Source organism: Mixophyes fleayi, chromosome 1 (genome assembly GCF_038048845.1).
Source record: "Mixophyes fleayi isolate aMixFle1 chromosome 1, aMixFle1.hap1, whole genome shotgun sequence".
NCBI lineage: Eukaryota > Metazoa > Chordata > Amphibia > Anura > Limnodynastidae > Mixophyes > Mixophyes fleayi.
The window spans coordinates 255,016,117-255,077,064 of NC_134402.1; the positions used below are offsets into that span (position 1 = coordinate 255,016,117).

The 60,948-nt window shown below is 38.4% G+C and overlaps 1 protein-coding gene across 1 annotated transcript; it reads right to left on the minus strand.

Moving 5' to 3' along the window:
* Positions 1-10,880: 10,880 nt before the first annotated feature.
* Positions 10,881-49,214, minus strand: ZDHHC21 (zDHHC palmitoyltransferase 21). Its single transcript, XM_075209782.1, has 8 exons — positions 49,106-49,214; positions 43,396-43,604; positions 42,288-42,386; positions 33,964-34,075; positions 31,528-31,666; positions 22,919-23,035; positions 15,855-15,898; positions 10,881-14,788 (listed from the first exon to the last, which is right to left on the minus strand). Exons 2-8 carry the CDS (start codon positions 43,547-43,549, stop codon positions 14,656-14,658), a joined length of 798 nt encoding a protein of 265 aa, XP_075065883.1. The 5' UTR covers positions 43,550-43,604; positions 49,106-49,214; the 3' UTR covers positions 10,881-14,655.
* Positions 49,215-60,948: the final 11,734 nt, after the last annotated feature.

Sequence of the window (60,948 nt, forward strand, 5' to 3'; positions counted from 1 at the left end):
ACTAGCATTTCATTAATACCAGTGGGTAACTGTAAGAAGATTTGTTCGAATAGATCCATTTGACTGTTTGAAAGTAGAAGAATTGACTTTAAGGAGCAAATACAGTCGTCCCCCCCCCCCCCTCCTCTTTAAAACACCACCCTCAGACTGGGTGTATTATCAGCACAAGCATACATGCAAATGTAATAATTCTATTCTATTGTATGTCACTCTCATTTTAATGCCACTATAAAGCCAGTTTTGGCCCTTGTTTTAAATTGATGTTAAGAGGGAGCACTGTATATATTTAGAAGGAAGGTATATTCTATAGCATAATAAGGCAATCGTATGGGAAAGCCATATGAAATATTACTTTGCAGAAAAAAATTGTGCAAAAAATAGTCAAGCATTTCTGTAATTTTCTGATTAAACAATCTATCAAAGTCTATATGTTTATCATATTTGTTTCTGAAACCATTCTTTTTTATTAATATGTTTTATTAATCTTTTCCCAGTTATTTAGGCACAAATCCTCACCTAATTTTCTGGGCATAGTGCAATTCCATTTATTATAATCTATTGAAGATAGCCACTGCCAGTGTAGCAGGAAAGGAAAGGAAGTAGGACAGTTACAATAAATTACAGTCAACCGCAAAAAGGTTTGCAGTTGGTACTGGTAGGTCTACAAAGAAAAAACAAAAGGAACAGTTCTTAAAATATTGGAGTTTTTCCCAGCATGTTGTTGATAGTTTATGGGGTTTTTTGGTTATATAGTTATAGTTCTGAATTGTTTTTAGCTCAATTATATCAAGCTCCCAATGTTCTTCATATGTACTATTTATCTTCAATTAGAAAACAAGAAATGAGTACTAAATAGTGTGTACACATCCATTATACACATATATGTAAATAGTGTGTATGTTTAAATAATATATATATATATATATATATATATATATATATATATATATATATATATATATATATATATATAATTTATATAACACAAAAGAACTATCTTTCTCAGCAATAGTAATCTGTACATTTTTTCCATTTCTACCTTCATAATATAATTTATTTTTCTATTTATTTCTTAAGAACATCTCAGCTGTAATGGGGTACCATCCTTTCGCATAAGAATTTATACATTCTCTGAATCAACATGGATTATATTCATGTTCAGTCCACTCTGCTGCAGAATATTACAGTTAGAAAAGGCTGTTTGTTTCATAGACCTCAATGATACACCCTTGTTGCCATTTAGAATGCTGGTTGCTTTATATAATTTGCATCCAGTATTTCAGTATTCTATTAAACCGTCAAGTAGAGCAAATATGTTATGTATTCATTTTGCATCTGTTGAAATACAGAAGCACACTCCGCATCAAGGTTATTGTCTACTAAACTTGCCAAAGCTTAAACTAACATTACATAAAGTCAATTTTTAATCCTCCACCACTTTTTACATGGCTTATTCCATTAGCATCAGCTGTTTCTAAAGATATTGTTGTTTTAACGTGTTGGTGTCCTTGTGAATATCAATTTCCCTGTAGCTATAAACCAAAGTCACAATTTAATGATAGAAACCATACCATAAATGGCATTGCCAAATACCGATCAGCCACAACATTGAAGCCTGACTAATATTGTGTAGGTCCCCCTCGTGCTATCAAAGCAGCTCTGACCCTTTGAGACATGGGGGTAAATGTATCATACCCCGGTTTTCTCAACTCGCGGGAGATCGGCGTCTTCGCAGCTTAAATTTAAAGTGGCGCTGCCTTGTAAAGGGAAACTTCCCTTTACAAGCCAGCGCCGCTTTAAATTTAAGCTGCGAAGAGGCCGATCTCCCGCGAGTTGAGAAAACCGGGGTATGATACATTTACCCCATGGACTCTTCTGAAGGTGTCCTGTGGTTTCTGGCACAAAGACATTAGCAGCAGATCCTTTACGTCCTGTAAGTTGCAAAGTGGGGCCTCCCTAAATTTTTTCTCCAGCACATCCCACAGATGCTCGATCAGATTGAGATCTGTGGAATTCGGAGGCCAAGTCAATACCTTGAACTCTTTGTCATGTTCCTCAAACCATTCCTGAACAATTTTTGTTGTGTTCTGAAAGAGGCCAGTACCATCATGGAATTCTGTTGCCATGAAGGGGTGTACTTGCTCTGCAACAATGTTAAGGTAGGTGCTACGTGTCAAAGTAACATCCACATGAATGCCAGGACCCAAGGTATCCCAGCAGAACATTGCCCAGAGTATCATACTGCCTCTGCTGCTTGCCTTCTTCCTATAGTGCATTCTGGTGCCATCTCTTCCCTAGGTAAACGTCCAAATGATGTAAAAGAAAACGTGATTCATAAGACCAGTCCACCTTCTTCCAATATTCCATGGCCCAGTTCTGGCGCTCACCTGTCTATTTTAGGCACTTTTGGCGATAGACAGGGGTCAGCATGGGCACTCTGACCGGTCTGTGGCTGCACAGTTCCACATGCAGCAAGCTGCGATGTACTGTACATTTCTGATACCTTTATATCATAGCCAGCATTAACTTTTTCAGCAATTTGTGCTAGAATAGCTCCTCTGTGGGATTGGACCAGATGGGCTAGCCTTTGATTCCCACGAGCATCAATCAGCCTCGGGTGCCCATGACACTGTCACCGGTTCACCAGTTGTCCTTCCTTGGACCACTTTCGGTAGGTACTAACCACTGCATACGAGGAACAACCCACAGACTTGCCGTTTTGGAGATGCTCTGACTCAGCCGTCTGGCCATCAAAATTTGGCCCTTGTGAAAGTCGCTCACATCCTTGTGCTTGCCCATTTTTCCTGCTTCCAACTCATCAACTTCAAGAACTGGCTGTTCACTTGCTGACTAATATATCCCACCCCTTGACAGGTGTCATTGCAACAAGATTATCAATATTATACAATTCACTTGTCAGTGGTTTTAATGCTGTGGCTGATCGGTGTATATTCCCCTATTTTCTAAAGGAGAATATACAGATTATATAGTTTTTTTGACTCATTTTTAAGCATTTCCAGCATCCAAACATTATTTTGCACTGATTTATGAACCAGGTTGAAAGCTATATGAATAGCGGTGAAAGGATGATTTTTGTAGCAAAGCACCATGAATTGCCAATAGAAGCTGTACAATATGTCCCCTGTCTATACATCTGTACGTTGTACATAGGGAATACTTCTTACCGATTAGCTTACATTAGGATGGGAATCTCTTACCAAGAGATATTGTTTAGAAAACAATGACTGCTTTATTATAATTATAAACTACAACTCTTTGTTGTGACTTAGCTATACTTTTACATATGCAAATGAAGCTGCATGGTGGCTGTAAGCGGATTAGTAAATTAGCAAAGAGTCTGTGATAAATGCAACTAATGTAAATAATGGTGAATTTCAAAAGATTAACATTGGTCCCAAGAAATTTTACACCAATTTAAAACTAAGTGGTCTGATATCTGATCTCAATGTATTTTGTTCAGAAACCTGAATTATTATTTTTTTGTTTAAAACATTTAAAATATGTAAGCAAGCATAAAGTGTGACTAACAATAAGAAATGGATCCATGAAATCAAAAGGGCAGCTCGGTGGCTAAGTGGTTAGCACTTCTGCCTCACAGCGCTGGGGTCATGAGTTCATTTCCCGACCATGGCCTCATCTGTGTGGAGTTTGTATGTTCTCCCTGTGTTTGCATGGATTTCCTCCGGGTGCTCCGGTTTCCTCCCACACTTCAAAAACATACTGGTAGGTTAATTGGCTCCTATTAAAATTGACCCTAGCCTCTCTCTGTCTGTGTGTGTGTATGTTAGGGAATTTAGACTGTAAGCCCAATGGGGCAGGGACTGATTTGAATGAGTTCTTTGTACAGCGCTGCGGAATCAGTGGCGCTATATAAATAAATGGTGACGATGATGATGAAATGTAGGTGTACATTGCTTGAAGTGTTTTCTCCTTCAGTATCTTTATTATTGTACAGGTCTCCACATTGGGTGCCTATTGCTCAGGTGGCAGAAGGGGGTGACTATGGCAATGTGGGGGTATTTTTGTCTCCATGAAGATCAAGCCAAGAACACACAATGTGAAATTACCTGGAAAAACTGAGTTTTGGTATTGTAATGAAAGAATGGTTTTAGGTTGCCTGATCATAATTTACATTTCTAATTCTTTACTAGACTTAACTCTAGACTAAATATGCAAATGTGAAAAGAAGCAACCTTATCAGTTTGCACCGCCTTTATAATAGTATCCTTATTTCAGCTAGAAATCAGATTTTCTATAAACCCCAACGACACCTAGCTTTACTCAACCCAACTCCTTAAAAATAATCACTGTACAAGAACATTTCTAAGCTGGGATAGATAATCAATTTAACAGGAAGTTGCAGTAGAGGTTCTGACTGGCACAAGAGTGAATTCTATTGACTAGTAAAATTTTGATATGCCGCAGTACCATAGGCCAATTATTGCTTCAAACTATTCTACAACTAACACCGTTTTTATTTTCTAATTGATAAAAACATTTCATTATGCTCGGTACACGCTGAGCAGACCAGAGACTAACACAAGTCCAGAAATTATTCACATTTCACTACTCTCTGGCCAATCCGACTTGCACCTTTTGTGGCTGCACCTGATAATGATCTTATTGTGCACAAACAAACACAATTACTGTTATTTCCCTTATAACTAAAGATGGGCGGGCTCAGTTCCCCGAGATCCGAATCCATCTGAATTTTGCCTATCCGAGTACCGAGCCGAGCAGGCTTGGTACTCTCCCGCCCATTCGGAATCGAAATCGAGCCAAAACGTCATCGTGACTGAAACCAAACTGCCTTTGTCCATTTCAATTTATATTGTACAGTCTATAATGGCTGAATTTTTTGTATTTTCTACAAGTGGAGGGGAGCCAAGAGAGACAGAAACCAAACTGCCTTTGTCCATTTTTTTATATATTTAACTATAAGTGTAAGGTGTAATATACACCCAAAGATGATGGCTGCATTGCCAATAGGCTCAGATGAAGAGGAAGACAATCAGGTTTGTGTGCAAAATTAAGGACGGCCTACCAGGGATTAAACGGTTTTCTTCCTAATTTATTAGCTTTAGAATTACCTTACTTATCCAAGAAACAGGTGGAGCACTAAATTAAATTATTTTAGGCCCAAAAACATTAAACAAAATTGCAAAACAAAAGCAAACAAAACCAAAACACGACCGTAATCCAGATCCAAAACCAAAACCAAAACACGGGGTCAGTGAGCCTCTCTACTTATAACTAACCTATTGTTCATAACCAGATTGTTGTGTCTGTCTTTTTTCTTTTGTATTGCACAAAGCTGAAATAAAAATAATTAATATCTGTGGATGAAACAAATGAACATATTTTCAAATGGTTTTAAGACTTGTGTTTAGATAATGCCCTCTCCCTGGGGAAAAAAAACGGACCTACATAGTGTTCCCTAACTTGGGCATTGCAAATGATGAAAATCCTTGGCAAAATGTCATTAATGACAGTTGTAAAACATACATTTGCTATATTTTGAACTGTTGTGACTTATTGAGCATAACACATAAAAATACTAATGAAAAAAAACCGTTGTGAAAACCACTGATATGCATGGTAATTATGTATTATATATATACTCTGTCATAACTCCTCCATATTTTTCACCAAGATAGTGTTCATTTTGGAACAGCAGCTCGTTTTTGATAGACCTCACTTGGTGCATGGGGCATTGTCATGCTGAAACAGGAAAGGGCCTAACACAAACTGTGTGTTGGAAGCATACACTTTTCTACAACGTCATTGTACGCTGTAGCATTAAGATCTCCATTCACTGGAACTAAGGGGCCCAAAACCAAAACCATGAAAAACAGTCTCAGGATATTATTCGCCAGCCACCAGACATTACAGTTGGCATAATACATTCAGGTAACAAACATTCACCTGGCATCCGCCAAACCTAGATTTGTCCGTCAGACTGCCAGATGTTAAGGCATAATTCATCACTCCAGAGAACGCCTTTCCACTGATTCAGAGTCCAATGGTGGTGTGCTTTACGCCACTCCAGTCAATGTTTGGCAACGCACATGGTGATCTGAGGCTTGTGTGCAGCTGCTCAGTCATGGAAACCCAATCCATGAAGCTCCCGACAAATAGTTCTTGATTTGTCGTTGCTTCCAGAGATAGCTTGGAACTCGGTAGTGAGTGCTGCAACTGAGGACAGACTATTTTTATGCTAAGTGTACTGGGTGATCCCCCTCTGTGAGCTTGTGTGGCCTACCCCTTTATTGCTGAGCTGTTGTTGGTACTCGACATTTCCACTTCACATGTACAGCAATTACAGTTGATCAGGGCAGAAATTTAAAGAACTGAGTTATTGCAAAGGGGGCACCCTATGATAGTGTGATGTTGAAAGTCACTGAGCTCTCAGTACGAATCGCATTCTACTGCTGTTTGTCTATGGAGATTGCATGGCAATATGCTTGATTTTATGCACTTATTAGCAATGGGTGTGGCATAAGTAGCCAAACACACTAATTAGAAGGGGTGTCCACTACTTTTACTATTGGCCACTTCTAAATTTCCACTTTGACCACTGTGTGTGTGCCTATAATACTTGGTGAATTTTATATATATATATATATATATATATATATATATATATATATATATATATATATATATATATATAATCTATCCATACACACATATCGACTGCATTCTCCATGTACAGACTGGGGCGCAAGTGGAGGTTGCCCACATTCTATACACAAAAACAGGGATACTCTGCACTCTCCAAACACATATATATTGTATATACATACATATACCAATCTCAACATTAAAACCAACTAATATTGTGTGGGACCCCCTTATGCCACCAAAACAGCTCTGACCCGTTGAGACATGGACCCCACAAGACCTCTGGTGGTATCTGGCACTAAGCCATTAATCACAGATCCTTTAATGCCTGTAATTTGGGAGGTGGGGCTTCTGTGGCTCAGACTTCTTTTTCCAGCACTTCCCAAAGGTGCTCACACACATACATACAGGAGTTGTGGTCAACATTATTGGTACCCTATAGACACTCATGTTTGGCACAGAAAGGATTAAACAACAATTTTATAAAGCAATAGTAGGAAAAACTAGAAAAATGTAAAGATTGCCATGCTACAATTATGTTCACCCTTTTGAGAAATTTCAAATCAATAAAAAAAAAAAAAAAAAGAGCTACATTAGATGAAGTGTGATACATTACAAATTTAAGTCACCTGAGATAAATTGTCAGTGCTCACATGACTTGAATCAACCAACAAATTATAGTTTTAATGTTTAAAAGCTACTTTTTATTCCATGTTACTTTGTCACAATGGTGAAGATAGGAGAGCTGTCTGAGAGCACCAGAAGTGCTACTATCACCAAACATGAGAGCTCTAAAAGGTACAAGGTCATCACCAAAGACCTAGGCATCCCAGTTTCAATAGAGCACAATGTTTTGAAGACGATTGCTACTCATGGAACTGTGAATAAACTCCCTGGACGTAGGGAAAAAGGAAAACCGATGAGATAAGTCTTCATAGGTTGGTATGAACTGTGGAAGAAACACCATGTAAAAAAGAGCTGGCCTGAAAATCTGAAGCTTATAAGGAGACCACCACCCTACCTTCGGTTAAACATGGTGGAGGATCTATAATGATGTGGGGCTGCTTTGCTGCCCATGATACTGGAGGCCTTGACCATATAGAAGGAATCATGAAATCAGAGGATTATCAAGGTATTTTGGAGCAAAATGTGCTACAAAGTGTAAGAAAACTAGGTTAAAAGACCCAAAACACACATGTAAAAACACAAAAGAATGGTTGTAAATGAAATAATGAAGCGGTTTAAACTGGCCAGCAATGAGTACTGATCTCAATCCAATTGAAAATCTTTGGATAGCTGAAATCTGCCATTGGAAAAAGGAATCCTGCACACATTCTAGAGCCTCAACCAGCAGACCCGTGCAAGAGGCTTTCAGATGGCTATAAAGAAAAGTTTGGAGACAGCCATTGTTGTCTAAGGGTGTGCAAACAAATATTAAAGACAACCAATATCAGGTTGGTAGAATTCTATCTTGTACAGGTTGATACAGATACATTCAAGAGTGCCAATAATGTTGAGCAGAACGAATATATATATATATATATATATATATATATATATATATATATATATATATATATATATATATATATATATATATATATATATATATATAGATATATATATATAGATAGTATATGACCCAGGTGCATATAAGGGAACTAAAATAATCTATATTGAATAAATATGAAACAAATATCCTTGCCTTTGTCATTAAGGTCTCTGATACAATGGAGCAAATACTGCATATATGGATTCTGGATTATATTAAATACCAGTGAGTACTAAGCAATAGGATTAAATTCCTAACTCTTTCAAAAAGACTAACAATTAACAGTGTATTATATAGGGAAAATTAAACATCTTCAATAACATTCACAATTGCATCAATAAACATGAATAATAAATGATAGTATTTAAAAACAATATGCAAATATTGGCTTTTATTAGAATAGGCCACATCAGACTAATAAAAACAAATGTCTGGCTATTGGCACATTTTCAGTATTTGCTCCTTACTAACGAATAAGCTTTACAGGTGTTCATGTGCTTAGTGATTTTACTTCTACTGCATGTTTTATTTCACCAGGAAATGAATGAGAAAAGTAAAATATTAGGCATATGTCCTAAGAAAAAAAACTGCCAGATAAATATATATCAAACAGATGATGTGTCTTTTATGTAGTTCTGGAAAAATGGGTCTTATGAATATCTCAGTAGACCATATGATGTGTATTAAAATGCATGAGGGGCAAAGTGTGCATGTTTTATAGATAATGGTATGTTTTTGGGACAACCAAGTATATAACCATAGAGCAATTTGTCTATCATTTTCTTCAAGTCTATGAAGACGCTTTATCTTTCCTAACAGGATGTATTCAGTGTAAATATGCCTCACACTGCACTTAAAATGTGCAGTAATCGGCAAAGCCCACTGCTATCACATTTGCCAACCAAACCCGGTGGGTGTAAGAGTAGATGTCTTCATAGAAATTGATCTGACTCCCATGAAATCCAATTTTACAGAGTGAGTACAGAGAGAATACAGAACATACCAGACCATAAATTATTTAAGATTCAGCACTGCAGTCCAAGTGTCCAGATGTTCCCTTCCATTTTCTCAGTGTTGAATTATCACGAGTAAAAGAGACATGAACTTTTATCTATGACCCCCTCATCAGCTTGTCAAAGCAGTTTCTCAGAGAAGGTTATGCCCTTACTGACTATACTGTGCACATTACTAGTATGAAATATCAGGGGATCAAAGAAGTAATTTGAAATTAATTAGGACTAGAAATGGTAGTAATATTTTATTTTAGGATTGATTTTCAAGTAAAACGTCAGAAAAATAGACATGCTATTTACATATTAATGCTACAATATACTAGAAGTCCAATTTACAATACTATAAGAAGTCGGCCATATCCATGCATTAAGTCAATCTATATTGCAAAAGTCTAACTGTAAAAGGTGCTTTCAGAACATCAAATATTAAAGTAAAAAAACAAAAAGCCTTAAACATTTGTTCAGTGTTGCGGCTTCTACTTCTACAGAACAGGATAGTCTTAACTAAAGTGACTGAAATATACTGCAAACTGAGGTAATAAACAAGTGGCTTGTTGGTATAATATATAATGTAGTACTATATGCATAATAGTATCAGAAACTGGACGACATTATATCCTGTCGCATTGGATCAACTTAGTTTAACTTTACATATAAAAATACTTTTAAGTAACCCTCAAATTCTTGAAAAGGCACATACTTCATAGGCAAGCACAGTGAAAGATATTGCCCCTGGATTTTGAGTAGGGAAATAAAGCTGAAACAATTGAATGAGTAATGATATACAATGTGTTCTTGGGTATACATTCACAACTGTATTGTTTGATCAACAACATTAGTACACTCTGATAAATTGAGATCAACAGGGATATGTAAAGCAATGATGAATTTTACATATCCTTATTTTTCATCACACAATTTTCAATTGAACAGTTTAAGGCCACCTAGCCACTATAGTAAAAAACTTTTACTAGTTTAACGCTAGTTAAAAAAAAAAAAAAAAAAAGCACGCCCTCAATGTATTACTTGGCTGCATGCTCCTACTACTTCATCAATAGCTATTTATATAGTGCCACTAACTCAGGGGCGCTGTACAGAGAACTCACTCACATCAGTCCCTGCCCCACAGGAGCTTACCATATCAATTCCCTAACAGACACAGAGAGAGAAAGAGACTAGGGTCAATTTAGTAGCAGCCAATTAACCTACTAGTAGCGGGAAGAAACTGGAGCACCTGGAGGAAACCCACACACACTACTATACAGTATGTAATGAGTCAAAGGTAACCTCAAAGCGTATGTTTTATTCACCAGGAATAGGGGAGGGTTGTTGTCCATAAGAATATTTTTGCATTATGTGTTCTTTATACTTCAATTGTAAAGTGTTTTTGAGCTTTATTTATATGGTGCTTTTCTCCCATTATTATTATTAAATGGGTACAGGTTCTAATACAACCCTTGTGCCTGCATTAGGATTTAGCTGTAGTGAAGCATCTTTCGAACACTGCATGTTCCATTTACTCACATTCACTGCACCTTTCCCTATGGCCGCAAGAGCTGGATACCACTGCGCGTCAGGTGTAATGCCATCACTGGTGTGTTCCTAACATCAGTGGGTATCAAATAGGCTCAAACACAGGTTTGAACTCTCACAAAAACACAACGCTGTACTGGTTTTAATAATTTGTCTTTTATTAACAATTCAGAACATATAGAACATTTTTTTCAAAAAGATATTTTTAAATTATTTAGAGTAAAAGCTATGTTTGTTTTAGTGTCAATTCCCCCCTTCCTCCTATTCATTTGTAGAGTATTCCTTAAACTCGCCAGTTTAGAAAACACGCTTTGGAACAATCTTGACTTATTAGAACAATTTCAAATAATTTGCCTTAACCCGATGGAAAACACTATTAACCAAATTCTGCAAGTTTGAAATGTGCTTCAACAGCAAATTTTGACACATACAACATATGACCTGTGTGGACCATTGCCTCTGGGAGGCCCTAGGAGTACTGCCATTCTTGTTATGTACACCAGTAAGGCAGACAATGCACCAGCTTTGGAGTGAGAGGACTTGTAACGTTCCTTACATTAAGATGGTGTACAATGCAAAGATATGCAGCTTACAGCACAACAACCTGCTCATCAAGAATGACCAACAAGATCACAGATCAGAGGCAGCATGATAATATAAATCCCCAGATGAGAGTATAAGCTCTGATGTAGAATGAGTGGATGAAGCATATTTAAACTCCCTGATCCGCTCATTTAATGAAACAATATGGTGCTTTAAATAATGTAATATGCAATCTGTCCTAAATAAGTTTTTTCGTAGACCTTTAAAAACCGTATATTGACATGACCGACACATCTAAAAGCGCACTATAACATAATGCCCACATGACGAACGTTTGTTTTTGGCTATGACATTCGTATGAAGTGGTCAATTATTATTAACATTTACATATAACATTTTTTAATATTTCACTACAAGTTATTGTTTTTTAAAATGGGAGAGGAAAGATGATTTTTGGAACATTTTAATATAAATCAATAAAGATTATTTTAATGAAAATTAAAACATCATCATCATTAAACCAATCATTTGTGTTCCCCGTGTACACACATTTTCCTTTCTTTTCTTCTCATTGTTTAATGTATAACATTGTGTGGGTGCACCTCCCTCCATGTAATCTATAACAATTATGATTATATTTCATTTAGAAGGAAGAATATATGATTTACTCAGTGCGGTGCTTTGTATTTTTGTAAAGTATAAAGTAGCCGTATACAATTAATGAGAAGTATATAGTATATGCCAACTGGAACACATTTATACACATAGTTGGTAAATGACTAATTTTACAGTGTTTTTTGTCCTCTTACTTTTTTCAAGGGTTCAGTCAAAGCTAAACATTAAATAGCATATTGAAAATGTTTTCCTGATTAAAAAACAATCAAAACACAAAGTAAACATGTTTAAATACAAACACTAAAAGTTCTGGATTTTGTTTTACATGCTTGATTGTCTTTTCACCAAGAGCTTTTAAAACATAAGTAGCAGAGTGTGAGGTTATCAAATAGGATGAATATTAGAGGTCTAAATAGGTCATGGAGACATTTATAGAAACCAGGGTTAAAAGGAAAGAAAGGAAAGAATGTGAAAACACACCCTAAAAAAAAAAAAAAAAAAAAAAAAAAAAAGTGAAATGCCCCCTGCTGCAAATTTACAGTTCAAAAAGCATTTTAAAGTGTTTTGAAATTATTCAGATTTTTCAATTAAAAGTTTGTATAGAACTAGTTGTGGCACACTACGATTTATTTTCTTTGTTAGGACAAAAATAAAAGAAAGGAGACTATTTTTTCAATTGTGTAAAAGGAGGGTGGCTTTTGTAAAAAGGCTGCAGAAACATACGGAAACATTTAGGCAGATTTCCTTGTTGTTTTGACTGGCAATAAATGCTGTTCATGTTCAAACTTTATATACAATTAATAGAATATCCTAAATATATGTGCATGGGAGATTATACAGGTCTTTCACTTGCCCTTGTAATTTGTGACACATTGAGCCCAGCACTGTTACAGATGAATTGTGGTTTTAACCAAAAAAAGTAGAAAAAGAAATATTAAACACAAACATGCCACCATTTCCATTAGAGTGTGTGGTATATAAAAATAATAAAAGTAAAAATAATAATATATACATATATCTCTATCTATATCTATCTCAATGTAATGTAAACAAAAGGAGACTCCCAGTTATGGTGCAGGGAAAACATAGGCAAAATACTGCAGTTAATTGTAGGAGAAAGGACAGCTCATTAGGAAAACCTATTTCACTTAAGGAGGATCTGTCACTTTTGAGTTAACACAATTTTAAAACAGTTTCTAGTGCACTGTGTTTTTAATGTGGAGGTTTCAAAGAGGTCACTGAATGTTCTAAATTAATCAAATTATGTATCTATTTTAGAAGCTAGTGTACATTTTTGTTCATGTTGGCATCGCAGGTGGTGTTCCTAGCCAGGTGACAAAATAAATATTGGAAATTTGCATGGGGAAAGGAAGAGGCAGTGGGTTGTTCCCAAAACCCAGTACTCAGGGACCCCTAACAGTGCATGTTTTCCATATCTCTCTGCTGGAGCACAGGTGTATTCATTACTGGCTGACACAATGTAACTGGTGGTATAATTATTTCCCTTGTCATGTGGAAAACCTGCACTGCTAGGTGGCCTCGAGGATTGGGTTTGAGAAACACTGCCCTATAGGAAGCCATTTCAGCTTCCTATTGGTCCTTGGTGTCACACCCTCCTGTCGCAGATATATTTGGCCAGTTAATACTATTCACCAGCTGAACTACCTAACCAGCAAAAACGTTTGTACATATGAGTTGTGCACTTTAAAAGAGAAATATGGTAATGTTGAAGCATTATAGTTATTTAGGTAAATAGGACTAATTTATACATTGGCATAAAAAAAAAATAGGAATTTTTCAGAAACAAATTTCTTTCATTTTGCTGCCCCAGGTTGCGTCATTATAGGTAGCTATGCAGTTGGCAACTGTTAACCTATTTAGAGTTACATGTTGTAATAATTGGAACATATGAAAATGTAAAAAATCTAGCAACACAACATCAGTATTTAGGAGAAAAAAAAAAAAAAAAACACCAGAATTAGCACTTATCATACATAGTAAACAACCGTAAACATCTATATACACACACATATAATATTCATTCCCTGCAGAACAGATATACTTTGTTAGAAAAAAAACAGCCACAGGGTAGTATATGTAATTTTAAAAGAAAAACAGGAACAAGCTATACATTAAAAAATAACATTTTGTAAAGTGGTTTATAAAATCTGACCATTCAAGTTAAAGGCATATTTGTTTTCCAGTATGTTAATATATGATGCTTTATGTCCTGCACTAGTTCAGGGAAAAAAAATTGCCATATTAAAAAAATAAAGGTTGTTTAGCAAAAGAAGATACCGTTTTACATTATATAAATATAAATACTATTTGGTTCCTTAAGCTTAAAATAAATTAAAAAAATGATTAGAACAGATTCACGGTGTCAAAAACTGTCAGTGCGTTGATAAAAAGAGAAAAAGAAAAAGAAAAAAGAAAAAAACAGTTTAAAACTTTTACATGATATGACATAAATCTTAATCCATGCTTTTAGTCCTTAGCCTGAGGGAGTTCAATGTGTCCTGAGGGGGAAAGGACATCTTGAAAGGATACAATGTTCAGCACATAAATACATATCTTGTACAGTTCCCACAAATGCATTGAGATCACTATTAAAACAAAGCCTGGGGCACTTTGTGATGTCTAAGATTGGTGGGTGGATTATAATTGACTTGAAGACTGTCATAGCACTGTTACGATAAAACATGTAACTTGCTTCCAGCATGGCAGACCCATCTGTACCCACCATCCATCTGTTTAGACATGATTGGCAAAGTAGTAGGAGACTCGCAGTGGTCGCCTCCGCCTGAAAGGAACGAACCACAGGATCTTCCAGCGAGTGCCAAAAACTTCTGAGAAGGTCTGCTGCCATGGTTTTCGAGCTCTCGATCTACAGAAGACAGCATTATTAGTGAAAGACAGCATACCCATGGTGCATTTCAGTCAGTGTAGACAATACAGGGTTGGCTGGGGATCTATTAGAAGGCTTAGATGAATTGTGTTTCCTAGCATCACAAATGCAGCTCCCCTCTTATTGTGACATGCAGCTGCGTTTTAACACCACCTAGCAGGGGCTGAAACTTTATTGTCAATCAACCGAGGGCAACTTCTGAAGTTGTAGACTATTCTGGGAGGACAAGAATTCATGTCAGCTAAACAGTGGCAAGTTCATTCATACATCTTTGGATCCTGGAAATACAAATTTTGTCTTATCGAAAACACCCCTCATAAAAAGGACAAAAAAACTAAAAAGCAAGATAAAATGCCGTTTCCATTTCCTAACAAAAAGGCACACTTCTGAAAATGGAGAGAAACAGGGATGCCAGCAGTTTGAAAACCCAAGAATTCTCTCTCTCTAACCAAATGTAACTTTGAATAATACCAAACATTTCACTGCAATATTGTTTTTATACAATGAATTTACCAATTTGATTTTAGAATAAGATGAATAAGTTATGTATTGACTGCTTTGCTAGATGACTTCATGTATACCAGTGATCTCTAAATTATATTGAAAAGTAGGTTAGGAAGAGTGGAGGCTTACAAGGGCATTATCCATTTGGTGTGCGGCCATTTAAACAGCTTTACTATGGCCCAAAAATAAGCTAACCATAGAGCTCCAATCAACATACTAATACTAGGACTTGTACAGATAGCAAACAAGTGGAGATGAACAGTCTAAATATTTTCAAGAATATCCATATTTCTAATCTGACAATCATTCTCATACCTACAACAGTACAGCAAAGGGAAAAATCAAACAGGAGCAGGTTTCAAAAAACAGTCATTCAATGATGGTTCTACTCACACAGAAGCCATATGTGAGATGCCATGTTAAAGACATTCTATAAATGACTCCTGTTCCCAGACAGGAGAGAGATTAAACTAATTTAGATTAATACATAACCTTGACAAGACTGTCACACAAAACGGTCGTTGTAAATATTAATACTTACACTTCCTCACAACAGCTGGACATTTTTTCTATAGTTGTCATATCCTAAGTTGAACAAAAATGTATATGGTTACAAAGACGGGCGTATCTGTACATTTGAATTTAAACATGTAACTAATACACAAGTTACGTGAATGCTTGTATAAAAAATATAGTAATAAATTAATGGTGTAAATACATGTATGAGAATGTAATATTCTGTCTTGTACTTAGCGATGTCACTACTTTATATTTGGTTTTTAGCGATGTCAGAAATTATTAATATACTTTGATTACACAATAATGAAAGCTTCTCAGATTAATTCCTTAACCCCCATCTCAGATATTACACGGTTACTGACAAGTCGCCTTCACACGCTGGTGATTTCTCAAATCCTTCTACAGCACTATACATTTATTAGACATAAATAGATACATAATGCACAGAAACTATAGCTGCTGATCGGTGATCCCACTCACGCAGTCCCCAGACTGGCACCGATTTGCAGTTTCTGTGTTACAAAACTGGGGAAGCCCCAGGAAAAAAAGCTGCATGGGGTAACCCTGTGACTCCAGCTACAGGGAAGAGCAGGTTAGAATAGTAGCATGTGAACATTAAGCTTTTTTTTTTTTTTTTAATTCCCCCCCCCCCCCAAAAAAAATAAAAAAATTTGGTAAAGCATGCTGGTATAGGGTAAAGGAAGGCATTTGTAAATTTAAGCAATCAGGGTAGGGCATTCATTTTCAGAATATTATATCTCCTGAAAAAGTTAAAAAAATCCCACCTCTGTAAGTCAATCTTAATTTTGGAGACGGTGGGCAAACAATAGAGTGAAAGTTTGGGGGAAGAAAGATATGTGGCCAAGCAGTGGCGGAACTATCACTAGTGCGCCAGGTGTGGTGTACCAGGACCCAGCTGTGGGCCCAAGTCCCCTCTAGCTGTAGTAGATTACCAATATAATACAATACATACAATCACACACATTAAAAATAGAATTTGATTGCAATATAAATAAAAAAAAAAAGAAAAACTTTTTAGCAAATATTTTTAATAATGTGAAAAAGTAATATTTAATATGTAAAATCCTATATAAATTAACATAAAACGAAGTTTTAGCAGAGCAGATTTCTGCTAAGAATAAGTACTGTACACTTTTAGCATTGTAACAATATATAACAGACTCGTCTTTGTCATTGAGATATGCACAGGGCAGAAACTGGTTGGCAAGCTGCTAGCCTTTATTAGAATGTTGGAATAATTGTAGGAAGCCTAAAAACAAAAAAAAAACACCATGTTTTCCTGCTAAATTAAACTTGTCAGCTTATTCCACAGGTGCCAACAAATCACTGGCATTAGCATGGTACATCATACAGTGTTATGACTATCAAAAGCAGTATTACTGCAAGAAGCAGGGAACACAAGACTAGTATTTGTAGGTGTAAATTAAGTCAGTACAAAGCTCTACATCTAGGAAAGGGTCAGAAGACCAGGGCGCTGTAGCTCATTACTTTAGGATTAGCAAGAGCACAGCAATAGGAAATGTCTATGTAACATTACCACAACGTGTGGCTACAGATAAAACGGAGAATAGTCAGTAGGACATCATACAATGCTGCAAGTTTACACACAAGACTCTTAGGAGATAACACAAGAAAAGTAATGTGGAGGCATAGATAAATCCCATCCACTTCTAACAGGATAACTAATTCTACCTGAGTTTTATGTTAATCACAAACAGTGTATTACATTTACTTAGCAGTTAAGGAAGCTAGTCTCATTAAATTGTCCTTGACTGGTAAAGCAAACTGCTTCTACAGTGAAGTTATGAAAAAGGGAGTAGATGCGTACAAAGGATCACATCGTTTACAAATCAGTGTCATGACTACTTTTCTCCCTTTCGGATTAATGTGACACATCACATGAGTGCATAAAACTACAGGTATGTTTCCCCACAATCCACAAGTGACCCTGATCAGCATTGTACCTCTATTGTTTAGGTGAAGGATGTACCTGTCTTACAGGGACAGTTCCAATTTCTGTTTCAGTGCATCAGTCCAGTTAAAAACGTGCATTTTATAACCTGGGCAACTTCACATCATGGGGAGTTAAACAATTTTTAGTTTTAAACATATAGAAGCCCCAGCAATGCTTACCATGACTACAATACAATCAAAAGGAAAATATTCAACATATAATTTTATTACCTGGTTTATTTTGAAAACGTATGTTATTTACATAACAGAAACAATTCACGATAATCCTTTACAATTAGGCTACAGATTAGTCTGCTTGAAGGATGTAGCCCAGCTGAAACATCTGGTAGTGTAATGCGGGATGGAGGACATTTTTAACTTTTGGAAATAAGATTACCAGATCCATGCTATACAAGTGTCTGGGTAATTTCTAATTACTTTATCTGGGTCACTGATAATCTGCTTGTGCAGGCTGCACACAGCTGCATGAAAGGAGAAGGGATCATTGCTTAAATCATGATCAAATTACCCAGACAGAGGAAAGATGTATTCTGCCTTGTGTACATATATACACTGATCATAAAGGGACAAAACTAGGAACATTCTTGTATGGTGGGTGACAAAAGAGGGGGCCAGTGGCAATGACATACAAATTTAGCAGTTTTTTACTAAACAGTGCATGTTTTCTGCCCCCATTATATCATTTCAGTTGAAATGACTTGATTTAAAGCGTAAAGCCAAGTCAGCTGACTGCCAATTCGATCGGTCATCCAACCCTAACGTTATAATGAACTTGTCAGGTCATTTCAACCTGCAATTGGTTCAAATGGCCAAGCACCGGAAAATTTCATAACTCACAATTTGTCCCTTCATCATGTCAATAAATTAAGAAAAAAAAAAGGGACCTCTATAATAAATAAGGGAGCTCAGTAATAAAAAAATAAAAAAAAAATGCATGCAATACAAGCAGCTCAAGTGTTGAGGTCAAGTACAATAATATGGCATTAAGTATGCAACAGTTGCAGCAAATATTCAAGGGTTGCTCACAAAATTGCTATACTACAATGCAACCCTGTAAAAACACCATCAATAATGAGTACTGCCAAGCTGCAATAAAAAAAAAAGACAATAAATAGAAATCTATTCCAGAAAAATAATCTTCTAGATGGCTGTTAAAAATACCCTTACAAATACTAAATTTATTACATTTGTCCCGTATTTTAAGGGATATGCAATAAGATATGGTACATTTATCCGCGATCGTCAATAAACTCAAATCCTATCATAAATGACAAAAATGTGCAACAGAGATGGAGGCAAGAGTTATAGTATAACCTTAAATTGGGATCAGATAAAAGGTAATTCTATAGTTTTGGAAAAGAAAGAAAAACAACCAGACAAAATGAGTGAATAAAGATAAATAGAAAGTTGCCAAGAATGAATAAGTATAACTTATTGTCCTAGTTAATGATACTGCAGAATATCCTGGAAGCCTACCCAATGCATGTTTCACAATGGTCAACTTAACACGCACAGGGGCTAGAGTGGATAATCAGGAGGATGAGGGGATGTAATGTTTCCCGAGTGCAGTTATTTTATGCTCAGAACATTAAAATGGTACTGAACAGTTGTACTTATAAATGACAGAATCCAGTGTCGATCCCTCTAAAAGCAGATACAGAGATTGAAATAAAATCTGTTTTATTTGGAATCCTTGTGAAAGACTACGTTTGTCTGCCTGGTACATTTCCTCTGAGAATTGGTTGCCAGGTGAGTACAGAACAGTAATAGCGAAGCCAGAATTTAGCATAAGAGTGTTTATTAGTACATGTTTATACGTGTAAAGTATACGCATTCCAGATCTGTTAGGCACGTTATGTTCCATGTTCTGCAGTTTGGTTGCTCAAATATGGTGCAGATTGAGATTGTTCTACTAATATATTTCTGTTTTACTCCAACCTACTTCAAATTGTTAATGAAAAAAAACAAAAAACACACTAACTCTAATTTGGGTGGAAGTGCCATTTAACTATAATTTACATCATTGCATATTTTACAGTTTGCCGCTCATTACGGAAGCAACCTGCAAATAATCTGTTCAAGTAGTCATGATAACCCAAAATATTGTAAATGAGTCTCCGCAGACTGCTCTATAAAATGAGCACAATTTTGTTTCAACCTATAAGAAGAACCAACAGCAGCATATATTACACTGCTTTACATTTTTATTTAGTTATGTTTCCATAAAAAGCAATGCTTTTTTGTGTGTTTAGAAGGGATTCATAAAATGTTAATGTCTAAGTTTGATGTCGCCTTTACCTGCAGTGCAATGATTTATAGGTCCCTTTGGGTATACCTTGATTAATTAGTAGATCATACATCTGCACTCATTTATATTAATCATGTTGATAAATTAAACCTATAGTAGTTTTAGACATTCTGTCACACATTGATTAAAACACTAAGTGGGTGTAAATAAGACTTTTATATGACCCTACTGCTCCAGGTTTAGAGAAATACCACGTAAGAACGAATACATAGAAGCATCCAGAACACATTCTCAATTGCAGTAACGTGCAGCCAGTGTGTTCCTCTGTTCTAGAAAATGGATTGTGGGAAAAACTTTGTTATTGAAATTTTATGATGGGATTTAAAATTGAGATATGAACATATTTGTCAACTTTCATTTTGTCTTTTCAATTGTGCATTGCTTTGTGGCTATAAAAAAAAAAAAATAAAAAAAAAAAGATAATTGTTATGTTGTTGAAAGAGTTCTTAATATGTTACTGAAGCATCTACAACTGTATCAAATTTTGGCAATACAGGTTGCCATCTGATTTTTAGCACAATTGTCAATTTACCAAATTTATACGCAAATTGGCCACACAAGAAAATTATACGGGGGAATAAGAGCATAAAATTGTTTTAAAAAAAATGAACATTCTTTTTGTCCTTTGTTATTTTAACACAGAGGGCCTGATAAATTAAGGCACACAAAATGAATGTTTTGAGCATCGTATGCAATTCAGGCATATGCATGTTCGTATTCAATTAGAAGAGGATCTGAAGAAACGTGGGTCTATGTACGCTCTGCTCTAACAGACAATACACTGTAGGATACGTCCAATACATATGTGCAATCTAAAGTCCCAGCAGATCGCACAGAAAAAAAGTATTCCATTTCACTTCCTAAATAATCATTAATGACAAAACATAAAAAAAAGAAGCCCCCCCCCCTGCATAAAATACATTTATTAGTATGTTATTAATGCCTACTGTACATAAAAAAAAAAAAAAATGTCCCGAACGGGCGCGAGACACTAGGCAGCGATTTTTTTTTTATCCAACGCCCCAAAGAGGTGTGAACATAAGCAGTAATAAAGCACGGCTGAGATGTTCTCAGGAACATCGCAGCCAACAATCTTCCCAAAATGCGTTTTTATAGTTGCTCCAGATTGCAAACACATGTACTAGCATGTATACGTGACTGGCATCGCTATCAATCGACACTTTCCCTACAGCTGGTGCAAATTATATGACAGAAAAATACCTATGTCTATATGGCACTTGCCATATTGAGGCAGACACATCATCATCACCATTTATTTATGTAGCGCCACTGATTCCGCAGCGCTGTACAGACACAGTCCCTGCCCCATTGGAGCTTACAGTCTAAATTCCCTAACATACACACACAGACAGACAGACAGAGAGAGAGACTTGGGTCAATTTTGATAGCAGCCAATTAACCTACCAGTATGTTTTTGGAGTGTGGGAGGAAACCGGAGCACCCGGAGGAAACCCACGCACACACAGGGAGAACATACAAACTCCACACAGATAAGGCCATGGTCGGGAATTGAATGCATGACCCCAGCGCTGTGAAGCAGAAGTGCTAACCACTTAGCCACCATGCTGACACATCAAACTGCAGGATACAACAATACATATGTGGATATATTCATTAATAATTTTTTTTTTTTTTTTTTTTCAAAAACCCCCAAAATATTTAAAAACCCCCCCAAAAAAAGAACTATTTAACTAATGTACATAAAATGCATTTACAGTTTCTTGATTGCAAACAAATGTTTAGCATGCATACACTACCGTTCTAACTATCACTCAACACTTACACCTGCTCAGTAGCTGGTGCAAGTGATACGACTGAAAAATCTGTACCTTTGAGATACCCAAAGCTTGAATTGGATGCTGTGTGCACTTGACCTTGGCACGCCCTTAGTGTACATTGACTAGGTGCATATGCCCCTTCCCCATTCATCCTACAGCACTGATCACAGGAAGAGCTGTAAACACTGGTAGTTAATGGTGCTTGTATTATTTTAATACTTATAGTTTTACATTGCATACTGATCATTTTATCTGGGAGAACACTTAACATTTGAACCCAGAATCTGTGGAATACATTGTTATCAGCTTATATTTAGTATTATAAAAGCTTACTACATCTATGGCCATTCTAAAAACAGGTATGTGATATTGCATGTGTATGCATTTTATACCTAGTGAAGAAGAAACTATTTTAACTCCAAACTCTTGTAAGAAAGGAAATCCTGGCGATTACGTCACTTGTGTTTCTAACAACCATCAAAATGGCTCCTGCGGCACAGTACAGTGATCTAATAGATTGTTCTGATGCTGCAATTTGGGAAACATTTGGAGATCCAAATTAGTGGCGCTATATAAATAAATGATGATGATGATGATCCAGAAGGGGACACAATCCTTCCAGACTTACCTAAGTTCTCAAATACTGTCAGAGACAGATGTCTGCAGCTTGCTGGAAAATAAAGCAGCAAAGACACGGGTTCTACATCTGTTACCACACCATTAAAGTTCAGAATTACTGTATGAAACAGTGTTTTAGTATGATTAAGTCAGGTGTAAATGACATACAATGATGGAAAGGTGTGGGACGTGCTCCTTTGGAGTGCACCGTACGCAGGTGAACCTGTACAGCAGAGGATTGTCCACCAACATTTTACTAGAGAGTAAAAGTTTACTTTAACACATAAGAGGTTTAAAGACGAATTGCTGCATTTTTATGGTAGTTGTTGGTAAAATAGGAATATAAAATCCTGAAACAATACTTACTGTTAGTATGCCGACAACCTGTGTGTAGAACAGACTGCACATGCCTCCAAACATGATAATAGCCATTAATGTAGACATCCTGAGCAATGCCAATTCATGTCTAAATATAAAAACATCCTGCAAGGAACAAAAAACAAATGAATGCATGTGCATAAAATGCAAGAAATGCAACACTTTCATACAAATGGACGTAAATGTTAAAATGCGTACAGCTTTTTATCGTATTTTGACTTGGAAATGCCAAAAAAATATAAAACATGAAATTTTCTAACAAGTGTATGCTTTGCGTCTCTGGCGTTAATGCTGTAAAATATAATGGATTTTTATTGAAGTGCCAATAAGGAATATAGTACACTATGTTGCAGGGAAGCCTCGACAATACAAAAATGTTGTCTATGCTTTTAAATAGAATTGAATTTCAATGCGTGTGTGCCTGTGTGTATGAGCCCTTATAACAGTTCTGATCAACCGAATACACTTCAAGGGCCGCATGGGCGGCCCATTGAACTCCACAACGGCGGCACATTACTGCTAATCTCAGAAATGTATGGTAAAACATATTTAAATCAAAGAAAGACATAACCAGTGATTGCATAGACAGCGCGTATTTTACAGGTTTTAACGTTAAGGGACATGGTTAGCAAAAATGACCATGTCCCACAGGACGCGATAGTGGCCACTCCTTCCCTCATTCCTCAGTCTGGCCCCACCATGGGGATGCTGAGTTGTGTAGCAAACTATCTGGGAGCTCTGACAAATAGAAAGTCTGGATACTACCGGGTGCAGGTGTAAAGAGCTGCCTGGGTTCTGTATTTCTAATGGGAACAAATACAGCAAGATGGAATCCAGCAGGGACCAACAGTAGGACCAGGTACTAGTGGGGTGAGACGTGGAGCTCCCCACCTTGTTCCATCACACCACAACTTCCCCTCCCTGCTCCAACATGCAGACATCCCTTCTCCATGTCCCTGCTCTATTACAGGGTGCAGGTGTTATATTAGTATTAACTGTTAATATAGACTATTATACATTAAGAAAATATTTAATAAAAATAATTACAAATTATTATGAAAGGAACCAGAAATAGGGAAGTAGTGAAAAAATTATGTCCTTAGAATAGTCCACTCCATACTCAAAGCCCCAATCACCCAAAACCCACCCGTATGCCCTTTAGAACCCCATTTATCCCCAAAACATCCCACTTACACCTAAATTATATTAAACAGGACATATTTCTACACAGAGGTCGTACTGGGAATTTAGAAGTACTGGTGTGAAAAATTAAAGCGACTGGCCGCCGCAACCCCCAGAAGCTCTATACATTTTTATAGTGTAAAATTAATTTTAGATGCTTTTTAACAATAGTGTAAAATAATAAAACTTGCCCCAAACTTTTCTTGTGTCCAATTACATCTCCCTTGTTTCCAGGTCTCTCTCACTATGGAACAGTATTTTTATAATAAAAACAAAAAACAAAAAAAACAAAAACACAAAAACCAAAGACTGACAAGCCTGTTCTGTTTACTCTACCTAAAGACCACACCAGAGGTAAACAACATGTGGATTTCTGCTCAGTTCTGCAACTGTTGTGGAACTACATTTCACATCAAGCCAGGCAGGGTATTGTGAGCCTTGTTAGTTCTACAAGAGCTACAGGAATACAAGTTCACCATGCTGTTATCATTTCACTATATTAATCTCCTACCCCTTCAATTTTTAATAAAAAAATGTTCCATGATCTACTCACAGACTATTTCAGGCAGCTGACCTCCGTGGTTAGGGCTTAAGTATAATGTAAATTTTTTTGGGACAGACACCTCAATGAACAACATTTACAATACGCTTATCATTTTGCAGAACACTGCTGCCCCATGTCTTAATGCAGATTATTGCAGGGCTAATGAGTGGCAAAATAATGCATCCATCCTAGCAATAAAACGGGGGGGGGGGGGGGGGGGGGCGGAGGGGGGGAAATCAGTAGAAAGATTAAAACTACATAAAGTAAAGCTGTTTATTCCCCCATGAACCTATAAAGATGTACACTTTTAAACAGAGGTGAAAAATACCCAGAAATGCTAAAGTTTGCTTAACACAATAATGGATAAGGTAATAATCTTGCATATGTCTGTATAAGTAGCATAATAAAACTGTATAACAGTCTTGTACAAGTCTGTATATCAATTTAATTACATTTGATTTTTAATAGGTTGGCCAATATTACCCCTGTCTCATGGCAAAAATACCACAGTGCACAAGATGATTGATTTAGGGAATGCCATTATTGATATATATGTTTGATATTCAAAAAAAGAGCAAACACGGTAAAAATAATAAAAGTAAAGACGAGCACTTATTGAAACGCAGCAGGAACATTCAAAAAACACTACTTTTTTTTTTTCTGTCATTTTGACAGGCTTTTAACTAGTACATATATAATACCACACACAATCCAACAAATCATTTCCACACAATGTATTTTGCCAGGAAGATTATGCACTGGATATCCTGTATCATTGCCCTCTACCATGGTCCCAAGGGAAATGTATTTATTTTTAAAATACTCACTCAGAAGAAAGCAGAGAACAATACATAAAAAAATATATATAGTGCACTGCATACAAATGTCCTGGCAGCTTGAGTCGAGCATCATACAGAATTATGCCAACTTCTGAGTAGCTTCCTGTCAAGTATATTGCCAAAGGAAAGAATCCAGGAGCAAGCATTTTCAACCCTCGAACCCCAAACCTTACGACTACTATCAGATCAGACTAAAAATTGTATCATCATCCTCGACTAGCAATCAGCTCAATTCCTCCCCAACACCCTCTCTTCATTTGATCCCATTTATCTTCCTACTCTACCTCCTGTCCTGTTAATCGTATTCCCTCACAGATTGGTAGATCACCGTCTCCTGAGCGCATGCCACCTCCAACTGTAATCTCTCTCTCTCTCTCTACTGGCATCTTCCCATCATTTTTCAAGAATGCAGTGATTACTCCTATTCTGGAAAAACAAAATTCTGACCCAAACTTACTGTCCCATCTCCCATGCTTCTCCAAGCTTCCAGAGAGAATTGCCTACACTTGCCTCATACACTTTCTTTCTGCAAACATACTACTGGAAAATCTTCAGTCAGGCTTTTGTTCACAACACTCCACAGAGACTGCATTGACTAAGGATGTCAATGATTTGATCACCGCTAAATCTGAAGGCCATTATTCACTTCTAATTTTCCTGGATCTCTCTGCTGCATTTGACACTGTTGATCACTCTCTTCTTGCACAAACGCTACAATCCCTAGATCTTCAAGACACTGTCCTATCCTGTTTCTTATGCCACCTATCTAATCACTCTTTCAGTATTAATTTCTCAAGATCTACATCTGCTCCACTTCACTTATCAGTTGGAGTACCACAAAGCCTAGTACCAGGTCCTCTGCTGTTCTCGATCTACACCACTTCTCTTGGAAGGCTAATAAGCTTCTTTGGATTTCAGTATAATCTCTATGCAGATGATACACAAATTTATCTATCCTCTCCTGATCTCTCGCCATCTGTGTTGTCTCGCTTTACTGACGGTCTTTCTGCCATTTCATCTTGGGTGTCCACTCGCCAGCTCAAACTTTCTAAAATAGAGTTAATAATATTCCACATGCCAAACAGTAGTTACATACCTGACATTTCTATTTCCGTTGAAAACATAACCATAAATCCCACACTGCAAGCTCGTTCCCCACTTCGACCATGCTGCATACATCTAAAAACACACTTCCAGGATACGCACATCTTATACAAGACAATGCAAAAACTTTAATTCATGAAACTCATTTCCAGCATTGACTATTGTAATTCCCTCCTTACTGGTCTTCCCCGAATCAGACTCTACAATCTATTTTGCATACAGCAGCTAGATTGGTTCAGCAGAGGAAAAACGATTTGCAAAGAAAATCACTTTGTCAGACTCTACATTGGTTGCCTGTTTTTTATCGAACATAAAATACTTCTACTAATATACTAGGCCTCCAACAGAACTACACCTCTGTTCTGCGTCTCCCAATACATGCTCTCATTCCTGGTTACAGGATTTTTTTGGGCTACACCCACTTTGTGGAATAACCTCCCTCGCACAATAAGACTTCTTATCTCTTGTCTTCAAACTTTCAAGCATTCTCTAAAAATCCATCTCTTCAGGCAAGCTTATAATATTTCTCAACCACCCTCTTAACCTCCCTAGTTTACCCTATTACCACTTTTCATACAGTTCCCACAAGACTAAAACCCTCCGAGCCCCTGACCAACATTGTTGAGTGACTGGACCATATGTCATACTAGCACTTGCAAATCCAGAGGGGGGTGATGAGGGCAACCGGCCCACCTAGCAGTAATCTTCATTCCATTAAATTGCGGTGGAGAGGTCCGATCATCTGAAAAAAAGAGAGAGACGCGGCTATGCTAAATCCCTCCCCCCCCCTCTTAAAAAAAAAAAGTTGATATCTGCCCTAACCCATTAGGAAATCTTTAGCTCTGCATTCTGGCCAGAACAATCTGCAATGTGTGGAACTTGACCTCATGTATAAAGACTCCCATTGTCCTACAGATTGTAAGCTTGTGAGCAGGGACCTCTTACCTCCCTGTCTGTATTATCCAGTATTGTTTTATTACTGTGTTTGTTCCCAATTGTAAATCACTACGGAAGGTGCTGGTGCTATATAAATAAATGTTGATGTATGGAGCCCAAGCCTCAGAGTGTTTGCATGCTAGAGAATATACAAGAACGTTCTGGCTACACATACACACACACTTTATCTGCATAGAGGCAGAAACACTATAAAAGTGATTAATGGCAGGTAGATATGTCCTGAATTTCTGTCATATGTGTTTTAAAATCCCAAAGAGTGTTTCAGCTTTAGCAAAAGCAGGTATAAGTTTCCCCGAGATCATGAATGGAGAGAGCAGGGCGGGCTCCAATCATCCGGCCCATTTTGGGTGTTCCAGAGAGCTAGCAAGCTGCTGGCTAAACAGGAGTTGCCCCCTTTAGGTGGTGTTAAAGAGCCATTAGTTTGTTTTCTCACTACCTGGGAGAGGAGAGCAGATGGCTCCTGAGAGATACTAAACTTTATGACCAGCAAGTTCTGTTATTTTGTATGTATGTAGAACACTAGGACCGTCACTATAGACAGGGTGTTCACGTATATTAGTTAGAAGCCGGGCAGGCAAGGATTTTGTTTATATTTTCTTTATTTTGATGCTTGTGAATAAAACTAACTGAGGCTATTTGAACCAAAGCACTGGACTGGTGGGATATATTTGGCTGATGCCTGTGAAGCGCAGCCATCTATCCCAGGAGACGGTACCCCTAACCCGATCTTGAGGCTATATATAATTTTTCTTTAAAGCACAAAACACAGCGAAACCTCCACATAGCAAAATCAGTACCATATTGTGTCCTAGAGAATTTGCAAAATAATGACTTCTAATCAAAAATATAAACAAACTCAGACTGATACACTAAGAATGTTATCATTTTGTTAATTCTAGTAATAATAAAATCCCAACAGCTAGCTTGTTTAACAATGGTCTGTGAAATAGAATAGACTTTATACAATATCGCCCTCTGCTGTTGTCTTTGGTTGTTCTCAAGTGTAGTCAGCTCAGACGCTAGCTCTTTCACAAAGAAGGAATAAAAGGAAAACAACCCAGAACACACATGTAAACTTCATTACATAGAATTCTGTTCCCTTTTTCTGAGAAGACACAAATTTCACCATCCTGGATAATAAGTGTGGAGATGGGTGCAACCCGGGATAGTGCACCACCACCTATGATATTTCAGTTATTATTGAATATATTGAATCCTGGAAAAGCTGTGCACAACCTCCTCGTTGTTCTAATATGCATATCTTTCTTTCTCTGTGACACATACACACATTTAGAAGTGGCGTTATGGTAAGTGTAAGTGAATGGAATTTGATACTTCTACTGCCTTCATCGGAAACTAGCTTACATTCACTCACATTTTCCATATCGCCACTTCGACCACTGTCTAGAGATATCAAGTTATATCTCTATCTATCTATCCACACACACACACCCACCCCATTAATACCAATGACTAGTGAAGTAGATGTGTTGCAAGCAGGAAAACTAGGCAAGCGTAAGGATGACTTTGACAAGGGACAAACTGTGATGGCTATACGTGAGCATCTCCAAAACAACAGGTCTTGTCAGGTGATCCCTGTATGCAGTGGCCATGTCACAAAGCACACGTCATCTCAGGCTGGTTTCGCAAAGATAGCAATGAGTTCAGTGTACTCCAAATGGCCTCCAGAGTCATCAGATCTCAATCCAATAGCGCACCATTGGGATGTGGTGGAATGGGAGAATAGCAGCATGATGCCGACAAATCTGCAGCAACTGCGTGATGCGGTCATGTCAACATGGACCAGAATCACAAAGGAATGTTTCAAGCACCTTGTTGAATCCATGCCACATAGAGGGGGAGGGGTCCTATCCAGTACTAGAAAAGTGTACAAAATCTAGACATTCAATTTTAGTATCACACTGCTTGCTTTTCTGTGTTAGTAATTAAGTTTATTGCTCAAGCTGAACTATATGTTAAATTTGATTGACAGACCATGCTACTGCAAATTGATACCTTGTTGGTGTTTTGGTGCACAATTTTTTATCCCTTTTGGCTCTTGCTGTAGTCAAAAAGAATGCCTTCCTTTAAATAAGCATCACACTCGATACACTTTTCCTTTGCAACATTTGCATAGGCCTTGCTTCCAAATATTCTAATTTGCAGGAGCTCATGATTTATTCTGTGCTACTGTTTGGGTGGAGGGTTCTCTGTAGACTTACCAGGAAAACAGTTTTGAAGATAACTGTCTGTCATGATTGCTTCAACCCAATACGTTGTTGCCATCTCTACATCAAAGAACATACAGAGTTCAGTTCCCTTGGCAACAGCAATCTGTTTTGGGGTTGTATAGAACTGTGGTCTGGAATACAATTCCATTCTTTTAAGGCGGCTTGTATCTTATCACTTGTGTTCATTCACAAACCAAACATACTGCTTACTACAGCAAAATATTTTCCAAAATTAATTTACATTGATTTAGGAGTTATTTCATCGAGAACTGTCTGCTTTCAATATTAGGTATAGTGCATCATTTACTGGCATATTTCTGGTAAATGTTTGGGAAACACTAGAGAGTGAAGGTAACCATATTCTTTCGGTGGTTACATACTGTGCCTTCACTATGTTAACGGTTTCCATCTTACTTTGTTCAAGGTGAGAGAAGCATCCACTGTTAGTATATGGAAGTCTTATTTCTTCTCCAAAACCATGTAGGCAAGCTAAAAATGTATATATTCCTTATGTATTCAGGCATATAGTGACTTTTTATCAGCTTTGCATGAACAGCTTTCTGATTAAATAGTTACTGAGATTTGCTCTTTAATGCACTTTCTGAAACTCCTACCACATTTATTTTGCAGTTTCACGTTTTCATATGCACACAATTTAATTATCCTCTATGCTGGTAGTTGGGTCTTTTTTTCCTCTCATATACAGACAGACCTGCGAGTGGATTAAGTCTAACTTCCTGCTTATATATTGCCACATACCTTTCCTTATTAGCAGTATATTCACTTTACACTTAAGTTACTTCATTTTTGTCAGATTGGTCACTGTGACCCTCTGAGTTGCTATTAACAGCCATTTTTCTTAAGCTTCTGACATTGTCTTGGACCATACCCTCTTAGCAGCTGATGAGTGAGGGCATTGTCCATGTGTGTTGAAATTAAAGGATATATTTTCAATAAGGAGCAAATCTTACACGCTGCTTATTTCAAGTCTTCTATACCTCTTATTTTTTTAATCTAAATTAATTTCAAACTACATACATACATACAATACAGATTCTGTTGCACTAAGTATATGAATAAACAATATTCTAACTTTCTCCTACCAATACAATTAAGCATTGCTACCACTTTGTAATGCTGCCTATGAGAAGTGGTGTCTTGGGGTATCATGATTATGTGGAAGGAAAGTTTTTCTTTACATGAATTTCATGGCCCATGTATCTTCTTTGCGAGTATGTATAGGTCATAATTAACCTATTGTATACCTAATAATGCAACAGTTGTTTTTTTATGATTTAATAAATGACATAAGTAAAAGCAAGATTTCTTTTACCCCTTAAACTTTTTGCAAGTCAATGCAAAAAAACAAAAACAAAAAACAAACCTTTTCAAATTTCAAGATGTGCATTAAATACATTTAATTATTTGCAAACAGCAGCAGTTGTTCTTATGCCATTTTTGAGAAGACTTACTGAAATACCCTGAACCAAAAAGGAATTTTATAAACTGCGTCTAACTTGCTAGTGGCTGAAAAGTGTTTTCCTAATATTCCAACCTTATTTGTCACTTTTAAACTGGCTGATATATCACTCAATGAAAAACTAAGATTTCCACAAAACCACTTACTTCTGTGAGTCAAAGTAACACAACAAATGTGGACTTCTTTTGATAACTGGTTTCAGAACCACCTCTGGTATTGTAACAAACTAAATAAAATGGGGGGGGGGGGGGGATACATACCCAGTTCATGGTTTTCAGTGGTGAAAAGTAATAGTAGTGGCAGAAATCTAGGATGAGAGTGTAGCCACTGAGGAGTTGAGTGTAGAAGCAAAGCAGGAGAAACAACCAGTGATTATCTTCTCCAACACAGTTGTTTATCCTGTGGGAAAAAAAGATTTTGTTTTGTTTTTTTTTAAAAAGAGAAAAGTAAATAGACATGAAAGCTTGGAAGTGTTCACTAGAATCAAAAACATGACTGCAAAAGCTGAAACAGTGTTTTCCACTTTAGTTAGAGCCCAATTCTAACAATGCCACTTTATCAGATTAGGTCAGTACACGCTGGGGATATACTATATGGGTAGTAGAGAATCTTATTAAGGGAATCAATATATTGTAAGTGGTCCCTGCTTGCCTCACTGTCTGTATTACCCAGTATTAGTTTATTATTAAACTTGTTACCAATTGTAAAGCACTACAGAATTTGCTTGCGCTATATAAATAAATGCTGATGAATGAGTATTATGACTAACTTTCCCATGAGGGTACAATGTGTTAATGATATAACAGATAAATCAATGGATAGGGGCAGCTGTCTATACTAGTGTACAGAGCTGAAGCACAGTTTAAACTATATTGCCCTCAAGTAGGGTAATATTAACTTAACAGGGTTATCAGAATATGGAAAAGTGATTGAAAAATTGGGAGTCTACATCATACTAACATGTGATAACACACCCCTCAGGATATTATGCATTACCCCAATAAGAAATGTGTATCGGCTATCTAGGTACCAAAGCCATAAGATCATATTATAATTAAATTGTCTTAGAACAACAGAAACCCAGAAAGCATTAACCCTATTAAAAATACTTCATAAAGTAGAGATATATTGATATTACTTCACATAAATCCAAAAATCTGATTATAAGCGGCATATTAAATAAACTGAAAGATACTAAGGACTGGGGGATTGCTTAACTCTAGAGAGCACAAACACTGTTCACTTTTCACATTACAATTTTATATTTTGCTAACAACCTTCAAAACAGGTCAGAACATAGAAATAAAAAAAAAAATGTTTTAATGAATTGAATAATTTTTTTTAATAGAATTTGGTTTGTAGCTAAGAGTGCAGAAAATCAAGTGCTCCATATGGTCTTACTAACAGCCATCCAAGCCTTCATCTGCGGCCCCTTGCTCATCCCTGCTTTATGCCCTGTCAATCCTTATCCCTGTTACATGTCCCCATATAGTCCTGATCCTTTCCTTTATGCCCCACTGAGTTTAACCTGTGCCTCTTACTTGAGATTAAGATTAAATATGCTGCCCTTTTGAATATTAGGGAGCACTTGAAGCATATCAGGTGCCCATCACTGCTCTATATGTTGTCTGCCACTGCAATCATTTAACAGGGCTTCAATTTGAGTCCACAGAGGATCTTTACAGAAAAAGTAGCTCCTGTTTCACCTATCCAGTGTTTCATTTCCACCCCTAATCAGTTACAGAGTTGATCCAGTATTAAGGAAAAAACAAAACAAAAATACAACCTGAGTAAAGTATTGGCAAGCTACCGAAAACATCTTAGACTTTTGTCGCTTCCACATGATTCACAATCTGTCCAATTCAATTTCAAGACAAAACAGGTGTATCCATCATGTCCGCAATGAGGTAGTGTAACAAAAAGACTGCTACTCTATAGATTTATCAGCACGGATTCTCTAAAAAAGTTAAAGCACTTAGTGGGTGGTCAGGTTCTTTGCCTGGTGCTGAGGTATTATAACTCCTTCTCTAGGTCCCTAGGTTACCCTATTACCACCCTCTACACAGCTAACAAGACAACAACCCTCTGACCAACATTGTCACACACACAGCCCACTCAATACTTTTACCTTTGCATTCTAGCTGGTCCATTATGCAATATGATGTAGCACATGCCCTTGTGTTTCAAACTCCCATTGTCCTATAGATTGTAAGCTTGCGAGCAGGGTTCTCTTACCGCTCTGTCTGTATGTATTACCCGGTATTGTCTTATTAATGTTTGGTCCCAATTGTAAAGCGCTACGGAATTTGCTGGCGCTATATAAATAAATAAATGATGATGATCCCTGTGTGCACAAGGTTTCACATCGGAGTAAGGAAATTGTCAATACACCAGATTTTGGTAAATTATTCCCAAAGGTTCTTGCAGATTCCACCTGGTGCATTTTGAGGCCCAAAATAAAGAAATCATCCAAGGGGTGAACAATTGGGAGCACTTTACTTCCCAATAGAAGAACTAATATTCACAAGGCTCTCGTTTTCTTTCCATTTCTTAGGTTTAAAACGAATATTTGTCATTTGCTTTCAATTGTTTTTTTGTTTTTTTACTCTCTCGCTGGACAGTACTATCTACAGTCCTGTTGCATTTAGATGCATCTATAGAACAACTGTACAAAATGTTTGTGGTGCGAGACTTACCATGGACAATGATGATCCATTCTTCTGACACAGTGCCCACATCGACTGCAGTGGTGAGAACGTTTTGGTCTCATTAAGTTACATTTGTTGCACAGTTCCCAGAATTCTTTTTCTAGTAAAAAAAATACATACAGCATTACGTCAAACTCTTATGATTTGAGTGTACAATGTTAAAATCTGACAAAACAGTGTTAGGAGTTTCAAATGTTGTCAATTAAATAAATAAATGTAGAGTATACGGGAGATCAGCAGATTTTAAAACTAGTCCCTGTGAGGATTATGAATAGAACAAATAACAAAAAAACAAAACTAACAATTGTTAAATCAAACCAGATGTTTGTCCGAGCAAAGTGAATGGTCTGCAAAACCTGTCCTTGTATAGTTTTCAGGTAATACTGGAACAAGAATTAAATATTAGATGAGTAACACAGAACAGGTTGTTGTATTGAAGTGACATCAGGCATTCTGAAAACTGAAGTCGTTCATATTAACAGCACATTAATGAAGAAGAGAAGCAAGGTGACAAAGTCTTCAAACAAGAAAGTGAATAGCAGTGCGCCAAGTGGGGTTAGACCCCCAAAAAACAAGACGGCTTACATATTGTCCTCCATTATACAGTATGTGCTAACTTGCAACAGGAAAATGTGTTCCCTTTGGGTTGATCGACTCACAACCTCTATATATTCTAATTCGTCTTGAATATGACCGGTTACTCGGTAGAAGAATTTTAAAATTCAATGCTTTCTACACAATCGGTTGAAGATGAATTTGCCATTACAAAAGCAGGATGATTAGGGCGATTCCTTCTCCAATGGCCAATTTTTTAAAAAAAATTCACATTTCTCCAACCCATCATTCAGTTCCACTTAATATACCGACACTTAATCAAAAATATTTTTTTATTCAGTGCATATTTTCAACTTGCACGAGATGGTCAAAGTTTGATGTTATACGATTTTCCACAATATCAGATGTAGTCACTTTGCCAATACACAATTTATGTTAAGAATATGCATTATAAATATTTTCATTAATGCTGTATAATTGCAGGAACAAATAGAAGTAACATCAATAACCTAATGCACTGCAGTCAGGTCAATGAGTGATAATATGGGAGATATTCAGTATCCATGATGTTTCTAAATCTCCAAACATGGAGCTTTTCGACCACTTCCGAGACTTTTGGCCTAGAATCGATCAAGCTACATTCAGCACAGCAATTGAAGATGAAAAGACATCAGCTGTGGTTGCTCCCTGGAAAGATGACATCATTAAGTTTGCAGTTGGTCATTTGGAGAAATTCCAACCGAGAGTTGATTATCGTGAGCTATTGGAACTCACCATAATTTTCTTGGGAGGCATTCCACCATGTGGAGTACATTTCATATTTCCGGGAGCTTTTCATCAATCTCGCTGGATCGCCCGAGCCATTTATTCTAACAAGATGTGGGCTATTCCGTAACCAGTACAATCCACAGCAGCCAGGGTTCAGCGAGTCACAGAAGACTCGTACTGTGACAAAGTTTACTGGTCGGTTTCAGTTTCTTTGATGAAGTGTCAACAAAAAGAAAAAAAAGAAAAAAAAAAAATTATGGCTGCTGCTATCAATCCTCTGAAACATATTCCACCAGTTCTTCAGCCAGCAACAAAGGGTTTGCATAACTTCGTCACAAGATCCCTGCTGAGTTTGTTCAAAGTTCTTGGTCTGTCTGAGAAATTCTTGGAGTATGACTCGACGGAATGGCAAAACCTTGAATCATACTTAAACAGTTAGAAGATCGCAGACTCAGTGAAGGTAGTAAATGATCTTGCCGAGAGATGTGTGGAGCTAATCCAAGAATTCAATGCTTCAATAACACGAAACGAGCAACAGAAGTAGTTCCTTTTGTAGGTCCTGGAGGAGCATTGCAGTAAGTTCTGCATGCCACAAAACTGTTGCCATCAAGAGATCATTATCAAAGTGACCAACGTAAACTTGGTGATTGTTTAAAATATTTGATGAAAACATTTAATATACTATAAAACTAATTACCGTTCTGCATTATCGCAATGTAATCGTCATATTATAAAGTTCGGTTGAGTTGTGCAGGTTCTAAATATAATATGAATTCAAAATAAAAATTACTGTCATGTTTTTTCACATAATGGCACATTTTGGTGGGTTGGTGGTTGTCATTTTCAAACAAAGATCTTTTGGAATCACCCTAACGGTGATAGAGTATTTACGTTTGCTGTTCTGACTCTTTGGGGAAGTGAGAGTGAGGGTTTTATATAAACACACAAAAAAGCAGCACACTTAAGCTTCCTAAATGGATACACTATAAACATACCTGTCTCACCAGTCTGCATGGCGCGCACACCTAACGTTTCCCTGGCCTCCTCAACTTAGATTAAGGGTCTGCTGAACTGGTTTGTTAAGACCCCAATGCAGGAGTCAACTTGAACAGCAGCATTGTTGATTGTTGCACAATGTCTCCTCCAAGCTGTTTAAGACCATGGTGGATCTAGAAGACTCCACAGGTGCAGTGGAACAAATACATAAGCATATCAAAACAGAAAACATATGCAATTAAATTAATCTGCTGGGACTGCAGCAGGAACAAAGTGCCTAACTAAGATTTTTTTCTTCTCTTTTGACTTGGTAGATCAACAGAGAGGAACGGGCAAGGCCATAGACATTCCAAACAAAAAATGCCTAAAGATGTGCTAAAGCACCACTACTACATCTTCCTTAGGTGGATTCAGAATAGCCCCTTCAGTAGACTTTAGAGGCATCCAGCTGCAAATCTAGCGACTTGTTTTTATTAATAATGGCAAAGAGCAAGGAGTTAAGTCAGGAGGCTTAAACTGTACACAACAACCAGATAAACTGAAATAAAGCTAATATGTCAAACCCCACTAGTACACACAGTTTTCCACTTGTTTGCAGATTAGGCCTTGTAACAGATAATGTATTGCAGAGACAAGATCTGCTGAGTAACAAAGATCCCCCCCCCCCCTCCCTCCAGTGTCTTGATCAGCAGTTAAGAGGTAAGGAGGTTGATAATTCAGCAACCAACATGGGATTATATTGATTTGGATGGATGCTCTATTTTTATCTGATAGCATGCAGAGATTTCAGAACGGGCATGAGAAGAATGCTAAATCTGGTATTTCATCTCTCGACAAGTGTGACCCTTTTCTTTTGGTCAGTATACCACTGACAGATCTGATCAATACTTCTGAATGATACAGTTTCTGTTTCCTTTTTAACTTTGATGTTTGAGCAATCCCTTTTATCTTTTCTTTATTTGGGTGGTGGTCTAAAATTGTTGATACAGGCTGTAAGCGCATGGCGGAATGTCAATACTATATGCACTATTGTTTTGTTCACGTAGCTTACAAAGTTCATCTGTTTGAGGTTATTCACATTTAATAATCCAATTATAGCCATAATGCAACTTAGAGTTATCAGGATGGCGTTTCTAGCATTTGCTTTAACTTATAGTGTTGCTTTTTGTATTATGTATGGTGGATCAGACATCCCAGAGAAGAACAGTTTATTTTTTTTCTAATCCACCATCGTCCCATTCTAGAAATATATTTTGTTTCTGCCCGTTTATTATGTGTTCCCAAAATATCTTCATTTGATCTCATGATCAGATCACTCGCCAATCACTCGTCCTTGGAGATTGGGTGTCCCAGCTAAGGCTGGGTGCACACTAGAGGGTTTTCAGCCGTCTATTGTGCCAATCACATGAAAAACGACCATTCAGCCCCATGTTGAAGTTAGTGTGTACGCTACAATGATGAACGATTATCGTTCCAAAGCACATTGTATGGTTTCATTTGATTTTTAATCCAGACTAAAAATCTCGTTCAATGATGGAACAATGGTGTTCGGATTCTGCAGCGTGTATGCACTCACGAGTCCATAGATCTCTATGGAGTGTGCAGAACCAACAATCTTTTCAGCCAATGGTTCTCTCAGATGAAGAGACAGATCTGAAGGTTGTTGATGTTTAATAATTGGATGAAAGTGGTAATTTCTATACACTAATATCGGTTGCAATGCGATTAATACTCAACCGAATCACAATCCTAGCAACATGTAAATATGTTTAATGTATATTTCTTTCAGTTAACATAAAATATAATGTTTCTAACATTAATTACATCGAGTTTGGTCTCATTCTATTCACAATCGCATTAGGAAAATTCTGGTATTATTTATGAATAGGAATAACTAATATTACTTTTCATACAACTAGCAACTCCAGTTATGTCATAAAAGAACCAGTTTATACAGGTCTAGAGTTGGGAGCCTGAGGAAGGATACATGACCCCCACCGCAAGGAACAATGACCAGAGGAATCAACCAATGGGGCGTCAAGTTCTTGGGAGGTTATGACCCATCAACCAATGAATGTGGACATTAATACTGTAACTGTATCTTTGTGATGTCACTGCTTTTTATGACTGTACAGAGTATAAGTTGTTCAACTCTGGTTTTGGAAACCAGAGCGCTCTCATTGAAGCTTGTTGGCAATTATCTTTATTGGTTTCTATTTTCTTTATTTTAAACAGCAATTTACAAGTCACTAAAACAAATAATTGCAAGCATCATCTATATACATATCAATTAGTTTGATTTTGAGTTTTATCCTGTCATCTTGTTGAGAGTGGACAGAATATACTGAGATGTTATGACCGTCATGGCATTTATTTAACTATGAAATGGTCTTTGCTTGGCTTATTTATCACCTAATGCAGTGCTGGCTAACCTGTGACACTCCAGGTGTTGTGAAACTACAAGTCCCAGCATGCTTTGCCAATATATAGCAGCTTATAGCTGGAAGGGTATGCTGGGACTTGTAGTTACCCCAACACCTGGAGTGTCACAGGTTAGCCAACACTGGCCTAATGAGTCATTCAGGTTTTTTTGAATTGATTAAAAAAAAAAATTATAATCTTAAATCTTGGGTTGAGGCTTCCATTTTCCATACTCTAGGTAAGAAAGCAAGCCTGAATAAAAATGTAATTTCCATCTTTGGAAATATTGTGGCACTTCAAATGACCAGTCTTCCAAAACTTTTACATATCTCTTTAATATATTACAAGTGGATATGCCAAGGAAACTTTAAATGACCATCACACAGTCCGGGGTTATGTGCTGCATAGAACAGGCTGGTAGACTATGGTCACCAAAAGCTCCCATGAAGGCAAATTTTAGAACACAATGGTGGAAATTGCAGCATTAATTCTTAGTTGTCCTTTTTTTAATGCACTTTTTGTGTGTTAGATATTCAGAATCAACTGTTGTTCATCACATTCTGGGTTATACAATTGCATTGGACACATTAAAACATTTTTTTCTCCAGATCTATTAAACAGCTGCTACGGTGAAAAAATTGGTCAAACAAGGCAGAAACACGTGTGGCCAAACCAATCTATGCTGTTTTCTGGTAGTTTCAGTCACTTCTGTATATTGTTACACCAATAAAGGTCAGTTTGTATTTTTAGATACTGTTCTAAAAAACTATAAAACTGAACATATATTATTTTCTGAAATATTTTGAGTGCAATTTATACACTGTATTGTATTTCATACAATGTTGGTTTTAGAGTTTACATATGGTTCAAAATCTTTCTGGAAAGAGAATGCAGATGATATGTTTACATTATGTACAGTATTTGACCGGATTTACCAAGACATTACATGAAATGCCAAAGATTTAGAGAAAGTGCTGGTAACTAATATTTGTAGATTTTCTACCAATCAAAAATAGTTCCTATGCAAATGAAGGATTTTCAAGTCCACAAACTACAACATTCATTAAACAGAACCAATGAGCTTGAAATGCTTTAACAGAAGCTGAACAATGATGTGTATATACCAATGCATCACTAATACATATACAAAAGTATTTGGTCATAACCTCTACCCTCAATCACCCAGTGCCACAAACACATTGAATAAACTGTCAGCAGGACAAGCACTCTCATTCAGGGCCCTCTTAACAGCATTATAGACCCATGGGCAATGCAGTCCACTGGGCCACTACCTACCTACACAACCACTCTCAGGAATAAAAATGTAAATCATCGAAAAAATTAAGCTTATATTTATTGGTACCTTCAACAAAATCAGTATTTAAAACATAAAAAAAAAAAAACTACATACTGTATAGCAGAGATTAATCCACACAAACATTTGGACAATATAACATGAGCAAAGAACTTGAAAAGCAAGAAAATCAACATCAAAATTGTACGCAGTTGGTAAATCATATAGACGGAGATGGCACAGTACAAAATTACTATGAATTTTTTATTATTAATCAAGTGTTCAACACAAACATTTGCAAAATTTATTTGCAGAGAATTGCTTCAAAAATTGTTTTAAAAAATTACGTGTGTTGATTGTGTCTTGCTTATGCACAATTAGTACATGTATTTTTTCTTTGAGGTCAAGTTATGCATTTGCAACAGCAAGATCGCATGTACAGACAGCAGCTGATACGGAGGTGATTAGTCCACCTAAACGTTTTAAGAAAGAGGATTTGATGGTTCTGAATAAATTTCCCGCAATGATATACTGAAAAGTTGGCAAGCCTATGGGGCCCAGGGGCAACTGCCCAGCATGCCCATGCGTTTAAGACAGCTCTGTTTTCAGTAAGATACGGTCGTAGGAAGTAATATGCCAGCTGTGCACTTATGTAAAGTGGCATATAGCGATAAGGTCCACTGACCTGGCATCAACCACTTTTGGAGTCATTTTAGCATTTTACCAATACTCACAGCTGGATTATAACACACTTTTTCTGCAGTATACAAATGTAATATCCTCCTCTTTTATTTATACAGTGTCACAAAAAGGACTGCATCGCCGTACAAAGCAAAAAAAAAAAACAATACAATAAACACTTCTGGTACAATAAAAAGGTACGAGCAGCATCCTAAAACATCAACTAGAAAAGAGAAGTAGCGGAGGAGGGAAAATGAATCAAAGCAAGCTATACCTGTGCCCAGGAGCCGGGGTGCAACAGACACAGACACAGGAGATGTAGAGACCGAGAGCACACCAGGGAGGGGGAGCAAAATATAGATGGCCTGCAGAAAACAAGGTAATGAGGAGGAGGAGGAGGACAGGAAAGAAGAGAGCCCTGCTCACAAGAGCTTATAATCTAAAGGGGAGGTGGAAGACAAATAGGGTGACACATATGGGCAAGTGTAAAAGAACTAGAAATCAGACTGGAGGGGATAAAACAAGAGTGGGTGACAGAGGTGAGGAATACTTTGTATTAGTGAAAAGGCACATGAAGAGGAGAGCTAAAGAAGTCAGGGGAGTGATTAAAGAGTGGAATGGCATCCTTTAATGAACAGGAGGATTTTAAGGGAGCGCATAAAGCTTTGTAGGCTAGGGCATAGTTTTAAAGAAATAGATCGTGAGAGGCAGCACGGGAGAAATCTTGGATGTGGGAGTGAGATGTGGTTACCAGAGGGCAGGTGAGAAGGTAGTCGTTGGTCGATTGGAGAGGGTGAGGGGGAGTATTTATGTAGATGAGGGAGCAGAGGAGTTGGAGAGGGTTTTGTAGGTGAGGATCAGGAGTTTGAAGAGGATTATGTAAGGGAAAAAAAGCTAGAATAAGGCTTGGCAGAGAGGAGAGGCAAAAGTGGAGTGGCAGGAGAGGAAGATAAGTCTTACAACAGCATAGTATAAATTGAAAAGGAGCAAGATGTGTGCAGTGGAGGTCAGTCAAAAAAGGTTGCAATAATCAAGGTGAGAAATTATCAGAGAATGGAAGAGAGCTTTGGAAGCATCATGGTAGAGAAAGAGTATGACAAAAGTAATGTTGCAGAGATGGAAGCGATTGGATGTGGAGTGTGAAGGAGAGGGAGAAGTCATTGATGACATCCAGGCATCAGACTTGGAGAAGAGAGGAGTTGGTATTGTCAACACAGATCTAGAGAAGGGGAAGGGAAGAAACTCTTGAGGGAGGGGAGACAAGAAGCTCAGTTTTGGCTATGTTGAGTTTAAGAAACCATTGGGACAACCAGGAGGAGATAGCAAAGAGGCAGCAGGACACTGTGCCCTATATAAATATTATCAAGTGAGGACAAGGTCAAGTGTCATCATTACTGTTAGTGAATAATTGCTCTGTGGCCATCATCACAATTTCTGCTGAATTGACATATTTTCTCGGAGATGTAATCATATTGTAGACATATTAGAAAGACTGGTCTACATTTTGTATACATTATAGTGTTACTATAGTAACACTATGCTTTGCAGAAGTCCCCTAAAAGTGTAAGTGTAAGAGTGTGCAAGTAAAAATCATTACCTGTCAGAGGGATCTTTGGACTATCTTGCAGTTTGCCAGGATCTGCAGTTGATGCTCTTAAAAGTGAAACCACACAAAAGACGGAGGCCATATAGTAAGCTGAATGACACAGACAAAAATACAACGCATTAAGAATAAAAAATAAAATAAAAAAAACAACACTTCACAGTAATATGCTGTCTGATAAAATCATTAAGTGAATAAGAAGACCCCATTAATTAAAGACAACAGAAAAAGGCTTGAACCATCTTGCCAATGTACTCTTAACTTAAGCAAATCAAAATAATAATTAAGATGCTTCAAATGTAGCAAGCATTATGTTGACAACAAACTGCTCTAAATGTAACACTATAGCACTTTATGAAAACACAATGCATTATGTTGACGAGTTTTCCAAAACTATTAGGTCTGAAATTATTTTTATTTTACAGTCAGTAATGTTTTTTACAACCAAATAATGTAGCACTGAATTGACCTAATTGATACTGTATTCTATGCCGTAAAAAGAAATTAAATGAGCAGTATATTCCCCTTATTTAATGAATAACCAGCACCAGTTCTGGTTAGCACTAAATTATGAACACAAAGATCGACAACCAGCAATGGAAAACATTTGTTTCTTTATTGCATTTTGACTGAAGTTTAGAAGGTTGCATTGGCTGCCACTTGTGGTAAATGTAAGCAAATGATGCTGGCTGCATTCAGAAACACAACACTGCCAAATGCGAGAAACATCACAAATTATGAAGGGGCCATTTGGAAGCCATGGATTCCCATTTTCAAACATAGGTAATATGCATTGTACTAGTGTTAAAAATGCTTGTAGAATGTACGAAACTGATGGCAGTGTGTATGAACCCTTAGAAATCCAAAAATTCAGCATAATGCCCAGATAATTGAGAAGATCTATGGTCAAATCTGAGAGAAACCACCGTCTTTCACCTACAGGTTGGAGCTGCAGTTGTATGGATTGCCAATGTGATGGCAATATAAATAAGGATTCTCATCTTACATAGCTTACAGATGACCATCTATCACAAAGCGTTAATTTGTTTTTAACCTTGAATTTAAACATTCAGAAAAAACTAAATTAGGTTAAGTACTTTACCCCATATGGCAGCAGCAGAGATGTGCCCATCCTCAAAGCGGGGGAAGAGGATGAGCTGTGGTATAAACAATGTATTGTAGAGCCAGATGAAGAAGATAAGTCCAACACAGCACCATCCCTGTGGGTCAATAACAAAGTGTATAGGTAGCACCATTGTTCATAGTCTCAAGATACTTCTCATATAGAGAGAGCTATATCTGGGAACCAATCTGTAGAAATGATAAAGAGAATAATAGCCATATTCAATGTGGTGTAAAAACTTAGCAGACCAAACAAAGAAAAAAAAAAAATATATCAAACATCTATTTGTCTTGATTTGTGATGTGTGGAAGAGCAATTTTATTTTAAAAATGTTAATAGGTTCACCAACACATAAATGGGAAGAGCAAATTTAAAACAATATGAATGACTCCAAAATGTAATTACAAATATTTTCCTGAACGCAGAGTTCTTGTTTAAGAAAACAATAAACAGAAGGCATAAAAGCTACCATACAGTAGTTAAAATGACCTAAAAGCCAACAAAATATGCCCCTTTGCAACTAGACTTAACCATGTACTAAAGCATAACACAAAAGATTAGAGTAGTGGTGAGAAACATATGTCCCAAGGTCCACCAGCAGCCCAAAAATCCTTTACGTTAGTCCCCACTAAGATTCATTCTCTGCTATCTTATCCAGCTAGCAAGGTAAATATTTTAAGACTGCAGATTAGTCAGTGATACCGCTTTCATACTGCCGCCCCGGCAATATCACGGGTTTTTGCCGGGGCTCGGAGTGTCCCAGCTCAGAAACACCATTCATACTGCACCTCGGACCCGGGAATTTCCCGGGTTGACCCCATTCATACTGCACAAGTCTGTGCCCTGGCAATTTGTGGGAGTCATCACCAGAGCCGTTTTCATTGGCTGAAAAATGGTGATACACAATATAATAATACAATAATGAATAAAGGATACCTCCAATTGGCTTATATATTTAGTCATACTAGTCTAGGAGGGCTTTCTGAAAGGCATTAAGAGACTGGGAAACATATTTAAGGGAAGGTTGTAGGAGCTTTTAAAGCTAGGCATTGCATATTTCAATGATTACCCCAAAAGACTAGACTTCTAGATGGAAAATTAATGGCCTCTTTTTGGCAAGCATAAAATGAATGAGAAATGCCTAATTCCAAATCCTCCAGAGACAGGCAGACAGCCAATCAGCTTGTTTTCTGTGCAACCCGGGTTGACAAACCATTTATAGTGCAGGCAACCCGGGTCCGACCCGGGAATTACCCCTCGATAAATCCCGGGTTGAAGACCCGGGATTTTTGACTTGTACCATTCATACTGCACCAAGACCCGGGTCCTTTGAGCTCGCCCCGGCAAAAATCCGGGATTTTGGTGCAGTATGAATGGGGTATGAGTGGTGCATGTGAGGAGGGCGAGGGGCATGTGGGGGAGTTTTGGAATACATGCGGTACTAGAAGGCATATGGTGGAATTTTGGCGCAAGTGAGGGCACTTTGGGATGAATGATGGGGGTGCCTTGGTCATTATGTATTTTCATTATTGAAATTAAGGGTAATGTGAAGCTCTTTTTAAAGTTGTAAAGCTGCACACGATGCCCTTGAAGTTTATCAAGTTGCTCATTGCTGGCTTAGAGAAATAGCACACAATGACATTGTTTGCTAGTGGGACAAGGAAGTTAGAACTGAAAATGACTGAACAAAAGGAAGAAAAACAACCCATAACCTGTACACAGAGATAACAAAGCGTGTCTAGCTTATACCTTGATCTGGCACAACTATGCAATGATTGTTTTTCTGGAGATTATGAAGCCTTTATACACTAAATCACAAGATCTAAATATTAGTTTTGCAGTTGGGTTGACTCTTGTGGTACTAAGTTGATATAAATATATGGTTAGATATTATAGCGAAAGGAAGAAATTAGACTAATTTGCACACTGTTCCGTCCTTGCTAGATTTACAGGTAGTTTGTGGTAACTTAGAAATAAACCCAAAGTTAATTCTACTAGGTCTAACATTAAGAGGGATACCAAATATATTTTCATTTTAGACTGGAGTGATCAATAATAAAGTTTGCATTAAAAAAATTATCGTGTTTGAAAACCCAATGTAATGTAAGACAGCAATTCACTCAAAGTTTCAAAATATCACTATTTTTGTATGATTGAATCATTTGAAATGCATGCTGCTCATTGCACAATGCAGTTACATGACTAATCTCATCAATGGTTGGGGCTATCTGTCCCAACCCTTCGTTTCAAAATCAATACAATGCCACGGGAGGGACAGACATTTCTGCAAGTGTTGCAGTATTGTGAAGGGTGTGTACACCTTTCCCATCAGTTGAAAAATAATTACTTTTTTTTATTCTTTTTTAAAGCAGCAATACATGCATGGCACATCTAGTGTCAAAGCAGTGGCGTTCGAATGAGCATATAGTAGAAGAATACATACCCAATACACTAGAATCATTAAAAAACAAATGATGGCTGTGCCAGTTTACGTACTTGAATGGCTAGCGACTTAACATGAGGGTAAATTATGTTCATGGGGGAGGGGGGGGTGAGAAAGAAAGAGATGTGGGTAAGTGGGGAGAAAGAGGAGCCAGGAGTTGGGACCTCTGGTGGTCTGGAGAGCATAATATTAAATGTATTTTCCTACAGAGAGATATGAAACAAATATCCAATAATTAATTTCCTTTAAACATAAGTTGAAATTAACAACAGTATTGAGTCTCCACAATTAGCACTCTGTTAATGCCAGAGAACATTTATTTTTTATTGTGAATTTAATACTATGTATCCTTTTAAATCAGAAAATGAAAATGAGGTGGAACAGTCAGTCCTAGGGCTCTATTTGAAGCCTACACAAGAATTGGTATCTCCACTGTTGTAAAGGACAGAGGGGGGTATAAGTGGAGCAGGGAGTTACTTTTAAATATTCTCATGTACAAGTTAAATTATCCTTTAATGCAGTGTTTCCCAAACCCAGTCCTCAAGTACCCCTAACAGTACATGTTTTCCTTATTTCCTTGCTTGAACACAGGTGTGTTCATTACTGACTGACACATTTGGAAAGATCCACAGGTGGTATAATGATGTCACTTGTCACCTGGAAAACCTGCACTGCTAGGGAGGTATGTGGACTGGGTTTGGGAGACACTGCTATAATGCTTCCCCTGGTTTCATGAACTGACAACAAAAATCATAACTTAATAGATGTCCTTCCCATTTTAAGAGAACTGCCACCTAGCCAAGTCAAGAGAAGGTGAACATTTGCTTTAGAAAGTGGAAGCTATAGAAGATCTTTAAAGAAAAATGCTCCCTTTATCTTTAAGCCATTTTCCCTGCTGCATTTCGACCTTGTCTACAAGAGAGCTCCTTTTTACATCCATTACATTGTGAATGGAACACACATGTAGGGAAAGCTTAGTGAATACAGCCCTAAGAATGCATATGGCAAAAAGCACATTCTGTTTTCATTGACAGCAGCAGAAGTCATAAGAGCAGATTCAATTCTAAAATAAAAAAATTGCTGTGTAGTGGTACGGCCCTGGGGCACTACACGGTGATTATTTTTAGTTAAAGTACTGCTCACTTTTGCTTGCGTCCCATACAGGTACAAGCAAAAGTAATTGTTACTTTTTACCGTATAAACGGTAATAAAACGCGTCCGCAATGTTCTAAGAAACATTGCGGCCAATTGAATCTGCCCCATAGAACATGTTAAAATTAAAAAAATGTATGAATACATGTTTTAAAACTCCATGTATGAAACAAGTGTTTGAGCCTAAATTCCAGTCGCCTAACTGATCAGAATGATTTTAAACCACTCCCCCTTGTTTAGCCACACCCAAATTGTTCACACATGGTTAACGAGCACATAAGCCACTTTTTCATATTAACATATTCAAGCCAGACCCAAGTTGTCCAGGCTCCTCCAGTAATACATAAACAGTCAAATCAATAAAGCTCACCATCTTTAAATGTAAATTGTGGTTGGGGTGGTACGTGTGAGCGGGAGGAGCCTTAATTAGGGTTTGGGTCTGGTACTCCTGCTCACCTGCCTTTCCCTGATTTTCATCAGAGGCTGAGAGATAAACGGCTTGGGGGAGGGTGGGGAACAGTATGAAAATATTTTCCTAGGTGGTAGAGTAGCATTAAAGTTAGAGCAAGCTATGTTCTGCAAGCAAAGTTATTATTATTTACTTATTTATAAGGTGTATATACACGAGGCAGTAATGCAAAAGTAGCATAAAAGTATGTTTGAAACTGTAGGGACTCACACAGAATGTAGTAAAAAATATATGAGGGAGATGGACAGTAGACAGACAAGACAATAAGCAGAGAGGACCCTGCTTACAAGAGCTTACATTCTAGTAGTAACATCTTCACAATAGTAAATTACTTTTTTACTTCAGTTACAAATTAAATGACACAACATCCTTCCAGTTATTCAAATTTCAACACAAAGTTGCTTAATGGTTATATAGCCAGTTGCTTAATCGCCTTTGGCTTAAGTGGAAACTCATTGAGGATTTATAGGGGATTGCTCACCACTCTCCATCTATTGTTATACTGTACATTATTTATTTCCTTGTCATGGAGCTTTCCACAAGAATGGAAAGCGAATAAAGGCAAGTTTGCAGTGAAATGATCAACCAGAAAGCCATGAGCAGATTGACAGGTCAATTTAAAGCCAATATGTACATTAACTGAACTGCAAAAGCATTTCCCGTAAGCCAACTATGCAGAGAAGCTAAGGGGAAATGGCAGCCATTGTCCACACACCAGGAAACACTATTTCAGTTACCAGTTGAATTTAGTATAGAATTTCCTGTTCAGTAAAGCATAGAAATACTACCAGGTCTGTGCTGTATTAATTACAGTAAGTGACATGTTTGTCATTTAAATTGGTCTACTTACAAATGACAAGTTTACAAAAGTTACACTTTGGAGCTCAATTAATTAAATGAGGCTATGGACACAAATGCACCATAACCAACCTATAGGAACCAAACCTTACCACACTGACACTTGGTGTCCCAATGGTTTCATCTGAAGCTTCCAATAGAATAATTACTTCTCTGACAAAAAGCAGACCTCCAAAAACAAATACTCAGACCTCACTGACAGGTTGCTCATCTCTATAGATAACAATGTAATACCTTGGAGGTAGTGAACTAGTACATGGTGTAGAAGAGTAAAACATATTAATGTCTTAACATTAATATCCTTTAAGAAGTTTGTATTAAACCAAATGAATTAGAGGGGACCATCCCTGCATTAAGGTTGGGAGTTCTCTGTGTTGCCACATAAATACCTTAGAAAATAGCATTGGACCTGCGGAAATCTGTAACCTTATCCAATGTGAATGACAAAATTCCTTTCAAATAAAGACATGACATCAAGAAACTTCTCCATAACACAAGGAACATTCTTAGCAACCACACCTATAATTGCAGGGATTAAACCTTATTTTCAATGGGGCTATTTACCAAATCATCCTATTTTATCTATCTTTAAGACAACTGAAGTACTTTCCTAGTGCACTACTATACATAAGCAAAGTGTGTGTGTGTGTGTGTGTATATATTTATATATTTATTATGCCTCCCCATTGTCACCAACCACGCTATCTGTCACTCACTGTGGACGGGCAAATGTGTAACTAGGTCTGACAATGAATACAGGCACTCACCGAGCACAAACTCCACTAAGCGACAGATCCTGAGTGCACTCAGATCTGCCCGCTGTATTCCTGCAATTACCGATTCAATTCCTCATCATGTTCCACCCACAACTTCCTGTTCCTGCAGCACACAGCGTGCACCGCCCCACACTGGTTATTAACAACACTATGACTACACACGGCATCACTAGTGTACACAGTGCCTCTTCCTGCTCCATTGGCCAATTACAGCCCTGTCACATCATCACACCGACAACACACGTACAAACGGCGATGTGTGTAGGAACGTCCCACGCTGACCGCCTCACTATAGCAACATATTCACAAAACCTTGCAATCAGAGTGCATGGTAGTTTCACCACAGCTTCAGGCGTTATACAGTGCATTACACTAAGCAAATATCTATTTGTAAATGTATGAAGCGTTTAAATATTAAAAAACACTGCATAGTGACAACCTAAAGCACAACTTAAACAAGGTAAACACTATGAAATATAGCTATCTTTTCACTTGTGTGGATTGTCAAATTTGTATTTTCAGTCCCTAGTTACTATTAAGCAGAGAGACTGTTAGTGATATACAGTCATGGCTAAAAGTTTTGAGAATGACACAAGTATTGTAGAGATGTTCACTGACCCCCATGTTCTGGTTTTGGATCTGGATTAACTTCGTGTTTTGGTATTGACAAAACCGCCCTTGCGTGTTTTGGTTTTGGATCCCTATTTTTTTCTAAAATACCTTTTTTTTTTTTGCTAAAATCACATCATTTTGTTTTTTTCCCTTACATTATTATTAACCTCAATAACATTAATTTCAAGTCATTTGCAGTCAATTTGGACCATCTCACAGGTCACAATATTATTTTCATATACTTTCAAAGACTGCAGCGACCTGGCTGGATGCTAAGCGACAGAGCAATGACACAAACACACGGCAGTTCCTAGCACATCTAGGAAACATTGCCACACAGCAGTGTCAGTAAAGAAAAGTGGTGCAAGATGGAATTGTCCTTGGATCATGAAATCAGTTATCATTCATTTGATCGCTCCACCCGTTCCTTGGATAACTGTGATATATCTACAGCTAATACATGGTGACGTGCGCTGACCCCCCGGATGCGTGTTTTTATCAGACCCAGACTGTTATGTGCGTATTGTCACTAACCAATAACGATTGTCGAACCTCGATTTGTGTTTCCAACGCACAAAGATTTATTCGCAAATAGTAGAATAATATGCTCAAGCGAAGTGATAATAAATACAGCCGTTACTTATCGCAGGCGCTCTGGATCCAGTGTGCAGTCTTTCAATCCTGAAGTCTGGGGACAAGATGTCTGAACACTAGATGTGAAGCTGCTGCTTATATAAACACAGAAATACAGTAATACAATGAAGATGGTATAGCTTGCATATATTGGTCCAGGTCTCAGGAAGGTCCAAGGGGTTGTCAATCATTGGCTAGTTCATCCTAAGGAATCCAAAGGAGGGGGTCACCTCTCCAGGGGGTATGCTCGGCTCTTCCCGCCAAGATTCCTTAGTCTTAAATAGTTCATAATTCCCTATCATTCATAACTTGTGTATGCACTCTGCGATTCCCTCGCAGAGTGAACCAAACAGTAGGATATGTAAAGAGGTTTATTATGATACCACTCATGATATGATTCCTTCAACCTGTTCCGTGTATTTCACTAATATGCATGTAACTCTAATATAACATATAAATACTACTATATTTAGACATAACTGACTATGTGTTGCAACTACGATTAATGTGTACTATTTTATATGTATGCGTGTTTGTGCGAATGTATGGTAAAAGACCAATTACCGTTGCTTCCACGTGTAGTAGATGCGTACGCCCTTTCACGCCGTAGCGTGCCCTTGTACGTCGTAGCGTACCGTACGCATCTTTTCAGACAAAGACAACCAAGTTTGCTCGAATTTAATTGAAATGACTTTATCCAATTTGCTGACTTCGACAGCTCCACCCTTTGATAGTGTAACAAACTGTCACCCAATCACCGTTTCAAGTTCAGGATTATACAATACTTTTTCACAGACCATGATCTCGGTATCTGGTACCACCCTTTCGCAGAACTTGCAGATACAATACTCATCAGACAATAGCCCCTCACACTGCCTCCGAGTTCCTGAGCTAGCAGACCTTTTCATAACCCCCGGACCAAGTTTGATAATGGGCTACTCTGAGTATCCTAATAAATTTTCCTCTGCGTCCATTTCATCCGTATCACTCCCAGAACTCTCCTCTGTCCTCCATCCTCCTTCACAAAAATAGAATGTCCTAAAAAAAATAAAAACAAGGAAAATCCTGGAACAAAAGAAAAACAAAAACCGCCACTCCATCGCTGGAAAGATAGTTCTGGGGCAACGTCTCTGGTTCAGGTGTCTCGACTGCAGGCTTTAGGTCTCCCGGAACAGACTCACGAGTGACAGATCTATGTCGTTGGTCTTAGTTTTATCTTGCACTTTCTCCGGATTATGGACTCTCCTGCAGTGGGTGGAATGGACCCAAGTGTCTCTCTCTGCAACCTTCAGTGATGTAGTACTGGTCAGCAGCACTTAGTACGGGCCTTCCCAACGGTCTGTTAAACAACCTGAACGCAAGAAATTGTGGATCATAACATAGTCTCCAGGTTCAACATCATGACAGTTCGTTTCTGGCATACCTGATTTAGATTCCTGCACGGTGGTAATTGGATATAGTCAATTTGTATTACCTGAAAAGGTCCGTCTGTAGGAGGGATGTGGGATGGCTCAGTTGGAATAGTTTTCCCAACATTTTTCCTCAAACAAGTAAGACATGACATTGCTTTCTTACCAGCCTGAGAGGAAAATCCGGGAGCACACCAGTATGCTCTCACCAGTTTGCACATACCTTCTTTACCCAGGTGAGTCAGACCGTGTGCTGCTTCAGCCAGGCTTGGATAGTATGTTCGGGGAGCTACAGGCTTACCTTGTCCATCCCTCCAGAGTCCTGAGGACTCTTGACCACATCCCTTCGCCTTCCAGACCGCCTTTTCCTGCAGGGAACACAAATCTTGCATTTCAATTAATTTCTGCATGTCTAATGTCTGAAAAACCATCATAGTCTCGGTCGATACAGTCATAGGTTGCCCTGCTGCCCATTTAGCAGTTTCAACTGCCCTGTTGTTGCCCAATGACACTGGGTCTTCTTCAAAGGTATGGGCTTTGCACTTTATGACGGCTACTGTTCTGGATAACTGTATCGCTGTCAGAAGTCCTTTTATGTGTTGTGAGTGTGCCACTGGCGTACCTGCTGCTGTCGTAAAGTTTCTAAGATGCCAAAGGGCCCCAAAATCGTTCACTACCCCAAAGGCGTACCTAGAGTCAGTATATATATTGGCTGATTTGCCCTCTGCTAATTCACTCGCTCTCCTTAGTGCTACTAGTTCCGCCACCTGGGCTGAGTGAGGTGGGCCAAGGGGTTCAGCTTCTACCACATCCTGATCGTCTACAACAGCGTAACCAGTACATAGCTCTCCCGTCTCTGTCTGTCTATGGCAACTTCCGTCTGTATAAAACGTAAAATCTACATTTTCTAAGGGGGTGTCACGTATGTCGGGCCTTGCAGTAAAGGTCTGATTCAGGTGTTCCATACAGTCATGCGTGTCAGTATTCTTGCCTAACTCATCATCAACCAGGGTCTCCTCACCTCCCACCCTTTGTGTCTCTAGAGACACATATGGAAGGTATGTAGCTGGATTTAAGGTGCTACATCGTTTGATGGTGATGTTTGAGGGTGCCATCAGGGCTAGTTCCCACTTTGTGAATCTAGCTGAAGAGACATGTCTGGTTTGGGCTGAATTTAACAGAGCTGATACAGCAAGGGGTGTATAGATAGTTGAATTATGTCCTAATACTACGTCCTCGCTCTTACTTACCAGAAGAGCCGTTGCTGCTACACTTCTGAGACATGTTGGGAGTGATCTTGCCACATTGTCTAATTGTGCACTGTAGTATGCTACCGGTCTGCTAGCGTCACCATGTTTCTGTGCGAGGACGCCTGCTGCACAACCATCAGCTTCTTTACAAAATAGCTCAAAAGGCTTTTCATAATCAGGTATTCCCAATGCAGGTGCTCTAGTCAGACTATCTTTAAGATTAAAGAACGCTTGTTTTGACTCTTCTGTGTGTACAACATGTTCTGGTTTTGAGGAAGAGACTAGCTCCTGCAATGGTAATGCCAGAATAGAAAAACCTGGGATCCAGGATCTACAGTATCCACACATCCCCAGGAAAGTACGAATCTGCTTTTGGCTCTGCGGCAGAGTCATGTATTGTATGGCCTCAATCCTGTCGGTTGTCAGGTGTCTTAGCCCCTTAGTGAGGCAGTGTCCTAGGTATTTGACCTTAGTCTGACATGGCTGTAATTTATCCTTTGCCACCTTGTGCCCTGTTTGTGAAAGATGAAGCAACAACAATTTAGTATCATGTAAACATGACATAAAAGAATCAGAGCACAGCAACAAATCGTCCACATATTGAATTAGAACAGACCCATTGTGGGGTTAAGAGGATTGCAAACAGTCATGTAAGGCTTGGGAGAAAATACTGGGGCTGTCAATGAACCCCTGGGGTAGTCTGGTCCATGTGTATTGCACTCCCCTGTAGGAGAATGCAAAAAGGTATTGGCAGTCAGGGTGAAGAGGGACTGAGAAGAAAGCAGAACATAGATCAATGACAGTAAAATGACTGGCAGACGGTGGAATCTGCATGAGGATGACAGTTGTATTCGGCACTACGGTGAATTGGCTCTCAACAACTTTATTAATTCCTCTTAAGTCCTGGACTAATCTATAGCCCCTCCCCCCATTCTTCTTTACAGGGAAAATGGGACTATTTGCTGTACTGGCTGTACGAATTAAAATCCCTTGTTGTAACAGCCTCTCAATAACAGGATATACCCCTAGTTCCACCTCCGGTTTTAATGGATACTGTGGGATTTTTGGAGCTATCCTACCACTTTTTAGATTGACCATGACAGGGGCTACGTTTGCCATCAGTCCAGTGTCCTGTACATCTCTGGTCCATAGTGAACCTGGTATTTCCAGCAACATCCCCTTTACTTGAGATGGACTGTGTTCTATAACAGTAGAGTGTAACATTAACCTTTGAGGGGTGTCCAATATATCCTGTACTTCATGTGCGACCTTCTCCAGTATATCTAAGAACACACCATCAGAAGTACAGTATATGACACATCCCATTTTACATAACAAGTCTCTCCCTAGCAAGTTAGTAGGAGCCGCTGCAGCCAAGAGAAACAAATGCTTAGTATGCAGAGGCCCGATAGTAACCTCAGCCGGTTTAGTTAGAGGATAATGTAACACTTTTCCCGTTACCCCCATAGTTGGAATAGTTTTACTGGTCACCTGTAGATTGAAAGGAGAGGTTATCACAGATCGGGCCGCCCCTGTATCTACAAGAAAAGTTTCTTTCCTACCAGCTATGTCAATTATCATTGTTGTTTCTTCCATCTGACTCTCAGTTAACCTCACTGGCTGTAGACTACAGGTATGACCTGACCCCTAGCGCTGACTATTGCTTTCCCGTGCAGCATTTACTGCTGTGACATGCGCCGGCAGGCGTGAGTCTTCTAGTCTATGTGAATCCCTCCTTGGAGGATATCTATGTGACCCTTCATTAGGATTATACCTTCTCTTTGTACAATCTTTTCTCATATGTCCTTTTTTGCAATTGTAACATCTCAACATTCTGCGTTTCCCGTTATGTGGGTTATATGCTGGTGGTCGTGTATGCATTCCCTCTAATGCCTGTATACTCACCGTCATCAACTTGTCACTCTTTTCTTCCCTTTTCCTAAAAATATTTTTGTCATGTTCCACAGCAACTTCTCTAAGAGAATCTACCGTGCTGCCTCTCCAACCAGGGGTTGAGGTTTGTACTCTTGTTTTTAGATTTTCCTTTAAACCATCCATCAGTACTGTTACCGTTACTTCCCTATGATGTGGGTTCTCCCTTATATCTGATACCCCCGTAAACTGTGTCATTGATGCAAGAGCTCTACCAAAATAATCCGCCGCAGTTTCACTGTCTTTTTGTTTTATGGTGAAAATCTTACTCCAATTTACTACTACTGGAAAATAGATGGCTAAATGTTTGACAATTTTTTCTATATTATTTTGGTTAATCTCATCAGTCAAGGTGTCATCTTCCTCCAGCAAACAATCTTCAAAAAAAATTTGTATGTTAGTATTGGGAGGAAGACACGCCCTCAACACTACACGCCAATCCTTATTGGTTGGTTTGTTGGCATTTCCTAAGTCTTTAACAAATTTCTGACATTTAGCCAACTCCTTTCTAAGATCTGGGAATTCAGTCATAATGGAACGTAATTCTGATCTAGTCCAGGGACAATGCATTGTAACATTTATTAAAGGAACTACACCATCCTTATCCGGTTTCCCATTGGGAACTGATATTGTGCGGACTGGGTACGCACCCTCTGGTTCACTGACTTCAGGGGACACTACATGATTTGCTGGTTCAAGATTTAGAATGCTTTCACTCCTAGTGATCACGCTACTCTCACCTATCTCAGCCATTTTCTCATACTTGCGCTGAGCCTCTAGTACACTAACAGCATGGGCAATGGCCGAAATCACAGTGGGTTCATCTTCATCTTCTGATACACTTGTTTTAAACTGGCTTAAAACAGGATACAACTTAGCAATTTTTCTTTTTTCAGTTTTAATACCGGCTGTACTTACCGCTCCCGCCACATGCGCTGAGTTCGCCACGCTTCTCAACGGCTACTTCCGCCGTGCGCGCGCTTTTCGCCACGTCTACTTCCGCTTTGCATTCGCTGCTCTGCCACGTGTTACCTTCCATTTGCCACAATTTTAAACAATCATTATGTTTATTCCTCACTTTCGTTGAGTTAATCAACCATACTTTATCTTTTACAGTATTTAGTACCTCTGCATTAAAACTCCCTATTGTTGGGAAAGGCCTATCACAATCTTTGGTCATCTTGACCCACGTGTCGCAATACGCAGTTGCGTATGCACCATATTTCTTACACATGAGAAATCTCGCTGAACCAATAGGACCTTCCTTAGGCAGTACCTTAGCCTTCTCTAGCGTTTGCTTAGCACCCATATTGAACAGTAGGGTCCCAGAAATATCACAATATCTTGCCACAAACTAGGGTTCCAGAAATAACACAATATTCAGCCACTAATTTTCAACACTACTGCTAGAGATATTTTACCGGCTTGTGGACATATTTGCTACAAGCCGCGTCCACTCGCTTCCTCTTGTATTAAACAAGGACCCCTAATACAGAAATATCAATGCGGACTAAAGGGTTATCAGCTTCCTGATTACCCCTGACTCTCCAACAAAATCTGTTGAGTTTATTACGTTTGGCAGCATCCGGTAAAGTCAATTACCAGCCTTACTAACGTAATTCCTCCCCGTTACCCCCAAGTCGCAATCACGGCTTTACTTGCCGTGCGGTGCAATCGCAACGCTTAAAGCTAGTCTGTAAGCAATACCCTTGGGTGCACGTCGCGAAAACGTATTCAGTTTCCGCCCCCCGGTATACCTGCCTCGTATACCGTACACCAGTTGGGCACCTGCCTCGTCAAAACAGCAACTGACACTCTATTTTACAATAGATAAAACCTTAGTGTATTTAAAGTCAACAAATCACACGACATACACCTTTTCAGAAAATAAAAGAATTCCCAACAATAGTAATAATGTCCCAGAGGTTTTCACAAGTGATTTATACTATGCATGTATAACTATCAAATCGATTGTTTAACCACGTGGCAAATCTACCGGAAGTTCGCGTACGCACAGCAGGAAATACACATACGCTAAGCAATGCAATACAGTTAAAACGCACAATGACAGTAAAAAGAAACAGTTTTCTCTTTTGTCCCTAGGTTCTAGTTAGCGTGCCCTAGACAATGCAAAATGGACATTCGGTTTCACAACACAGAGTAAAATTCAGGTTTTGAACACATTGCGTTCTTACCCGTATATGACGCGTCTCCACCCTTTGTTGCGGAACCGAAATCCGTTGGTCTTGCGTATCATCGGCAACGAAACCTCCAAAGCTCACGAGCCCCCAAATTGTTATGTGCGTATTGTCGCTAACCAATAACGATTGTCGAACCTCGATTTGTGTTTCCAACGCACAAAGATTTATTCGCAAATAGTAGAATAATATGCTCAAGCGAAGTGATAATAAATACAGCCGTTACTTATCGCAGGCGCTCTGGATCCAGTGTGCAGTCATTCAATCCTGAAGTCTGGGGACAAGATGTCTGAACACTAGATGTGAAGCTGCTGCTTATATACACACAGAAATACAGTAATACAATGAAGGTGGTATAGCTTGCATCTATTGGTCCAGGTCTCAGGAAGGTCCAAGGGGTTGTCAATCATTGGCTAGTTCATCCTAAGGAATCCAAAGGAGGGGGTCACCTCTCCAGGGGGTATGCTCGGCTCTTCCCGCCAAGATTCCTTAGTCTTAAGTAGTTCATAATTCCCTATCATTCATAACTTGTGTATGCACTCTGCGATTCCCTCGCAGAGTGAACCAAACAGTAGGATATGTAAAGAGGTTTATTATGATACCACTCATGATATGATTCCTTCAACCTGTTCCGTGTATTTCACTAATATGCATGTAACTCTAATATAACATATAAATACTACTATATTTCGACATAACTGACTATGTGTTGCAACTACGATTAATGTGTACTATTTTATAAGTATGCGTGTTTGTGCGAATGTATGGTAAAAGACCAATTACTGTTGCTGCCACGTGTAGTAGATGCGTACGCCCTTTCACGCCGTAGCGTGCCCTTGTACGTCGTAGCGTACCGTACGCATCTTTTCAGACAAAGACAACCAAGTTTGCTCGACTTTAATTGAAATGACTTTATCCAATTTGCTGACTTCGACAGCTCAATCCAGGGTGCCAGGCAATGCACTAAAAAGAGTCATTGTAATTCACAGCAAAAAGCAAGTTCATCACTGAGCTTCGAATCAGCCCCAATTCACAAAAAATGATAATATAGTTAGGTACCTTTGACGTAAAGTGAAGATTACAAACACTATGTGCAATACTTTTGAAAACAGCAGCAAAGTAGAATGTGGCAATACATATACACGTCTATTTAGACATCCATGCTTACATTACTTCTGCAAGCAACGTTGTTCTTTGTTAAAAAAAACTGTTGTCTTTATACCGTTCAAAAAAAATAAAAATAATCCTCCACAATTCTTTGGTTGTTGATAGTTGATAGTAGGATCAGGTGGAGTTACAGCAGAGGTGTTACTAATTCTGGTCAATTTTTTGTTGTGCTGAGTAATCTGCATCATCAATGGGTGTCTAATATTTTTGCAAAGCGCACAACAGTATATATAGCACATGTAGGTAACATTGGCACACAGTGGTAGCTGAAAGGAAAAGTGGTGCAAGAAGGAATTGTCCTTATATTGGATCTTAAAAAGGACAAGCACACTTTAACAAACCAAGCACTTCAGTGACAAAGAGTGCCACTTTTGAGGCTGATGTGCTTGGTTTGTTTGGGCCCCTACAAAACATGCTAACAATGGACTTAAGGCATCTAAGGTAACAGTGCTGTTAATGAACTCTACTGTGGCAAGATGTTTGTCAGACGCCGTTCCCGCTGCTCCTCGATGGCTGGGGACGGACGTCTTCTCCTCGCTGAGCGCCCCATTGCTAGGCAACCATTAGAGTACCAGAGCAACTAGTTCCTTCTAGCCTCCAGCACTCTCTATGTTTCTGAACATTCTGACTGATATCCTGTGTACCGACCCGGCTCTCCCTGACCTTGATTTGGATACCCCTCTGGATTTGTGCCGTATTCTCTGGATTGTCCCTTGGCTTGCTGACTACTCTCTGTTTCCTGATTCTGTACCTTATTTGCCCACACGGTTCCTGACCTCAGCTTGTACGACCACGATTTTCAACGCATCTCGCGGATAGCTTCCTGGGAGGGCCGCGACCTGCACGTCGTTTGCCGCGAAATCCAAACTCCCTTGAGGGGGTTCCTGGTGAAGACCAGCGGCGTGTTAGACTCCGCGTCTCCTAGTGTAGCAGTGTCAATATCCGCAGGTTGCCGCATTCCTACATTGTGACAATGTTGTTGTCATCATCTTAAGCCTCATCCTCACCCTCATCAGTTTCTACATCATGCTCACACATTATTAATTCATTACCAATGGAATCAACCATTACAGAAGTCTCAGTATTTTGATGTAATTGGCAGGAAATGCCTTCCTCATGGAAATTGAAGTTCATTTTTATGAATATCATCTTTTCCACATTTTGAGGAAGTAGCCTCCTATGCCGATCGCTGACAAGGTTCCCGGCTGTTCCGAATACACACTGGAGAGTGGGCAGCTTAGGCAGTGCAAAGCGAGTTGGTACATGGGTCTCCAAATTCCATTTTTTTCCTTCCAGTGTGTAAAGGGACTGTCTAATGTGTCTATTTCTATGCTGTCGTGAAAATAATCCTCCACCATCCTTTGGATATTGATAGTAGGCTCAGGTGTTACGGCAGAGGTGTTCTGTTTTTTGGTCAATTCTTTTACACCAGACCAGATGTCAAAATGTTGTGCTGAGTCATCTGCATCATCCCTGGGTCTCTTGGAAAAGCTAAGTTTTTTCCTAGCAGCAGTTGAGTGAGAAACTGAAGGAGGAGACACTGTCCTGTCACATAACACTTGAGCTGTCATCTTGCTCACCAGGAGCTCCTTGCATCTCTTCAGATCTCGGTCAGTTGGAAACAAAGAGAAGACATAACTCTTATACCGAGGATCAAGCACAGTTGCCAAAATTTAGTGATCCGATTTCAAGATTTTGATAACTCTTGGATCCTGGTGAAGCGAATAAAGTACTTGATCTACAAGTCCGACATACTTAGCGTAATTGGTTTGTTTAATCTCCTCCTTCAGTATCTCAAGCTGCTTTTCCAAAAGCCTAATTAAAGGAATCATTTGACTCAAGCTAGCGGTGTCTGAACTGACTTCACAGGTGACTACTTCGAATGGTTTCAGGACCTTGCACAACACGGATAGTATTCTCCACTGCGCTTGAGTAAAATACATCCCCCCTCCTTTTCCAATGCCATGGCTTGTGGAGAGGGCGAGGATGGCTTTTTGCTGTTATTCCATCCGCAGAAGCATATACAGGGTGAAATTCCACATTGTCACTACATCTTGATTCAGTTGGTGGCAGGGCAAATTAAATTGCTCTTGTAGCTGTTGCAATCTCCTACATGCTGTTGCCGAATGCCGGAAATATCCAGATATTTTAAGGGGCGATCAATCAGAGGCTAACAAAGAAGAAAGGACCATGGGTCTTTACAGACAGGACACGGAAGGAGGGAGGAGAGGAGGGCCCTATTTCGGTCCCAAAAGGAGGATATTTTAGGACAGGTCCACCAAATATGTAAAAAGGATCCCATCTGGCCACAACCAGATCAACATAGTGGAGAACTAGAGGGGAACATTTTAGTAATTTTGTCGGGGGTGTAGTACCACCGGTAGAGTATTTTATATGCGTTCTCCTTGACCAAGGTGGAAATAGAGCTGGTGGCAGCCTGTTCCCTTATGATCTCCCAACAATCCTCCCCCAGGGGGCGGAGGGCAGATCCCTCTTCCACTCCCTCTCATGTCTACCACCGGGAGGGAAAAGTACACAGAGAATTAAGCTGTAGATATAGGAAACCGTGCCTCTATGCAAAGGCAAAGAGAGGCATAGGGTTTCAAATGCGGAAAAACAGGAATGGGGGAAGG

What these genes read in the sequence shown, in the direction of transcription:
- ZDHHC21 (XM_075209782.1), bottom strand. Translation starts at nt 43,549, where the DNA reads ATGGTGCTACCTATACACTTTGTTATTGACCCACAGGGATGGTGCTGT. An exon ending in ATGGATCATCATTGTCCATG is followed by an intron (nt 31,667 to 33,963) that starts GTAAGTCTCGCA and finishes TTTTTCCCACAG; the next exon opens with GATAAACAACTGTGTTGGAG. An exon ending in TCCAGCTGTTGTGAGGAAGT is followed by an intron (nt 14,789 to 15,854) that starts GTAAGTATTAAT and finishes TGTCTTCTGTAG; the next exon opens with ATCGAGAGCTCGAAAACCAT.